Consider the following 69,775-nt stretch of genomic DNA (forward strand, 5'->3'; position numbering starts at 1 on the left):
GAAAAATGGAGAAACTGAATACGTTCAGTTTAAGTAACAATCTTTTTTTTCCATCATTGCATCAAGCATCCATCTGCTTGATTTGGTCCGACTTCGTCTCGGGTAAGTGTTTAATCAGAATATTTTTGTATTTTACACTTAACACTTAGAAGATTTTTTACTCTCGATTAATAAATTAAACACCATTTCTATCCCCGATATACCACCAACACGCAACGGCCAGGTAACAGGAAAACAGAAAACATGTATTAACGTGGAGATACATCATGTTCTTTATAAGATTAAGATTCTATATATAAACTAGATTAGGCGTATAGGTCGTTAGAATTATATACATATATATATATTCTTGTCCAAGTATCGACAAGAATATTTTCTGGGAATGTACTAGTTACGTAACACAGGGAAAGCAACAGGGTAAATGGAAGTAGAGAATAAAATATTCAGCAAGTTTATGTGAATATGAGTACACGAAGATTATAAACTACTCAAATTAATAACAGTATATTTGGAACATAATAAATGACACAACAATAGCAAATTAATAATTATGCAGTAAATAATTTTCGTTTGATTTGTAAATAATGGTATTTATTTTTATTTTATTCAGTACAAGGTAAACCCTGTATGTACAGGCTATTAATACCAAAATTACAAACTGTTATAAACATCAATACAAAAAGAATAATAATAATAATACAACAATACAGCGCGTGACAAATGGTCTGAAAAGGAAAAATAAAAAAGATAACACAAGGTTAATTTCAATATCATCCAAAAAAAACAATAATAATATTTATAATCTTATGAGAAAAAGAAAATGAAAAATGAAAGCGAATGGTCAGCGGATACAAAACAAAACAAAATAAAGAGAAAAAACTAAGCAATTACCTGCAAAAATTTAAATAATTATTTGCAATACGCCCAAAAGCGCCAACTATCAACCATTAAGTCGTCCACTTAGTTTACACCTTCTGGTGGTAGGCAACTGAAAAAGAAAAGTCTCTAAATCTTAACAAATAAATAATTAGCCATTTAACTTAGTTACAAAACTATAAATACGATGATACTTATTACAGTCCTGTAACAATTGTTTATATGATTGGACTGAAAAACAATCTTTACCAAAACACTTTTGTCTGACTGCTGTCAGCGCCTTAGATTCAGTTATTGCATGAAAAGCGTCAAAATTAACAGTAGTATTACAAAATTCACAGTACTCCACACATGGACTTATCATTCTTCTGATTATATTACAACGCACATATAATACTACTTGTATAATACAAAAAGGACTTTCTATATTCAAATAGGTCATCGATCTCCATTCATTAAAACAGTGGTTCCCAACCTTTTCTAGGATGCGGAACACTTTTGTGAGCAATTTTCTTTAGTGGAACACTTCCTTAAGTTAATATGAAATACATAAGTTTGTCATCAGTTATTTTATTAGAATTTAGCAGTTATAATTCAAAATCTCTACTCATATTATTAACGCCAATTCTAAGACAGGAAAAAATATACCTAAATAACTTTAATGGGAAACTTGTGCCTGATGTTTTTTACATATTTCATTCAGTTTTTATCATTGCCTTTATCTTATTCGAAACAGTAGTACACTCCATAAGTACGAGTCGTACATATATATTTAAGTTTATGAAAACTTTATGATTTTAATTTTTTGATATCCGGCGGCTCGAATACGATTGTACACTTTCCGATTTGTGACTAAATCTGCGGAACACTTGGGAGATGCTTACGGAACACCAGTGTTCCGCGGAACACAGGTTGGGAACCACTGCATTAAAAACATCCAAATAAATGGTATTTAGAAAAAAATAATAAACTTACTGATTTAAAAAGTATTAAATAATTGAATATTTTAGATAAATTTATTGATTATTTTTATTTTTATTTTCACAGATTTAAAAAGAAGTTTTATTTTAAAATCTCCAAAAAAAAAAATACAAAGATAAATTTTTAAAAACTCCAAAAAATACAAAGATAAATTCTGAAAAATACAAAAAGAAACGTTATAAATTTAACGTTTATCTTACGTTATAAATTTTTAAATACGTTATAAACGTTATAAATTTAACGTTTTCTTAAATTTATGTGAATTTAATTCTATTTGTTCTGATTTTTATTGGTTTTCTTTTATACGTCTTCGTTGTTTATTTGTTCTTTGTTTTAAAATCTCCAAAAAAATACAAAGATAAATTTTTAAAAATACAAAAAGAAACGTTATAAATTTAAATTTTCTTAAATTTATGTGAATTTAATTGTATTTGTTCTCATTTTATTGGTTTTCTTTTATACATCTTCGTTGTTTATTTGTTCCTTATTTTAAAATATACAAAAAAAGTTAAAAGATAAATTTTTATAAACAACAAAAGAAACGTTTTAATTTTCAATTTTGTTGCATTTATTTGTATTTGTTCTAGTTTTCATTGTTTTTCTTTCATACGTCTTTGTTGTTTATTTGTTTCATGATTTAAAACGTCCAAAGAAACTGTAAAGAAAACTTTTTATAAGAAACAAATGAATCATGTTCAATTGTAATTTTCTTTTATTGATTTGAATCGATTTGTATTTTTTTAAAATTCGCATTGTTTTTTATTATATATTTTTTGTTGTTTATTTGCTCCATGTTTTAAAATGTCCAAAGAAACTGTAAAGAAAACTTTTTATAAGAAACAAATGAATCATGTTCAATTGTAATTTTCTTTTATTGATTTAAATCGATTTGTATTTTTTTAAAATTCGCATTGTTTTTTATTATATATTTTTTGTTGTTTATTTGCTCCATGTTTTAAAATGTCCAAAGAAACTGTAAAGAAAACTTTTTATAAGAAACAAATGGATCATGTTCAATTGTAATTTTCTTTTATTGATTTAAATCGATTTGTATTTTTTTAAAATTCGCATTGTTTTTTATTATATATTTTTTGTTGTTTATTTGCTCCATGTTTTAAAATGTCCAAAGAAACTGTAAAGAAAACTTTTTATAAGAAACAAATGAATCATGTTCAATTGTAATTTTCTTTTATTGATTTAAATCGATTTGTATTTTTTTAAAATTCGCATTGTTTTTTATTATATATTTTTTGTTGTTTATTTGCTCCATGTTTTAAAATGTCCAAAGAAACTGTAAAGAAAACTTTTTATAAGAAACAAATGGATCATGTTCAATTGTAATTTTCTTTTATTGATTTAAATCGATTTGTATTTTTTTAAAATTCGCATTGTTTTTTATTATATATTTTTTGTTGTTTATTTGCTCCATGTTTTAAAATGTCCAAAGAAACTGTAAAGAAAACTTTTTATAAGAAACAAATGAATCATGTTCAATTGTAATTTTCTTTTATTGATTTGAATTTGGATTGTTTTTTTATTATATATTTATTTGTTGTTAATTTGTTTGATAGTTTAAAATGTTGAAAAGAATTTTAAAAAGAAGTTTTAATAAGTAAAAATAGAATCATGTTGAATTGTAATTTTCTTTTATTTATTTGAACTGAATTGTATTTTTTATTTAATTCGAATTGTTTTTATTTTATATTATTTGTTGTTTACTTGCTCCATATTTTAAAATGTCCAAAGAAATTGTGAAGAATTTTTATAACTAACAAATGAATCATGTTCAATTTTAATTTTCTTATATTTATTTGAATTTAATTGTATTTATTGTGATTTTCGTTGTTTATATTATATATTTTTTCGTTATTTATTTGTGTAACATTTTAAAATATTGAAAAAATTTAATTTTATAAAATAAAAAAAAACTAAATAAAATTTAAAAAAAAAATTGTCTCTGTAAACTTTTTTCGTTCTCTTTACGGTATTAAAATCTAGGAATAAATGTAACCGATAAATACTTTATATGTAAACGTAAGAAATATTAACGTTGTTACAAAAATACAGTATTAAAGAAACAAAGTAAATATATTAATTTTAAAAATCAATTTATTTAAACTAAAGTATTAATACATTTTATATGAAATCTTAAAGTTTCATTTTGTTGTTAAGTTTTTAAATGTATTATTATAAAATATTTATATTTATAAAATTTATTTTCTTTCTACGGTATAATAATGTTATAGACATATTTACCTTAAAAGTTTTTTATTTATTAATTCTATACAACATACCCTGAACAATACAACATACATTTGCTGTATTTGATTTTTATTGTAATAGTTAGAATATTAAATCAAGTACTATAGGAAAACATTAAATTAAATTGATTAAAACTTCGTTTAAGATATTCAACTATAGTGTAATTTTATCGTTACATCTTTTAATATCTCAATGAATACTATTTTAGTTTCATTTAACGTTATCACTTACAAAATCGATTTTTCTTGTATAACTTGCATTCATTAGTGTAGTATCTTTCAACTCCAATATTTTTATATAAAGAAATAAAATAAGAATAAAACAATATTTTAGGAATGAAAGATGAAAGGTAAATTTATCACATCTTCCAGATAACAAGATTATAAATGCATTTCATAATAACTAATTTCGTTTGTAAATAAATTTAGAATAAAATTCAAATCGAATAGATACTTGACTTAAGAATTCACTTTAATCGAAGGATAAAATGAATTATGAATGTAAACAGATATTTTGATATAAATTGCAAACTCAACAATTCACAATAACCTGGATGAATGATATGTTTAATCAATAAACCAACCATATAGGAAAACAAAAGTGACAGCAGTGTTTTAAAATTATCATAGAAGTATAAACCAACATTTACTAACTATAAGAGACTGACAAGTAGCCTAACTGCAGAAAAAAACTATTTGATAATTTTGCAAAATATTAAGTAAAGGGTAAAAACGTATTATCACGCAGGCAGGATGGTTAAAAACTATATATTACAATCTTTACCCTCCATTCATAACTATTTTTTCGCGATATCTTTTACGAGAAATGAGAATATAATCCCTTGCGAAAAAATAAGAATTAACGTATACTGTTTTATGCAAAATACTTCCAGATGATGTTTATTATCAAAACTATAATGCCATTTTATCTAGAAAATGGGATATCACTGCGGTCCTCCTAATTTGCTAACCGATTTGCTGACATAGAGAAAATTCCTTAAAAAAATTGAAATTTTTTCAAAACATTTTACAACAAAGAAACGAATGCTCTATACGAAAATGAACCACCAATATATTTGATCTCGTTTCCGTAGAATATAATTGATGTTAAGGAAATGGATCAACAGAATTCGTAATATTCCTAATTAGGTTCATTCATATAACTCTAGTGTAACCGTGGTATAAAAGTTCGGTATTATATTCAAATTTTCTGTTTTGAATGCATTACATTTGTTTCAATTTACGTACAGTACTTTTCTGTGCAGTTATAGCGAAATTTGAATGAAGTTGAATGAATTTGAATGAAGATTGAATGAAGCATACGATTCTGATGCAGAGAGCGTGTAGTAAACTATCCACGCTCCAAGCAGCATGCCTCTACACATTTTTGACAGACACTGTGGTCATCAACTTACAGTGGCAATTTCTGGGTCGGGATGCCGTGTCGTCCACGTCATATTCTCCACCATCTCTGTACTTGTAAGACCGATTACCATACATCGTATCTGTCAGCTATTTAAGAATAGGCTTTATCATGGAAAGATAGTTTACTTATCATTAATCACGTCCAAAAATATAAAAATTGGATTATGTTATTGCAAACAACCGTATCAGAAGGGATTGTATATATACGTTATCTTACCCTATGCATGTTTTCAAATTCAAACAGGAACTTATCAATCACCCTGTAGAGAGAAATGTCAGAAATTTATCAGCTTTCGAAATACTAGTTCAATCGCCAATATTTTAGCGAATAATGACTCCACTGGGTCAATTCGACAGGAGATAATTAATAAATGTCTCACAGAAAATGAACGGATGAGGATAACGGTGAGCACGCAAATACTGTACACGTATCTGTCCGCGATATTCTTAGAGCAGCAGCATTACTCGTAAGACAACACTATTTAAGGAAGATATATAAGAATCTGTCTTTTAATTTTGTAGTGTGTGTGTGTGAGCGTACGTAAACACGGTTGTTTACACAATAATATTTGTTGAGATTTGGTGAAATCGTCCATTGGTCAGTTTTCTAATACAGTGTACGAAAAGTAGGAAAATTTCTTGAATAATCACAATAAATGGCTTTTATTGACACATCTGTAAGAAGCAATTACATATTAAATGCATTATACAATATATATGAACAAACGGCGAATAACATATACAGTGGTATCTTGGTACTCGAACATAATCCGTTCCAGAAAGAGGTTCGAGTACCAATATGTTCGGACTCCAAATCATTTTTTCCCATTACAAATAATGTAAAATGGATTAATGCGTTCCAATCCCCAGTTGATTCGCTAGTAACATAACAGATTAGAGTATAAATGATATTTAGTTTTTAGGTAAGCAGTAAATAACACATATATAACTCAATAAATAGTAAAAACATTAAAGAAGTCATTTTAACATACGAAAACTTACATTTTTGATTGCGTTATGATGGCGTAAGTGGATGGAGGTGTGAGGAGGAAGAGCGGGAGTTACTGCCGAGAAGGGGAATCCCCTTCCATAAAAACATCTGGTAATGGAACTTCGGGGGTTGCTTCCCTTTTCTGTCGCTTTTGGGCAGGTAAATCTTTAATTAAAAACTTATCCATTGTCTGTTGCTTCTGCCTTTTTTGCAGAATTTTACGGAAATGAGACATGACATTTTCATTGAAAAGGTGTACAGCCCTATTGGCTACCATGGTATCAGGATGAGATTTTTCAACAAAAGCTTGCACATCCCCCCACTTAGCACAAATTTCTTTAATCGCTGAACTTGGAATATCCTCCTTTCCTTCCTCCTCTCCCGAAGACATATCCTCAGCCAAAATCCTTTGTTGCTCATTTTGAAGGTGCTCCAACTCTTCTGTAGTAAGCTCGGTACTGTGGTCTTCCACGAGCTCTTCAATATCCTCATTGTCGACCTCCAAGCCTATGCTTTGTCCAATAGAAACAATGTCATCCACAATTTCTTCATTAAATCCCTCAAAATCTCGCTCTGGTACACAGAGTTTCCTCCATGCTGAATTCATGGTACGGTATGTCACTTGGTTCCATGCATTGTCAATAAGATGAACGCAATTAAGAATATGGAAATGATTTTTCCAAAATTCTTTCAAAGTTAACCGAGTGTCATTAGTGACTTCAAAACACTTCCGAAACAAGGATTTAGTGTACAATTTCTTGAAATTAGAAATGACCTGTTGATCCATTGGTTGTAGCAAAGCGGTTGTGTTAGGTGGCAGATATTTAACCCGAATAAAGTCGAATTCTTCGACTAAATCCTCCTCCAAGCCTGGAGGGTGAGCAGGAGCATTATCTAATAGGAGAAGGCATTTTATTGGCAAGTTCTTTTCTTGCAAATATTCTTTCACACTTGGTGCAAAAACTTCATGCACCCACTCAACAAAAAATTGCCGAGTCACCCAGGCCTTTGAATTAGCACGCCACATAACAGGCAATTTACTCTTCATAATATTGTTCCTTTTGAACACCCTTGGATTGTCGGAGTGATAAACCAACAATGGCTTAACCTTAAAATCTTCACTTGCGTTACCACACAGCAAAAGAGTAAGCCTATCTTTCATTGGCTTGTGCCCTGGTAGTGCTTTTTCTTCCTTTGTAATATAGGTTCTCTTCGGCATTTTCTTCCAAAATAGCCCAGTTTCGTCTGCATTGAACACCTGTTGAGGTGCATAACCTTCTTTCATTATAAGTTTACTAAACTCGGCGACAAATTTCTCAGCCCCTTCCTTGTCTGAACTAGCTCCCTCTCCATGCTTTACTACGTTATGTATTCCACTTCGGTTCTTAAAATTTTCAAACCACCCTCTACTAGCCTTGAATACAAAAGCACTCGTACTTGTACCAGGGGTTTTCTTCACTAAATCGTCATAGATTTCTAGCGCCTTTTCACAAATAAACGTCTTACTAATGCTATCACCTAGTAACTGTTTCTCATTTATAAAAATAAGTAGCAACTTCTCCACTTCTTCAAGTATCCGAGGCCTTTGCTTTGTCAACGTAGTCACTCCTTTTGCAACATTAGCTCTTTTTATTGTTTCTTTATTCTTTAAAATAGTCGATATCGTCGACTTAGCCATAGAATATTGGACAGCAAGATCCGAAACACGCACTCCATTTTCGTGTTTAGCAATGATTTCTTTTTTCAGTTCGATTGTTGTTCTCACTGTTTTCCTTTTCACTTGACCACTTTCACTTTTATACTTCTTGGGACCCATGTTTAAGGGATAATAAATCAAAAGAAAAGGATGCTAATCCAAAAAATATAGCACAGCGTAAGTTAATGTGCATGCGAAACAATGACTGTCTCGTAACTGTCTGTCGTGTTAAGGTTAATCATATTCGTCATTGTAAACCGCGCTTTAGTTAGGCGTTATCCGTTCTTTTTGTGTGTCCGACCGTCAAGGGACCGTTCGGGATCGAGTTTCATAATTTGAACCTTAATCTTGTCAGTTATATGTATACAAAAGGTAAATTGTTTACAAGCTAAGTCTTTGTTCATTGTCTGACAAATGTACACTTTCGTTTCGTCCATTGTTCACGATAGGAGGCGTTTTTTGTGTAAGATCCAAGTTGGATGTATGTGAGTTAATAAATGTTCTCGTTAATTTTGTATCGCCCCTTTTTGATTCGTTCACGGTTATAAGAAATCACCACACGTGGACTTAGCGGGCTTTCCTGTTCGAGTACCAAAATTTTGTTCGGGAACAGGGGCATTTTTTTTCGAAATTTTTGGTCGAGTACCGATTTGTTCGGGCTCCGAAACTTTCGAGTACCGATTTATGACTGTACATTCTCATCTCGAGAGGACGAGACAAAAAGCGGATTAGAGACAAGATTTTGGAGGTCACTTGACCTTACTTCAAGGCTCTGTTCGATAAGCCTACCTGTTTGTTTTTTATACTGTACAGTACTGTATGTCCAATTATAAACTATTCAGGAATTTCGGAGCAAGGATGTTCATGTCTTTTCAGTTAAAATATATGCTCTCTACCTCAAATTAGTAGCGGTTTGCCCCTGTTCATCATACTTTTCCTTGAACAATAGAGTCGTGCCGATCATCTATTAACTGCTTTCGGGCAGGGGATTTGAATTGAAAAAACGTGACTTCTGATTTGCATCGGAAGTTCATACATAGTTAATTGGGGTCTCCTGTCTCTAAGGTTTCCATATCTGGTCTCGGATTTCATCTAACTCCGTTCTCGAGATTAAGACAGCGGACAGACGACAGTGGAAATTTATAAGTTTACAAATTTTTCAAATTGCAGCCCCGTCAGGTCACGGGTCGACGCCAACTAACCGATTGGAATGTTTAGAATGTCAATCGGACAAATCGAACTTTGACTCTGACTCCCGTAGACAACAAAATTTGGAAATAAATGTAGTATTCCTTTAAAAGCAAAATCGTTGCGTTGTAAGTAATGAAGACAAAGAAAAATTCTTGCCTGTCAGAAAAGAAAAGATCATGGAGTGAATACAAGCGACAATTTCAAAGTTAGATCAGCACGAAGTCGAAAGAATGTTTGTCGAAATGTTTTAATTGTTTTAGTACGTAAACCATTTGTTAATATTCGTTCTGTGCATAATGTAAGTAAACTGTTATTTTAAATATATATATATTGCAAGATTATGTATACTTATGTTTTGTTTTTTGCTTTATAACCCCGCATCAGGGTCTCTGTACCAGAATGCTAAATAAATAAATAAAATAATATATATATATATATATATATACTGTATATAATTTCTTTTATAAAGTAACATAATGAAAAAACGTTTTCCCTATGATATTATTTTTTCCAAATGAAAAGAACTTAAGTCCGAAATATATATTTTGAAGGAAACAGAAATGAAGCATAGAGAATATAATTTTTTCTGCTTACGACCTGTGATGTGATTGTCCTTTAAATATAACCACATTGTTATTGTACAGTACATATGAAGAAATGGATATATAAGGTTAGTATATTCTTCATAAAGAGTTTGGGTATTGTATATAATGCTTTAATTAAAGAAAATACGTATTTTCAATTAATTAATATTGTCCAAGTAACGCCCAATAGATAACAAATACGCTAAAGTATAAATTTTAATGAAAAAAATAATGTCTGCCTGTTTCCTCTCGATTGGGTGTTAATCACAATAACACAATTGTGACATTTTGATCTCTTTTTATTTTATGTGACATAAATTTAATATATGAAGTCATCGCAGACGTATAGTGCTAATTAGATACTTCATATTATTACTTTATATAACTTTAGAATTTATTAAAATTTTTATGTAAAGATAAAATTTGTTAAGGTTACTTTTGGTTAGATGAGAAGTCAAATATAAGGCTTTTGAGAAAGATATTATATTATATGGCAAACAGAAGTTAGAGATAGAATGTATTGATTCTTCTCTAAGAAATTAACTACGAAATCATTCTTGATGAATTGCGTAATGATACTTATGATGTGACGTAATAAAAATATTTTTTGCAAAATGAAAACTTTCTTTCGCATAAAAATTTTATTTTTGAATTTTACCCTATGCAAAACTCAATATACAGTATAAGAAATATCTGAGTTAAAAAAGAGAAAATTTCATATATTAAAAGAATTTCGAATGTTTACAGCTGACTCTCCCTATGCTCCAGGCAAAAATTACTCCTTTGATGCGATTGAAGCGCTCGAAGTGGCAGAAATACTTATTACACCAGTATCGTAGCATTGGAGCTATTGGAAGCGCCAGGATCAGTATATCTATCGACTCTGGTCATACGGACAGCTGCCACCATGTCTTTTCCAAACTGTTTATTTAGCCGCAGCTACGTGCTATACAGTAATACCCCGAACTTATGCGATAGGTGGGACCGAGCGATAACCGTGTAAGTCGAATTCGCGTAAGTCAGGGTATAATTTCGCATATAAATACATACAAATTCTTTTTAATTGGGGCCGAAGACTAAAGAAAACAACAAGTTAGAAAAAAATGCTTAATAAAATTTTAGATAATACATATGTATAACAAATTATATTATTAAAATACTAAGCCGAAGTTATTTTGATGTAGAAGGCTTAATAAAATCTAACAAATTCATCTGACGGCTCAAAGATTTTTTTTTCTCCCGCAAAATTTCCTTGTAGCATGCTAATAATTTTTTCATTTCTCGTTTTTAGAAGAAATGCGCTCTGCGTTGGAGTCTATATTTTCTAAAATTTGTAACCTCTTTTCATTTTTGTATCGAAGTCTTCAATAATGGTAACTTTACATTCCAAAGACAAAGTTTTTCTTTTCTAGTTAGATGCAAAAGAATCAGTTCTACTTCATTTGGATGACATAGTAGAGTCTCTCAAGTCTCCGTAGATATAACAAACACATCTTAATTTAAGATGTGTTTGTTATATCTTGTTATATATTTATTTCTGTAGATATAACAAACACATCTTAATTTAAGATGTGTTTGTTATATCTACAGAAATAAATAACACAAAATAAATTGCAGCTATGCGTCGATTCCGCGCGACACGTCCGAACATGTAAGCAGAACAGTAGTGTGGGGGAAGTGAGTAATTAAAAGTTGCGTGGAGCTCAAACAAAAGACGAATCGACGAGATTTAAAAATCGCGTAACTCCGGGTTCGAGTAAGTCGGGGTAGCGTAAGTCGAGGTACTACTGTACTTATAGAACTGTACTAAAAGAATATTAAAAAACGACTCAAAGAACATGAAGCGGCCAGAACATTGAAACGTAGTGAATCACATTGGTTTCATCTACAACGCTATTTCGTTGTAGATAAAAGCCGAAACAACCCCAAGAAAATATGATGGAAAATAGAAGACGTCCGTACATCACCAGTTCCTGTTTTTTAAAAATGTTTATATTTTTAATTGGATATATGTTTGTTTTTAAAGGACCGTTTGGTGGCCAGTAGCATAAAAGAAAAGGTCAGTCGCCAAAAGTTTAATGTCTGGAACACAAAGTTAATAAATGGTGGTTCCTCTTTTTGGGAAGGACTTTGTCTTCAAAAAATTTAGATTTTTTCTTTATATTATTTTTGTTGATTTTACATTTAAAATGATTAGTGTTGAAACCAAGGGGATTCACTACGTCTCAATGTTCTGGCCGCTTCATGTTCTTTGAGTCGTTTTTTAATACACCTATCTCTCGATTTACACGGAAGATAGGTTCCTGAGAAAAACGTGTAAATCGAATTTGTATCTTTTTGAATGTAAAACCGTGTAAATCGAAAAGTATGCAAAAAACGCATAATTTCGTTGTTTATTAATTATGAATTTTTTCAATTTTTTAAAGGTACATAAATCAAACAAAAATATTGAAAGGCAAAAAAATATATTCTTTTATTAATTAAATACAAAGTACAAAGGAACAAAAAATAAAATCTGAAAGATTCATAAAAATGTAATGTAATTGTGTAATGTAATGTAATGTAATGTAAAAAATGTAATAAAAAATAATGTAATCGTTTGTTACTTATGAATATGAAAAATTAAAATTTTCTGGTATAAAACTATGTGCAATGAATGCAACTTCATGCGTATGGGGGAGTACCCTATATCGGTTTATCGGTTACTATTTGACGGATTGAAATAAAACTGTCACCTAGTATCCTAAATATCAACTATAACATATAATTAAGGTGGATTGGAAGATAGATGTAGATTAGAGTTAAAAATTGTTCCTTTTGATCATAGCCAGTTTATTTTCTACATTTATTTTTTAAACCGTGTAAAAGCGAAAACATGTAAAAGAAGTACCGTGTAAACCGAGGGATAGGTGTATTCTTTTAGTTTCTCCTATGTAGTATTTGGGCTGCGGACAGGTATACGACTCCTGCGTTATCCAATTGATAATCTTGTACTTTTACTTCTTCTCTATTATATTAGATAGTCTATTTTCTTTCTTTTTTTACTTGCTTTAATATGAACGGAAAAATTATTAAACCTGGCCTTTGTATTTTTCATATAAGCAATTTATATATGGGAACAGAGAGTACCGGGGATTTATTTTTTCATTTTTAACGTTGTATGATTACTGATATAATGATTACACCACTGTTCTTAAGATTTTTCAAGAAAAAAGAACAACAAGAACAACGAACAAGAACAACGTTACATGATGTTTTCATGTAACGTTGTTCTTGTTCGTATATTTCTTAATTCCATCAAAAAGGTATTTCTTTTCATTTCTATGCGACAATACGATTTATAATTAATTGTTTTTTTTAACATTACAAATTGCTCTTTGGATTTTCAAAAATACATATAACATTACTTTAGAAGAATTGAATAATTCGACATTTTTATAATTTTATTTATTAAAAAAAAGATTATTTCAACTTTAAAAAGTTTTCTAATAAATATTATTTTAACAAAATAATCCTTTCTGAAATATTTCAAATCCATAAATGTTTTTACGTAACACGTAACGTAAAAATATAACGGAACCGTAATACGTCATGCGTTGTTAAAAATATATTCCAACAATACCTAACGAATTCTTAGAATGTATTGTTGGCTTTTTCTATTGTAAGTAGCTATTGTTAAGCGTAAACTTGTTCCAAATTTTCACCTTTTTCTTCCTTTTCCTTAGCCTTCCCGGACATTTTGTGATTAAGAATACTTCAGGAATGCATGAAAGGCAGAGAAGGCTCTGTGTGTCCAAGTATCTTTAAGGCCGCAGAATGAAGACAGAAGATGCGGCCGGGAGGAAGAGAGGGCTCTCTGTGTGCCGTTTGTTGAAAACACGATCGAGCGAAAAGGCCGACGGGAGATGAAGAAGGTTCTTTGTGTTCGCATCTATATTCCAACTACGGTATATAAGAACTGGGATTTCAACAACTGTGCGAAGACTGTTTTATAATAACTCTGCACAAACTTCTCAATCTGACAACTATTCATTCACTTTTCATTATTTATTATTCATTAATTGTCTGTAATATAATTCATTCAAACTCTGTATGAAAAATGTTATGACAAAAAACATACTTATGTCGGGAAAAAAATTGTAATGCGGCTGCGACCGCTCCAAAAATTGTAAACTCCTGCAAAGCTTGGCGAAGCAGGATATACTGGAATAAAGCAGAGCACCTAAACTCCTGATGCGGCCAAGCACCAGGAACGAAGGAATGCTCTATTAAGTGTGTGTTCGCATCTATAAAACCCCTCGAGAGAAGACAGGAGACGTCGACGAAAGTCGAAGAAGGCTCTCTGTGTCTCGCTTATTTAAGGCTACCTTGGTTGAAGACAGAAGACGCGGACGGCAAATATTTTCAGTCAAATTTTGTAATAAACATTTTTTTACAAACCAACAATATACTTTTTATTTTGTGTAGTATTTCATTAATTTTTTCCTAAGAATTAACATATGGTTTTTTTAAAAAAAATTGATAAAACCAATTTTAAAAAAGATTTTTAATGGAATGGGTATAAAAATTTAATTAAATTCAGTTATAAAACAGAAGACTAGTGAAACCTCACATTTTTTTTCTTCCAATAACGGTATTGAATCAGAGAGATGTCTGATTTAATTCTTTTCTTTTTATGATTGACTTCTAAAATTGTGAAGGAGTTGGTAAGGGGACTTACAGAGTTCAGCTTAGGGCTTCGAAATGCTTAAATCCGACTCTGTGTCCCACACAAAATTACTGGCATTTTAAACTTTAAGAAAATATCTTTTAAAATTGACAGCATAACTTGTTTATGTAAAGCTGGACAATCAGGAAAACTGCCCATTCTTAACAGTTTAATCCACTCTTCCAGAATTCAGAGAAGCTCATAAATATAACCGACCGATTTCCGAATAATCATCTGTTTTTCGTGTGGGAATATACGAAAACTTATATCAGACTCAGGCTTTGAAATTGCAATTTGGAACGCAACAAAAAGCTTTGCTTTTTCTATTGCTATTCATCTTTACTGCTGATAATACACAAGAATGAATCAAACGACTCAGAATAGTTTTGTTTTTAAACACCAGAGGGCGAGCATCCGGTGAAAAATGCGAATACAAAATACAAATCCTAGGAAATTGTAGTTGGAGAGTAAGGCGTACTAGCCATAACCTCGACGGCAAAACAGGTCGTTTTAGAGATGGCAACGTTTCTTTGCTAACGAGATAGCCGATTCGAAAATATTTCCGGAGTGCGGTTGTTATCCTACGGTGTTGTGTTATGTTGATAGTGTCAGTTTAATTATATGATTTGTTTCTCTAGAAATGTCAAACTCTTTTCTCCGAGGTAACAGTTTCAAACGTTTTACATTGCGATAATTTAATATTAATATAAATATTGGTAAATCGCGTTTTAAATGTAAGAATTGTGTTTTGATTTCGTGTAAATTTTTATCTCCCCGATATGATCGATCGACAAAGTATTAGAAGTTCTGAATAAGGGGTTTGGACTTCCCTCCAAATTTTAGACCCTTGTGGACGATCTGAAGTGCCGAATGCTGTTAAAAATTGAGCGTTCTCTTGTACAATTCTTAAAATATGTTTTCCTTTTTATAAAGGAAATAAAACTGCTTATTAACTAACCATAACAAAAAACAAAAGGTATTACAAATCCAGATAAAGGTATGAGATGTATTGTACATTCTTTTGGATATATCTGGTCAGACTGGAATGATAAAAATTGTATTTGTTAGCATTCTGCATAATCCAAAAATCAACCAGAATCAAACTTTTGTTTGATTTTTAAAATACAGTGAGGGGCATAAATAACGCCCTTTTTAATTTCTATTAGTTTCTACTGCAAATGTTTATTTTTGACAGATGGGGCACCACCCCATTATGGGTTAAGAGTTTGGAAATGGTAAATCAAAATTTTGAGGAGAGATGGATAGGACGACGAGGACCTATTGAGTGGCTGTCACAATTGCCAGACCTAACACCGTTGGACTTCTTTTTGTGGGGTGCATTGAAGGCAGGGCTGTGGAGTTGGTAAAAATAAACATGACTTCGACTCCCGACCCAAGCAATATTAAATACAAAGTCATTTTATGGGGGCAGAGGCATTCATAGGGGGGTGCCCTACTCAGCACTGAAAGGAGCCCGGGGCATTTACCCAAATACTTTTATAGTTAGTGTTTTTAATATCTAACTTGCATTAATATTTATTTGTATAAAAAATTAATTTTTAACAAATTTTAATAATAAGAGGAGAAAGGAGGTAATAGAATTCTACATCTACATATCTTTATTCTACAGCATTTGCACTTTAATTTCACTCTTTCAGAAAAGTTAGTCCAACTGAAAAGTATGCAATCTAGCTACTTCAGCTTCTTGTTCAGAAAAGAAAAATATATACTCTGATCAATTAGTCAGGTTCATTCAGAAAAATGGAGTACTTATTTAGAGCAGAGATAATAAAGGAATGATTTTAAAATATTTAAATTTAATTGGCTCAAAATAATTTAACTTTTTCTTCATCTGGCATTATGGGTCTTGGAGGTCTTTCTTAGCTGCAGTCAAAATCCTTCTCCATCTTGTTCAGTCTATAGCCTGCCTCTGCCAGTCTTCGATTCTGAGGTCTTGGAGATCTTTGGTGATCCCATCCAGCCACTTTTTTCTGAGACATCCTCTATCACGACACCATTATCATCATAGCCCTTCACAGGTCTGAAGATCTTCTTTAGTATTTTGTTTTCAAATCTCTGTAGTTTTAGTTCCTTCTGCTTTGTCATTGGCCATGTTTCACATCCATACAGAATCACTGGTCTAATTAGTGATTCGTATACAGTTAGCTTTGTCCTTTTACTAAGGAGTCTGCTTTTTACTATGTTTGTGAGTGCAAAGTAGATTTTGTTTCTCTTTAGCAAGCCAGTCCCTATCTCCTTCTTAATGTCATTGTTTCTGTTTATATTAGTCCCTAAGTATTTGAAGGATTCCATAGTGCTAAATGTAATTTTTTTTAATGCTTTCCATCCTGTGGGCACTAAGAGAACCTTCTTTTAGCAAGCCCATTATGGGTTCGGCCAGGCCCAACAATAGGGCGCCAGACGGAGGCCGGCATATCTGGTCGAATCATCCTTGAAAATTTTCTGGGGAATTTTCAACCCATCTGGATCAATCTTGAGTCTCCAAGAGTGGCAGGTTGCCACCTTAATCACTCGGCCATCCAGTTGTCAACTAAATGTCATATTGTCTACAGTTAGATGTTCTTTTTGGGATTCTTCCATTTCATAAATTTTAAAATAATTTAACTACTAAACACAAATACTACAAAGAAAACTACATATTTAAAATTAAATTGCTGCATTTTATATTTAAAATAAATGGTTAATGTAACCAGTGGTACCAAGATGGCGGCTTGTCTCTGATTCCAGCAAGGAAACAGTGGGACGCACATTCTAACCTAACTTAACCTAACCTATTCTAATAAATTACCATAATTATTAGCAACCAAATTATTAGAATAAGTTAGGTTAGGTTAGGTTTAGAACCTGCATCCCACTGTTTTCTTGCTGGAATCAGAGATGAGCTGCCATCTTGGCACCAAGGGTTACATTAACCAAATAAACAAATTATAACAAAATACAAAAAGATTTTTAAAAATTAATAAATGTGAAATACATTTTTTTCATTTAAATAAAAAAACTAAATTAAATTGAAAATCCTGGAGTTTGAGTTGGAGTCGACACATTTTTTCCGACTCCGACTCTTGTGGCCAGAAATTCCTCCCGATTCCACAGCCCTGATTGAAGGATCAGGTTTACACCCTCAAACCAAAAACAAGAAGTGTTGGTAGTAGAGTTCAGTATTGTATTGAATATGAAGGGGAACATTTTGAGCACGTCCATTAATATTAAATCATTGTATTTTTGTTGTTGTATTTATGTAATTTTTGTTTAATAAAATTTAAAATTTTAAAAGGGTGTTACTTATGCCCCACCCTGTATGTTACTGCCTCTGAACAGATGGTAACAGGTTTTTGGAATGCATTGTAAGGAGAGTTTGAATTGGACGAAATGGTCAAAAATGTATTTGATTGTAAAAGTGGAGACAAACTGGAATTGAAGATATAATTCTCATTGTCATTCTGAATATTTGCTTATATTTAGTGAACCAGATGACTGTAATATATGAAGAGACTTTCTATGAAAAGTGAATTTGTTTTAGATTAGAAACCTACACTGTAGCTTAGGGTCTGTTCTTAGTATTGAGTAAAGAATTTTATTAATTAATAAAAAGCATTAGTTTAAGTTTGCTGCTAATGGTGAGAGAATGCATTAAGTGATTATGAACTATCGGCTATTCAAAACAAATTAATTTCTTCGCTGGGCTTAACTGTCGGGAACAATATTATTTCAGCAATTTTAAAAATCAAAATACTTTTACAAAATACAGTATTTCATTTGATTGTATTCAAGATATCAACCACCAAGAGCAAATGGCTAAAATTGTGTGCTAAGTAAAAATTAATGATGGACAATGTACTGTTGAAGAAATGAGAGAAGAAACTGGGAGTGGACTTGCAGAAGAAATTTTAAATAAAATAAGCAAACCTGGCTTAAGAATATCAGATTATAGAGGACAACAGCACTAACATGGCTGGCAATTTCTGGCCTTTTTGTGCTCTCAGAGTGGTAAAGGGTAAAACCACAAATAAAAAAAAATATGGTTGGTAAATATTGAGGTGTTTGAAGTAGAATCTTGCAACAGTATGAACATGCTAAGTTTTTACCATGTTCTGCTTATTCCTTACATGCTTCCTGCATAATGCCAGAAATAACTACATTTTTTGACACTGCAGATATTCATTTATTTTTCTGGATCAACAGAACATTGTGAAGCTTTATCAAATTTGAAAGGTCATTTTGATACAAGATAGTCATCAAAGTATAATTCAGTTCACTCTTGGTATAACCAACTATCAGAAGTAACAAAAATATTACATTCAATATCAGAATATTAAAAAGTAAAGGCATACCTTATAGTGGAAGTTTACATTCTGAATTTTTTTTTTGAAGGCCAGTTTTTATTGGAAAGTATACTCCCCAATAAAAATTGGCAAAAGGCATAGATAGTAATAAGGAATCAAGAGATACTACCAATTACATAAGTTTTATTTTTGTAGAATTTCATTTTCATATTAAGGCCAAAAACTTTTCAATACCTTTCTTGCCTTTTGCCTTTTAAAAGTGTTCTTTTGAGTATAGGGTGTGTAGTGTGTATGTATGTATGTATGTATATATATATGCAAATGTACTTTCACTTAAGAAACTTATCTTGTAAAGAAAGTTCTATTCTTGAGAAGCTAAAAAGAAAAATTATAAAATCTGATAGGAAAGTTTAACTTTTTTACAATGAACATATTACAATACATAAAACATTAAAACCATAGATTAAATAGAAAACAGATAATAAGACTGAATTTTCGCAAATAATTTTGCTTTTACTATTTATGAAACCAAAACTGGCATAAAATTCCTCTTCAAGTGCTCAAAATTTTTGTTTGTCAGTTGAAAATCTACAAAAGTCCAAATTTGGTATATGAAAAGTGATTTAGTTGTATTAAAGTACTAATTTTGAAAGAGCAAGTTGTCTGAAAGTTTAGGACTGTTGTTTTTTTTAATTTAATAAATACATTATTATTTTAATTCTGTTTATTGAATATAATTTAATAATTTAAAAAAAAATATTTTCAGGCTTTACAACGTCTGCTTAAGTTTTCAACATAGAAGTAAAATGGCAGAACCAAATAAAAAATTGTGCATGGAAAAGATAAAAATTGGAACTCATAATGGAACCTTTCACTGTGATGAAGTATTAGCTTGTTTTCTTTTGAAATTACTTCCTAAATATAAGGATGCCACTATCATTAGGTAAGATTTTAAAATATATTAATAATAAACATGATTCATTTTTAAAATCAAATATTATAATTTACAAATTTAATTTAGTATCACAAAATAAACGTCTTCTACTATTAACACTGTAGTGAGTAATATGTCACTACAAAAACCTTTTAACAGTGTTGTAAGGCCTTGGTGGAGGCCGAAAACATTAGTTGGTTTTCTGTCGAATACAACACTGTTAAAAGATTTTTGTTGTGAATTTAGTATTGATTTAGTGTTGTGAATTGAAGTATTAATTTAGTATGATGCATATGAAAATCTATGAAATAAAACACAACATAAACAAATGCTTGATCATATATCCATTTAATATTCTTCATCATATAATGAAATGTACTGGTACTTTAATTCTTCCAATAGTTGCAAGTTGTTGTTGATGGTAAAAGCAATTGCAACTGTTGACGTAAATTGCAACTGATGAAAGCAAGTTGTTTGCCAACAAAAAGACATGCGAAGAACATTATTTGATGACAGGATGTAACCAGTGTGCCAGGTTTGTGTGTCTTGGCAAATGTGAATATGTGTGGAACTTTGGGTGATGGAATAACTGAATGTTGCAACTATAGCTGGTGTGCTAATGGAGAGGGAGTAAATTTCTTGACTTTACATTATAACGATACAAGAAAATTTTGAGTCTTGTGTGCATTCAGTGCTGGTGTTGTAATCATTCAATCTTTCCACGAGTGTGCTTCTTTTTAATAATACCACACCTAAGGATTTGTCTGCCTTCATGAGGACTACATCATTCTGCTTTAATCAATACTTGTGATTATGGAGTTTGATCCAAAATTGCTGGTCTTTACATATGTATCTTATTTTCTGTGCTTATATGGCCTTTTCAACAGAAAAAGAACTCAATGCTTGCAATTGCAGCAGTGATGAGTTCTTATTTGTACTTATTGCTCTATTGCAGTGGCTCTGAAAATGTAGTCTACGGATCTCTAGGGATCCTTTAGATCAGTGTTTCCCAACGTGGGGCTCACGCCCCACAGAAGGGCAATTCAATTTTTAAGGGGGGCGATTCAAAAATGGACTCGTCCAGAGTTTAAGTTAACTGTAGACCCGCTGTATGCTATATTTATTGTAAGTATTGATTTAAGTTAGTTTTAGTTTTCTTTGTTCTTTGTTTCCCTTTCCTTCTAGAACTTTTCTTTATAACCCTTTTCCCTTGGGGTGGGATTAACAATTCTGGGAATCACTGAGAACAAAGAGATGAATGAAGCCCTGATGCCGGTGAAAGAGGAGAAAGGACATTCTTTGCACAGATCTTGGTGGACAGACGTGAGTTGTGGTGTTCCAGGTCGCATTTGGCAACGACTGGAAAGTGCAAGAGACTTTGATGAGAGGATCGGGTTATATTGTGGTTATGACAAAACAGTGTGGCAATTAAGTATATATGTTGGGGGGGCATAAGAATTTTAGAAAGGCTTAGGTGGGACATAGCACAAAAAAGGTTGGGAAACAGTGCTTTAGATACTTGTCAGAGTCCACAGGTCCATTTTCTAAAAATGTTATTTTTAATATTTGAAAATATTATTGAAAGTTATATTAAGATTCAAATGAAATGTGATAAATTATTAAATTTTATAATTTATTAATTCTGTTATTTTAACAAAAGTTTTCAAATTAACACAGTTGAAAACCATCAAAAAATAATATAAGTTGCCTCAGATGCTTATTTATTATTGTAGTTTAGTAATTTATGACTAAAAGCTAACAGCTGAAAGTAGAGGACCACTAAAATATATCTTTTATGAAAGGTTGCACTGAACCATTGCCCTGTTGAATAGTCTTTCTTTTGTTTCACCAGTCCACATTTAGCTATTAAAAAGTTGACAGTCTTATTCAAATACAGACTTTTACAATAAATTGTCAAAACAAATAATACAACTACAGTTTTAACAACTGGTTTACTGAACAAAAAGTATATTAGAAGTTCTGCTGAACTAGTCTGAACTGGCATGTAAATGTTGAAATATTAATTACATATCAACTTATTTACACACAGGAGATAGAATCACAGTAATGAGAAAGATTTCTGTTGTTATTGTGAACAAAGGAAATTAGGCTTAAATTTGAAAAGTTTTCTAATGAGGGAAGTACACTTGATGTCACTAACTGATTTTGACAACTATCGTATATCTCGGCAGATAAAACGAGGTATAAATTTTCGTCGAAGTTTTATAGTTTTAGCACATATCTGTCCTATAAGACGACTCCAAACTATCAATGGCCTATAAATTTAGTTTAGATCAGTGATCATCATCTGAATAATAATACTGTATAGCATATACAGACTTATGTCCTATTTGTAATTTTTTGAATGAACAAATTTTATTTTCTTGCATCTGGCGGCACTGCCTTGCAATTGTTGCAAACCAACGAGATGGAATAACATAGAGTGTCTTACACTTTTTGAAGCTGATTGACAAGAAGGATGCCATGACAGTTTCATTGGGTTATTCTATTTCGTTGGATGATAACAAAGCGTACTGTAAGAAATAATCCTGCCAAATTATTGTGCCACTATCAATTGTACCAACAGTTGAAGAAAGGTTCAAAACTGTTCTCTGTCTAATGCCCTATAACTTATAGATCTGTTACTTAATGTGTAAAGTGAGATTTACAAATATTTGGGATCCTCACAAATATGACTATAATAGTAGTAAATTTCAATGAATTCAAAAAGTATTTCTATTAGTTATTTGAATGATAATAAATTACTACTATTGTACTGGCTTTATGTATAAATAAACTCATGAAGATACTAATAACCAGCAAAGAATAAGAAATTGTAATGAAAACAAATGTTTTTCATGAATGATCATAAAAATGTCTCAAGATCTTTTTAAACAAATTAAAGCTGTTCTCATTTTAATTTATGATTTTTTTAATATTTAATTTGCATAATCTTAAACTTTGTAAATGTAAAAATTTTCATTTTTCAATAAGATATACACACTCAAGATTCTTGTTACTTTTGTAAACTATTATTTTATTTCATTTAGTAAGAATTTTAACTATTTTAAATAATGCTTTATTTGTCACTAGAGCTATAATAATTTCAGACTAATTTAATTGCTCGATAGATCTACAAACACATAGAAGCCTCATTTTCATAATGATATTTTATTCTTAAATATTTACAGACAAATTCGCCCAAGTAGGGATCACCATCCATTAGTTTGTGTTCCAGACGATATATTCTTGGCAATCGACCTTTCTTTTTAGGCTATGAGCCGTCAAAAAAAGCTAAAAAGTCCTTTTTAAAACACAAAAAGTTTCCAATTAAAAATAAAATATTTTCTAAAATTGGAACTGGTGATGTACGATTGTCCTTGTTTCTCCATCTTGCCTTTTCGGGGTGTTTCGTCCTTTTATCCACAGAGAGGAGAGCACAAACTACTGGATGGTAATCCCTACTTGGGCGAATTTGTCTGTAAATATTTAAACTTAAAATAACCATCGGATGAAAAAATAACAAAAGATATTTTATTCATTAAGTATCAATTTTAATAATAATGATAATAATAAAAATAAAAGAAGTAAATGATATTAATTGCAATGTGAATCCATCTCTGTAAACCATATAATCTGGTAGACGTATCTCACAGCAAATTCTGGTTAGCAAATTGTTTTTATTTACGATAGACTTACATATGCATTTCACGTTAGTATAATGTGTTGCAACCCCTCTTCAGTGCATATACCAACCCGAAATGCATATGTAAGTCTATTGTAAATAAAAACAATTTGCTAACCAGAATTTGCTGTGAGATATGTCTACCAGATTATATGGTTTACAGAGACGGATTCACATTGTGATACCATACAGCAAGCCAATTATATACTAAGATATTAATTGATTTAATAAAAATATTATTACAGAACTAGAGATGAAAATATTCTTAAAGATTGTCATATTGTGGTAGATGTCGGAGGCTGTTATAATCCTGATAAACATAGATATGATCATCATCAAAGGTATATAATATTTATATAGTACTAATGTTGTTCAAATTATAATTGATAATAGGGGTGGTGCAAAGTTTTTACATTATATCTTTATGAACATTTGTCTGATATTCATATTACAAATTTTCAATTTTGAAATGTTGCTACTTTTAATCTATTTTAATTTAATTTGTATTTAAAAATGCATTTAACAGTATTCTATAATATAAACTTTTCAGAAAGTGTCATGCCATTTACAATCGAGATTTAGTTATAATTTAATTTATCATAAATTATGAATAAACATGCCTTTGTTTATTCTAGCTATACAATGCAAAATTTTGACATTTAAAACAAAATTTTGTTAAAGATTAAAAAAATTAAAAAAGACTTCAAATTTTGATTATGTTTATCATGTTTTGAATTTTTTATAACATAATTTATCCTTAAGATACTGTATAATATATGTATAAAGCAGCATCTGCTTGTTATAATCGTGATTATTGTTAACAGTTGTTTAATGTTATAAGGTAATTATGTCAGAAAGTATAAGTTAGAAACTTTGTTTATTTAATCAGAGTTCAGTTATAATTGTTGTCTTTCAGGTAAATGGGTAAAGAGCTTTTTTTTTCCTTACTACTTGTCCTGATGTATGGCTGATTACATACAAAATGTTATCAGTTATTGCTATCAGTTTTAACTAGTGCTTTAAATGAGAGAAAATGAATGCAATTTAATTGTTTGCACTGAGAGCAAACAATTAAACTGTTTGCTCTCAGTGCAGTAGTTTAAATTGCTTGTATTTCATACTTAAGTTATAGTCTAGCTGTTAAAGATGTTTGCAAAATCAAACAGGCGAACAATACTGGATAAATTATTATTAAATACAGTAGAGAGTCGTTGATCCAAATCAATTGGGAACTGGGGTTGTTCGGATTAGTGATTTGTTCGGACAACCGATTGTGTACGAAAAAATAAATTAACCTGTCCGCATGTTCGAATTTTTCTCCATTGCGTGTCGCTTCGTGTTGAATTTTTCTCATGATAGAGAGTCGTTAATCCGAACCGGGGTTTGGATTAACGACTCTCTACTGTAATAATTATTACTATACTTATTAGTAAACCTACGTTATTCATTTTAAAATAGTTTTAACATGTCTTTTTAATGCCAGAGTCAATAAAACCATAATTTCCATTATTTGTAATCTTATTTTTTTACTCTCCTTAATATTATCATTTGGTTATAGTTAACAGTATAGGAGAGTCATCTCAGAGTCATTACAATAAGTAGATTCTACTGTATTATTAAATTTAATTCATATAGAAAAAAAAAATGTTTTTTAAATTTAATCAAGATTTCAAAAATAAAGCAATAATCTTACACAAGTGATTGTATAATTAAAATTTTCAATGATGTAATTGATAAAAGAAAAATATATTTGTTTATATATTAATAGTTTTTTAAAATTTTACATGCCTAAATAAATTAAAAATTTATTTTAAACTATCCTTTGCAAATCAACAATGTATAAAATATTTTCATAATTTAGTCTTTACCGTATTTCTCGGCAGATAAGACGAGGTATAAATTTTCATTGAAGTTTTATAGTTTTAGCATATATCTGTCCTATAAGACAACCCCCAAACTATCAACGGCTTATGAATTTAGTTTAGATCAGCGATTATCATCTGAATAATAATACCATATAGCATATATGGAATTATGTCCTATTTGTAATTTTTCGAATGAACAAATATTCTTTTCTTGTATCTGCCAATTTTCTTTTTGTAACAATGCCTTGCAATTGTTGCAAAAATTTGCACTGATTCGGCATTCGGGTAATGACCTTGACTATTTACATTTGTTTGTTTGTAAAGTTATGGCAACACAACACTTGGGCGATCTGCCTAGGGGGGTGCCTTTCGGGAGGTCTTTTTAAGGGAAACATGCTCCTATTTAGGTGTTACAGACGTGGAGAAAACCCGGAAAACTCCACGTCGCCAGCCCGTCCGAGCGAGGTGTGAACCCACAACTGAACTCCCAGTGTTCAGGGTATGAAGCCACTGCTTGGCCACTGGTGGGCTTGATTGACTATTCACAAAAGTGTCATATGGAATATTCTATTTTGTGCAGATACCCTAGTCTCTACTAGTAAATAATTATGGTTTGTCTGGTTTTTTTTATAATGGTTTTAATTTATATAAATTTCAATCTGATTTTTTTTTTTTTTTTTGTATCTGTCCTATAAGACAACCCTGGATTTTGGGGGCCTTTTTTAATTTAATGATTCAACTATTGTCTTATCTGCTGAGATATACAGTATTTAAATATTTTTGAAATTTTCCTTTTATATTTAGCTTCTCTGAATTGATTGTCATACAATCTGTACTTTTTGAATTACAGCAATTTGGTTGGAATAAATTGATGTATTTTTAATTGATAAATAGTTTTAGAAGATTAGTATATTCCATAACACAGCATTATATAAGACACTAATGTAACATTCCATACATCTTTATAAATATTATTAAACTATAAGATGTGAGAAAAGACTATTAATTAAGAAAATAGGTTTAGATCAAGCTTTAACATTTTTATTTACATAAGTTAGATCTTATTAAAACATTACTTACATATTTATTTATAATTATTTTTAATTTAGATCATTTAATGAAAGTATGAAGAGTCTATCTGGTGATAAACCTTGGGTTACTAAACTTAGCAGTGCTGGTCTTGTTTACTTTCACTTTGGTCGTGAAATTATTGCAACAATTACTAAAGATGATTGTAATAGTGAGAAGACTTCAGTTATATTTGATAGGATGTATGAACATTTTCTTGAAGAAATTGATGCTATTGATAATGGTATTTCAACTCACGATGAACCTGGAAGGTAATTTTTAGAATTATTCTATATAGATTGTAAATTTGATATCTGTTTTCATAATTTTTTATATTTAGTAACTAAAATAATGATGATTTGTATGAAATTTTAAAATAGATATCTTATAACAACAAATTTGAGTTCAAGAGTGAAGAATTTAAATCCACCTTGGAACTGTGAAGATCAAGATACTGATGTATGTAATAAGTTCTTAGAAAAACTCATTAAATAAGCATTGTAAATGAAAGATTGAAAAAAATACTTGACTTTTAATAAATTGTTTTATTTTCTGCTGATAGAGCAATTTTGATTAATATTAATATCAGTGGAAAATGTAAGAAAAATAAAAGGATATTGACAACAATTGATAATCTGTTAGCATTTTAACAATATTCTATTGCATTACTTTTGAGAAAAGACAATTTTAAAGAACAACAGACTACTTAAATAATATTAAGTATAATATATTTGTCACTGTCTAAGTCTTCTTTGTGAAAGACAAAAAGTTTAATGATGGATATCAAAATTATTAACAAAACTGATAAACAAGGTTGTCAATCACCTTCGCAAAATGAAAATAACTGAAGTCTAGCTGAAAGAAGTGGGGGGAAAAAAAATATCATTACAGCTATGAAATTGCATAAATATATGAAAGTTGTAGAAGTTCTTTCAATAATAATTTGCATAATGTAGAAAAAAATGACAAAAATGATTTTCATAAATAACAGAGTAAATATTAAAAAACTTAAATATTTCATATTATGGAATGTTTATCATTTATTTTAGTCAAAAAGAGAAAATGATAATACAACTTTGATGAAATTTGGCTGCATTAATTTGAACGGGAATGAATTTAAGAAATGGTAACATCAGTTCTTCACTTAAGCCAAAGATATCAACAGATAAAATTAGGAAAATTTTAGGATAATATGAATTCACAGGGATATTTTGAAATATAAGATTATGAATATATAAAGCTATTCCATTCTTATTAATTTGTGAGGAATTTGTCTTAAAAGAATTGGAATACTGTTGAAAGTGTCATTTGTCAATAAAAACTATGGTCATGCAAATAAGACTACGAGGTTAACTGAAAAATTAGGCTAAGAATTATTGATATACATATCTGATATATCTAGTATTTACAGTATAGTTTTTAGAAATTTTACAAAATAGTTTCAATTTCAAAAAAGTCATGTTGTCTCTTATTTTCAAACTTGAGTAAATATTTATTCTTAAGCCTTTGAGTTCTTATTATACAATTTTATTATTTAAATGTCTACTAGGACAGGACTAAGGAAACCTATCCAGAGAAGAAAGGAAAGAAAAACTTTATTTTTGGCTTGATTTACCTGTACACAATTTACACACTTAACCTGCTGACTACAATTTAAACCTGCTGATGAGGGACTGAATGGTCTGAAATTTCGGACCATTTGGTCCCTCATCAGCAGGTTACCGTCATCATGTGCTAAAAACAAGATTTAAAAAGGGATTACAATAATGCTACAATAATTCACACTGTATTATTATACAGTGAATTATTGTAGCATTATTGTAACCTCTATTAAAATGACTTACATAATTTTGGTCCCTAATAACATTGAAATATAAAAATAACAACATAAAAATTCATATTATGTCTCCAAACTTGTATATATAAATCAACAATTTTAAAAGATACATATTTAAAAACGGGATTGTGAAAACATTTTTCTAAAATCAGTGTATCGAACACCTCCCTTTGCCTGGACCATTATCATATTTCTAAGTACGTTTCCTCTATAAATGTGTCAATCCGCCACCCCTGTCGATAATACTGTGGGTTTCTCTTCCCAAGTTGTTGTTAATTCTATTGCTTTGTCTTTTAATGTACATATGTTCATATAGTTACCTTTTATAATTATTGCTTTCTTTTCTCTTTATTTTGACTGTATTTAAATCTATTTTGTTTAGTTACAGATTATGCATTTGTATTGCAGTTTTTAGCCACTGCTGAATATGCATAAATACTTTTAATAGCACGAATGTGTTCCTTTATACAGTATGTATTTTCAATTTTCTTTTTGTTTCTCCTATATATGTTTTTCTTTGTCTACTATTACAGTCAAATGAGTATACTAGATCTTTTTCTTCTGTTATTTCCTGTTTTTTATTACTTCTATAATATAAATATTTTTTGGTTGAGTCCATTTTTTTGGTATTAAATTTTTTTATGTTGTTATTTTTATATTTCAACGTTATTAGAGACCAAAGTAATGTAAGTCATTTTAATAGTATTGTACAGTGAATTATTGTAACATTATTGTAACCCCTTTTTAAATCTTGTTTTTAGCACATGATGGCAGTAAACCTGCTGATGAGAGACCAAATGGTCTGAAACACAAACAAAGGGTGTAAATTGTGTACAGGTGAATCAGGCCAACAATAAAGATTTTTTCCTTTTTCTCTGGATACTTTTTCCCATTTTGCAGGACTTGGACACCTGTATAATAAGTCCTGGTAATACGATCTGTTCTAGTAGACATTTAAATAATAAAATTAAGTAAAATATTTTTTGCACAAAGAAATATGCATTATATGAAATTTATTTACCAATGTTAGATATTTCTAAATTGATCGTCAAAATTAAAGTATCTCAGAGTAATGAAATGTCTTTAAGTAGACCATGTCTGGCCTAGAAGTATTTTATTCAGCTTATTCATTTATGCTTATGCTTGCTGTATGTGTTCTTGATCATTCGATTGGAATCTATTCTCTGCTGGTTCTTTCAATAACTCTTACCAGTTCTGGCCATACAAATAATTGCAATAGTTTAAGATGAGCAAATTTGATATAATGTTGTGATTTTGAGGCCTTTTTATGTTCTAATGTACAAAATTCTGGGACTGCATATCTTCAAAATCCTCTGAACTCCATTAATTACATTTAAGTTCACAGTTGTTTGTTGTATTTAATTAAGTTGATTTTATGAACTTGTATTTTAAAAATCATTTTTTAAAATGTTTGTTGATTTTTGTTGTGGTCTGAAGATGGATGGATCTATTTTGAAAATGTTATTAACTATATTCTGTTCTTTGAGACATGTTTATTTTTTTATTTTTTGTGAATTGAAATATAATTTTGGGTGTGAAAACATGGCATTTATAGTGGCAATGAGTAGTAGCATTATGCAAAAATAAATGAATTTCTTAACAATGGACAGATACTAGTTTTTTTAAAAATTGATAGGCCATTCAGTTACTTTGAAAAAATAAAAATAATTTAAGTTGTAGAATCTATTGATCTATTACAAATCTTTCTATCTTAATTATAAACAAAAAATATGGCTTTTGAAGTTTAAAACATTGTGTTCTCCTATGTATTTGACATTAAAATAATTTTTATTTTTATTTCTTAAATCTGCTTTATCTACTCTCAAGTTTACAAACCAATATTGAAGAATGTATCCAAAATTTTAAGTGTAATCCAAAAGTTAAGTATAATACTATACTTGACTGAAAAATTTCTTTTCTCGAGTCTTTGGTTTCCTCTTTGCATAATAGAAAAAGTAATGGATCAAGAACAAAGATTTTTGTAGAAAAATGTTGTTACTTTCTAAATTTGTTAAATATAGTTTTTTCTAGAATTTAATTGACTTGTCCTTTTTGTATGAGATTATAAGTAATGATTTATTATTTTCAGAAAATTTTTCCTTCTGCAATGGAATTAGTTGGTTCAGAATTTGTGGACAAAGTCTTATTTTACAATAATGTTTGGTGGCCAGCTAGAGAAATAGTTCAGAGTGCAATTAAAAACAGAGAAGAGGTAAAACATTGTGCTATTAAAAGAAATTAGTAAATTTTAAATTTTATTCAATATTTTATTTTTATTGCAAAGGTTGACTCTAGTAGAGAAATTATTGATTTAAAAAATGGTGGTTGTCCTTGGAAAGATCATCTTCTAACTCTTGAAGAACAGCTTTCAATAACTCCATCAATTAAATTTGTTATTTATACAGATACAAATGGAATGTGGAGAGTTCAGTGTGTCCCAGTCAGTATTGGATCCTTTGAAAACAGGTAATTTATTTTTAAAATGTATCTTAATTTACTTATTTTATTTACTTTATATGGAATTACTGTTTAATTTAATTTAATTATAGACTAATTTTATATATTATAATTTTGAATTTAATGTTTCTTAGAGTTTCATTAAAAGAAGAATGGCAGGGTCTTCGTGATAAAGAACTTAGTCAAGTTAGTGGGATTCCAAATTGCATTTTTGTTCATGCTAATGGATTTATTGGTGGAAATAAAACACGAGATGGTGTTATTGAAATGGCACGAAAGTCTCTACAAATAACCAATTGAAAGATAGCAGCTTACTTGAAAATTAGCTTTGATATTTGGTTGAAATGAAAAAATACAACATGGACCTTTTGATAATTGTGAGCCTTAAATAACTGTTTTTGATGTTATAAAACTACAAAAAGAAATGGAAATGCTTTTACATTGCTTATACAGTATAATATGTATGTGATATATTTCTGTAAACTGAAAATATTTATTTTATAAATATTTTATTAAAAATGAATAGTTGTAATGGGAATTTTTTTAATCATGTTAGTAACAATTATTAGACAGTTTTTGAATATTAGATTTACATCATCCTAGTCAAAAAATTTATTTTTTTCAAATTGACATTAATTGAATTTTTAGTAATGAAATATTGAATTATTACTTATTTATTCACTTTACAGGATATTTTTATACTTTGAACAATGATCTCCTTTTTATAGTTAAATAATATAGTTGAACACACTTATTATAATCACGGATATTTTTATCAGTCATTTAATGTTGCCGGAATTAACAAGTATTAAAACAATTTTAGATAAATTTTATAAAATGTAGCTTATTGCAATTAGAAATTTATCCGCTTCAACTTATGACTAATAATTCTTAATCATCAATAATTTTCTGTTATTAGTACTTGATTGCTTGCTGTTCTCTCAATTAGTTGTATGTTCTTTGGAACTTAGCATAAAGTTGCTATTGAGAACAAATCAATACAGGAACACTTCTTTTGGTGGAAAAAGTACTTAGTACAACAGTAGTTTGGTTAGAATCTGCTTACTGCATGTAGATTACAGTTTTAACGCTAAAGATAATGTTTTATCAGATAGAAAAACTTAAATTGTAATTCAGTGGAGTGGAAAATAGTACCATTTTACTTTTCCAGCTGTTATTTATAACAGGGGAACAGTATGGGGATAGGTCAAAAGATGACCCCGAAGTTTTTTACATTTCTGGACTCATGAACCTTGGAATGTCCAGAAATGAATAAAATGCTGCAGTTTTTCGTATGCGTGGATGTGGGTATGGGGCATGATTTTGTTTACCATTTTGAAGTTTAATTAATAATTAAACTCTGCCTTTTGTTGACAATTTCTGAACGTTTGCAAGGAAGTTTGTGTTTTAGTGGCATTTTTATGCTATTAAATTCTGTTGGTTAAAAGTCAATGGGATGGAGATAGTGGTGGACTTAATGAAGATTTTGCTTGTTACTGGATTTGATAGTTTTTTATTTTTTTATAAAATTTGTCTCTACCTTAGTATTGCCACCCATCCGGTTTTTAATTCATTGTCTGGGTTAACAATTAATTTTGTCTGGGATTTCATAGCAACCTGTCGACCTTTTTTTTATCTTTTGCTTCTTAGCTCTTTATAGCTAAGTTATTTCATTTCTTAATTTAAGTTCCTACACAAGTCCCTAACTGGTTTAGAACTGGTGTGCACGTTATTCTTTGCATGGTAAATTAACATTGCGACTTCTGTTCGAACAAACTTGACCTGCCATTGGGGTCGCAGTTTTGAAAAGGTGGTAACACTACTCTACCCTCAGAATCAAGCTTTTTGCCATTTTATAATAATAAGTTTTCTAAATAAAATCTCGTAACAGTGCCACGCAATTTTAACTTTTTTGCCGGGAAAGTTACACAACTCTGCTGGTTTTTTTTAAATCGTGGTCAGCGGTAATTTAATATTCAACCAGTATTCTACAAATACACAAGTGGTGAAATGAATAATGCGAGCGATTATAAAGATAAACGATTTCCAAATTATTTTCAGTAACAGTATTCTGAAACGGAATCGGAGATTTTCAGAATTGAAATTCATAAACTTACTAATAAATAATAACTAAATACTGTATTTATAACTTTGTGTAAATTAATAACATAATAAATATAAATTAATACAAGACCCTGGTGAAAGTACTTGTAGTCAGTCATACAAGAATGTCAGTTATTGTTTATGGTGTGGTTATATACAATAGCTTGATACAACTTATGATGAAAAAGTGTTGTTGGACGGATCGCCAAATATTCATTTTAGTTTAGAAATAGTATAACCATAAACTGTACGGAACTCGGGTATGTATATATTATGATATACCAAATTGATAAAAGAAATCTCTGATGTCCCAGTCTAGCAATTAAATCCTAGTTAAACGGCTTATTTTGAAGCTATAATAAGAATGATATAATTAACGAATTTGACCTAAAGATAGACAGGTTGCTATCGTGTATTAAAATTTGGAAGGAAAGATCGATCCTGAATGGAACTCGAATTCACAACTTTAATACGCAAATCCTTGTTCATTCACTGCATGGACCTTCATCTGACGTACTCTTTCAGACATTATACAGTAAGTATATAATGTAGATTTTGTAATTATTACAAATTAAATATTCTCATGCCGATGTTCGCTCCATAGATCTTCCGTGCCAACTTATATCGAAGAGAATTTTGTCTCCTTATCAATCTCGTTTCGTAATAATAGATATTATTAACTTACACAGTGCATTGTTGAAAATCGAAAACATTTCTTCAGAGTCGGAACAATTGTTCAACTTAAGTTTTACAGCAGAATCTTGCCCAAAAACTATATTTTCAGACTGTTATAGTTAAAATTTCGTTCATGAAAACAAAAACTTTTTAGCTTCAGGTATACTTTATTCGGAGTATTAAACAATAGATAACATTTCATACTATCTCGGGTAAACAGATGGTCACACTAATTCTGGAAGCTGAAGATGGGAAATCAAGATGGCGACTTGCTTGGAAAATTGGCATTTTCATAAATTTCGTATGAAAAATCAACGTGTGGAATATTTAAATAAAGTCTTAATAGAATTTACTTTTAAATCGTTTATAAATAATTTACTTTATTTACATTTTTACCTAAAGAAAGAAAACAATTTGGGCAACATAATAATTGCAGTTATTTCTCCAAATTTTTGTTGAAATTATTATATTGTAATGTACCAAGGCCAGGTGAAGATGATCTTTCACTAAACCACGGATTATTATTATTATTATTGTTATTGATGTGCAATGTTATTTTTATATTTCTAACTTCTTGTTTCAAGAAGTAGCGGGCAAAATAAATCTAGAATAAATATCCCTTCTCAGATAAGTTTTCACCAGTAAAATAATTTAAATAATTTTTCTAATTTAGAATACGGGTAATTGTGCTGCAATTGAAAAAAAAAATTGTAGACCTATGAATTCCCATTGTCGTTGTCTGTCATTCTGTCTTTCCTTAATCTCGAGAAAGGAATTAGATGAAATCAGAGATCAGATATTGAAACCATAGGGGCAGGAGGCCCAATTAACCTACCGTATTTTCCGGCGTATAAGACGACCCCGACTTTTACAGTTAAAATATAGAGATGAAAATTATTATATAGAGATAATATTACTATAGCCATTTGCTAGCCCGATAATTCGGCAGTTGTTGGTCTTTATTTATATGGTCTTTAAAATATAGAGTTTGGGACCGCCCTATAAGACGACCCCCGACTTTTGAGATTTTCCTGGGTTAAAAAGTCGTCTTATACGCCAGAAAATACGGTATATGCGAACTTCCAATGCAAACCGGAAGTTATGTTATTTCAATTCGAAAGTTTTTTCCCGAAAGCAGTTAATAGATGATCAGCACGACTCTATTGCTAAAGGGAAAGTATGATGTACAGAGGCAAGACACTACTAATATAAAGTGGAGAGCATATATTTTAAATTAAATAAATTAAAAACAAGATTAAAAATTGCAGTCCGGCATTGTGACAATGTCACAATAAATAATCGCTCGTTACTTTTATATTAGATTTAAAAAAATTGGCAATAATTTTTATTTTCGAAATTTAAATATGAATTAACGGTGTATTAATTGATTTATTTTGAATGAAAATATTATTTTTTGAAACTACATATACACCATTGTTAAAATTAAATGTATAATTATGTATTTTTATGTTGATGAATGATCCCAGATTTACTTCCAATAATAACAGATTTAAATGTCCCAATAAAAGGAACAAAAACATTTTAAAAATAACATTATTATTATTATTATGTTGGGTGAAGTGAGATATACTCGGTTAAAACCGGTGGCTGTGTACTATGCCGGACCAAAGTCAAGGCATAGTAACCAAAACAGAAATTAAAGAAGTGTATCAGTGTGTGTGTCTGTATTCAGGAATTTTCTCACAATATGACATGTATTCAATATAGTGGCCTTCTGTAGTGTGATGTATGTGTTTCTATTCAATTCTAATGTGCCCAGGCTTTTGTGTAGTGTGTGTGGTATGACACCTGTAGAGGAGAGAACTACAGGTACAATAAGCACCCCATCCATCCTCCACAAATGCCTTATTTCCTGGACGAGTTCTGTGTACTTGCTAATTTTTTCAGTGCATGCGATTTTGTATATTGTGAGTGTTTGGAATGGATATGTCTATAATGTATGTGATTTTATTGTGTTTGTCAATGAGTGTGATGTCTGGTCTGTTGTGGTAAATTGTTTTATCTGTGATTATGGCTCTGTCGTAGTACATTTTGTGCGTGTTGTTTTCCAATACTGTCTGTGGAATGTATTTGTAATATGGTTCGTGGATGTCTACTAATTTGTGTTTCCTTGCAAGCTCTTGGTGTATTATATTTGCTACTTGATTATGTCTGTGTAAATAATCTGTTTGTGCCAAGAGCTTGCAACCAGAGGTGATGTGTTGTATAGTTTCTGGCATGATGTGACATTTTCTGCATGTGTCATTTGTGAGTGTTGCATCTTTGAGTATGTGTTTTCTGTAGTTTTTAGTATTTATGACCTGATCCTGTATGGCAATCATGAATCCTTCAGTCTCCCCAAAGAGGCATCCCCGAGCTAACCAGCTGTTTGACGCAGTTTTGTCAACAAAATCCTGGGCCAGATCGTAAGGATGCCTGCCATGGAGTGCCTTTCGAGCCCACGATTGCTTAATGGTGTCTATGCTTTTTATATGTTGTGTAGTGTCCATATGATGTGAGTGTAAGTTTAATGGTGTGTTATTCGAGTCTGCTAGAGTTACTGCTTTATGTAATTGTGATGTTTCTTGTTTTTTGTAGAAAAACTCTCGCAGTGACTGTATTTGTTTGTAGTGAAGGTTAACTATGTCAATCAGGCCACGTCCGCCATCTTTACGTGGAAGGGTTAATCTTTCTGTGGCAGATTTAGGATGATGTTGTTTATGCTTAGTAAGTGTTGTTCTTGTTTTCCTTTGGAGTTGCTCAAGATCTGTGTGAGTCCAATGTATAACTCCAAAAGAATATGTGAGTACTGGGATGACATATGTGTTTATTGCTTTAACTGTGTGTTTTGCATTTAATTGTGTTCTGAGAATAGCATTTAACCTACTTTGGTATTCTTTAATTAATCTTTGCTTTATTTGTGTATGTTCTGTTAGTTTGGCCTGTTGGAATCCTAAATACTTGTAGAACTCGCCCTCTTCCATGGATTCAATAACGTCTCCATTTCCAAGTGCAAAATCTTCTTTCTTCAGGATTCCTTTTTCTATGTGAAGTGTTTTGCATTTATCTAGGCCAAATTCCATTTGTATGTCCTTGGTGTATGAATGTGTGATTTGTAGGAGTTGATGAAGTTGTTTTTGTGTGGATGCATAAAGTTTTATGTCATCCATGTACATGAGATGTGACAGTGTAAACTGTGTTGTTTTTTTGTGTCTAATATTGTAACCATATTGCGTGTTGTTTAACATGTTGGATAATGGGTTCAGGGTTAAGCAGAACCAGAGAGGACTCAAGGAATCTCCTTGAAAAATTCCTCGCCTAATAAAAATTTGGTTTGTTTGTATGGAAGTGTTACTAACCCTGAGATGTAGTGTTGTTCTCCAGTGCTGCATAGTGTTTTGAAAGAATGCAATGAGTGATGGATGTATTTTGTACATGTGTAGGATATGTAGCAGCCAACTGTGTGGAACACTGTCGAATGCTTTTCTGTAGTCTATATATGCCATGTGTATGTTTCTGTGTTGTCTGTGTGCTTGCCGTAGAATGACTGAATCTATGAGTAACTGTTCTTTGCATCCCCTGTGGTTTCTACGACAACCTTTTTGTTGTTCTGTTAGAATGTCGTGTTCTTCAACATGTTTGTATATTTTGTTTGCAATACAGGATGTCAATAATTTGTAGAGTGTTGGAAGACATGTAATTGGTCTGTATTGTGTGGGGTCTTTTTTTTTTTTTTTTTTTTTTTTTTAACTCTTTCCGCCCTGTGGGCACTAAGAGGGCCTCTTTTAGAAGGCCCATTATGGGTTCGGCCAGGCCCACAATGGGGCGACCGGGTGGTGAGGGACGGGGCCCGACATATCCGAACGGACCACCCCCCGAAAAATTCCTGGGGATTTTCGACCCGTTCGGATTCGATCCCGGGTCCCCAGAGCGGTAGGCTGCCACCTTGACCGCTCGGCCATCCGGCCGTCTGTGTGGGGTCTGTGGTATTGTTGTTTTTAGGTTTCATTATTATTATTATTATTATTATTATTATTTTAATTTTTGTATTAAAGATAATTTTTAATGCCAAAATTAAAGTACTTTTAAAGTTTTTTTTTATAGAGGTAAAGCTGAATTATATGATTTCGTTTACATTTAATTATCTTGCACCAGGTGGCAGTACGTAAGAATGCCTGCTTTTAAGATGTCTGCTCCCTTACGAGCTTCGATTAGAGTTTTAAATAAAGTTGGGAAAAAACTTCCTCAGAGATCAGCTCTTGTTTTGGTAATTATAATTGTCTATATTTGTTTTAATACAGTTCAAATAAAACAAATTTAATTCCAAAATCGACTGACCCTCTATTAGACTTGTTATAGGACTGAAATATAAACAGAACATTCATCTATTGCTGCGTATTTCCGAGATAAGGATTTTCAGTTTTCATAGGCTGAAGCATTCCAATAATTTAACTAAATTGCTGGAATTTCTGAGGAATCTCCCACTAAATCAGTCATTACTGATATAATAATCAGCATTCTGTATGTGCTGTATACATAATGAGTTCCTTTTACACTTTTACAGATACATTAATTAAATACAAATAGATCTGACCATAATTTGTACAGAGAATTATTGCCAGATTTTATCTTTTGTAGAGATAGCTATATAGCTCTTTCTGACATATCTACAAAATATATTCTTCTATATCAGAGATGTAAAGATTGTTACTTGTACAGTATTCCTATAGAAGCAGTAAAACAAATAGCCCTTTTTACAAGATATCTGCATTCTAGTTCAATAGACAGATGTTCTGAAAAAAAAGATTGCTAGAAAGTGACTTTTTTTATTTTTGTGTCAGCATGAAAATCTCAACACTATCCTTGCATTTCCAGAAAAACATGCTTTACTAGAAATGTAAGGATGGTGTTAATTATAGTTCCATAGTTTGTTCATCACTTCTTGTGTCAGCTATATAACTTGTAATTTGAAAAAATTAATTTTAAAAAACATATACAGCAAGTCCTCACTTAATGTTGTTTTGTTACAGTATTATTGAGGAAAGATAAAAATACATTTTGAAATAATTTACAGTTATTGATGTCAAATTTTCTGTATAAATAGTAAAATTGATTCTGTGAGGTGGGAAATAAATGGTGGAAGTAATCAAACACATTTTAACTAGAATAATAATAACTGAATTATATCTAGTTTATATTATTTAGCCTGTAGTATTGGTTTCATTGTAAATTGGTTTCATTACATGTCATTTTGCTTAATGTCACAGTTTCCAAGAACCTTAACACGTTAACTGCCATACGACATGCCAGCTGTCGTACTAGTTAGGCCCTCATAGAGCCATCCGACTGCCGGCCGTCGTACTAGTTAGGGCCTCACAGAGCCATCCGACTGCTGGCCGTCGCCCGACATCGCTATAACCAATGTAGTTTCACTCAAGGTTAAATTATCCTGGCTTCATAAGATGTTGTTTTACATCCTAGTGGTTGCCTCTCGCAGACATCTATGAAGTTGGTTTCTGACTGCCGGCCGTCGTATGGCCTCACGAAGTGGTCCGACGGCTGACTGTCGTAGTTTATTTTTTTAATAAAAAGCTATTTTATATCTAATAGTGTTTTTTTAATAGTGAATAATTAAAAAAAGGAAAAAATATCGAAAACTAGTTAAATTATTCTCTTTTGTTACATATAAAGTAATTAATATTAAATATTTCATGGTCTTATAGTCTCCGGTTTCAGGCCATATGATGGCCAGTCATCGTTGATATATTTTTTTTTATCTTCACTCTACCGACTGTTATATAATGATTCTTCTATTTATATCATAATAAAATATTAAATATCAAATTTTCTCATTATGGCCTGAAAAAATGGAAAATATCATATTACAGTTAGCCTGATAAAATGCAAAATATCATATTACAGGTGGCAGTTAACGTGTTAAGTGAGGACTTGCTGTGCAATGATAATTTGATATAAAGTTAATTGGGACTGCACTCAAGTAAGTAATGATATCTGATTGTTTTTTTTTATATTTATTCCAAGTGTATGATTTCCCATATGGCAACTGTATTTCTTTTATAATTAAATAAATCAATCATTAATAATTTGATGAAGAATGATACATCAAAAATAACTGTTTAATGCAACTGACTACTGGGTAAAATAATCCCCAATACATTCAATTATTATGCCTTTGTGTCCTTTGTAATAGCTGAAATTTATCTTTGTATACTAGTACATTTATCAATTAACAGGACTTATTATACTGGAATATTATGGATGCAGATACAAAGTCTTACTGATCAGAAATAATATTTTTATTTAGTTAACCAGAGTGAAGATCCTTATTAATTCGTCACGATCTTTACGATGAATTGTCTCGAGTTGGGTTTTGTGACTCGAGAATGTCCATAAGATGGTTCGAGGAAAGCTACACCTCCACACTCAACAAGTAAATATATACAGTTTATTTACACAACAAATATTTACAAGATGTACAATGTTCGACAACATTACATACGCTATGCAACAAAGATGTGGTATCTCACGTCGGCTTGTCGATTGGGGACTGTTAAACTTCGGGGAATTCAGGTCGTCTTTCGGAGTTGGCTCAACTATACGGCCTGTCCAGTCTCCGCACTTACCCGTCCCTGAGATCGTTGTCAGAGGAGAACACTCTCTGTACGCTCAGCGGGCTGTCCAAGTGCCTGAGACCACCGTATTATCAGTCTCTTGCCCTTCTCCCCGTTTCTCCACCACCCTTCCAATTTAAGGGATTCTACAGCGACAACTTGCGGCCAATCAGATTCTTCTTTTCCCCTGGGAGCTTCCAAAGATGTCCGTCCTACTTCCCGACGGCGTAGCTTACGTTCGCGTCCGTCCCTTGTTTACATTTTTCCCCTCGCTGGCCAACACGTGGCAAACACATTGACCCTTAAACGGAGACGCTACTCCTTTGATCTTTCCGGCCGTTTATGGCCCCAACGCCAGGTGGGTCCAATTATCTCTGTCGCGTGGCTTTTTGACTTAGGATGCTAAAAGCGACCTTTACAACCAGGTTAACTAAATAAAAATATTATTTTTGATCAGTAAGACTTTGTATCTGCATCCATAATATTCCAGTATAATAAGTCCTGTTAATTGATAAAAGTACTAGTATACAAAGATAAATTTCAGCAATCCCCAATACAGTTTGTGGTGTATTATTTATAAGAGCGTATTTAAAGCTGCCAGTAGCTGGCCTGCATAATAATAGTGCAAATCGCATGATTTACCAGTAGTCAATTGCCTACAGCTGGGTATATTAATTTGCATATATTTTGTGAAGCTGGTAATCAGCTCCCAAGAAATTTCTGCTAACTCACCTTCTGTGATCATATTTTGCACTGAGATGACTTTCCAAAGTATGTGTATTAACTCTGTAAGAAAAGAAGCTCTAAATTTAGCTCACAATATTCAAAAATGTGTTTTATTGAGAAAGCCCATTCTTATGTGATGTACAGTACAACACAAACCATGCTTGTAGACATCCATTGGTTGTGCTGTACTTTGGATAGGGAGAAATCAGACTACAAGAGAGCATAACTGTCAAGCTTGTAGATGCTGACTATTAGGTTTTCTCAGAATAAATGAGAAAAAATTATTTTCTTAATTCAGCCTGAATCACTATTTATTCTGTGATATTTAACTGAAAGACTGACTACTGGTGTTGGCTGACTTAAGGCAAATTTAACCTACTGTACTTCTAGAAGAAAAATTCCAAAATATTATTCATTTTTATTTTCTAATTAATGTTATGTTTTTGAAGAATTCTTTTCTATATTTTAAAATATTTATAGAACTAAACTTAAAATGAAATTTAAAAAATTATCAAAGAATTACTTTTAATACAGTAATAATTTTTTTAATGTACAGTATATAAATTTAATTTCTTGTAGGTTTTTTTCACTTTACATATCATATTTTGTCATAATGCAATTAAACTTTAGTGTAATGCTAAATATTTTGTATCATTATTGTTATTTACTAATATGAATTATATTTAAATATATTTATAGACTCAGTCAGCTGTGGATAAAGTAAAACATCTTTTGCAGTCCAATCCAAATGCAGTGAGTGATTTAATTTGTTTGATTGTTTTGTTTTTTGATATAAAATTATAATTGTTTAAACATTTAAGTTCGTAACAATTTAAATTATTTAATATCAATGTGTAATCGGTTCAAACACTATTATTCTCTAGGAATTATCACATCCACAGATTCCAAAAATACTAGCCTATCAATTATAAAATTGAGTACCGTATTTTACGGACTATAAGACGCGCTTTTTTCTTCGAAAAATTGCCTTCAAAATTCAAGTGCGTCTTATAGGTATTTTTTTTTTTAAATTGCTTAAAAATTAAGGTGTGTCTTATAGTCTGTAGCATCTTATAGTTCGTAAAATATGGTAATTTATTTTCATAATTGAATATTAAGGTAATACAAACAATGTTTGAGTCCTTTTTCTTCTTTAAATCCTTTTCATTCCATTCAGGAACTACAAACAGCAAGCGACTTGAAGTAAAACTTCTAAAAATAACAGACAAACACTACTAAAAATCTTCCATACATTAAAAATGATCTGTACATCGACTCTTTTTTGTAGGCTACGACATCTACAAACATTAAAAAATTGTTAAAAATTTCCCAATAGCATCCATGTTTTATAATTGCATTTATTATTATGCAATTATATAACATGGATGCTATTGGAAAATTTTTAACTTTTTTAATGTTTGTAGACATGATAGCCTACAAAAAAGGGTTGATGTAGAGATCATTTTTAATGTATGGAAGATTTTTAGTAGTGTTTGTTATTTTTAAAAATTTTATTTCAAAAAATCACTTGCTGTTTGTGGTTCCTAGAGGGAATGAAAAGGATTTAAAGAGGTAATGTTGTTTGTATTACCTTAATTCTCAATTATGAAAATAAATTACTCAGTTAAAATAATCCTGGGCTTAGTGAAATTATAAAATTATTTAAGTATTGTAAATTACATTCTTAATATATAACTAATTTACTTTTAGTATTATGTAAGTAATAAAGCCAATTCTCTTTCATTTGTTGCTTTATATAATAAAATGCTTTACATGTTTTATATTTTAAAAAAAATCAACTCAATGAAGTAATAAATAGTTTAAACATAGCAAATTTTAAAAAGCATTATACATTTTACTTAGTTTAGATATTTTCATGACTTACAAGAATTAAAGTTAAAATATTGTTTTATTATTTTTAAATTAATTTATTTTATTCCATAAACTTTTTTAAAGCATTGTAATATTAAAGTTGCAGTTTAAATCTTTGTTATATTTTGTAAAATTAAAAAAAAATTATCTTTGAATTATTTTAAAATCTAAAATTAGTTATTTTTACATGAAATCTGAGTAAAATAACACATTAACAACAATTTTTTGTGGATAAACTGCAGATTATTATGTTTGAAAGGCTATTTCAAAGAAGGATTGTGCAATGCAGTTGAATTATACATTGATATGCATTGTATACATTGATTTTAAATTGCAATTATAAACTTATCAAACATCTTTTCTTTTGTGTAAAGTCATTAAGAGCATTTTTAGAAAATGAGTTGCCCGAGGGCCATTTGCTTGAATTTGGTAATTGACAGTCTGATACTGGTCCTAGTAGGAGCAGATTTCCTGAATTTCTGGGTGAAGTTTGTCATTACTTCTGTATATGTTAATCCACTAAAATATGTGATTCCCTCTTCTTGGATTGGCATGTTTCACATGATCTACATTCAAATGAATTTGTCACCATTTTCATAAAAGTGGATTAAGACCTTATAATCACCCTGTATATAGACAATCATTTGAGACTACATGGTGTGGAGCACAAATTTACATAGTATTATTTACTGACACATAACCTGAATAAAACAAGGCTATTATGTTCTTTAAGCCATTTATATGTTTCTACACTAGGAGGGACTTCTTGTACACTTTTACTGTAAGCCACTATTTACTGTATCTGCATTTCTCTTTTAGTCTCTAGTTGCTTATATGTTTGAAATGTTGATTTTATGTCTATTTTAGTCAACCAAAATTTTGATCTGAAAATCTGAAAAGTTGGCTTAGCATAACAATGCATTTTGAATATCAGATATAAACTATTTAATTCTTCATATTATAAAGTTTAAAACTTTAATAAACATTTAAGAAATTAGGAAATTTTGTTAATATTTTTTGATTTAAAATAAATGAATTTTAAATTAAAGTATGTCAAAAAGAATAAAGAGAAACAACTTATTACATTTCAAAGACTCATGGAAAATGTGGTAATGTTTAATATTTCTAAAATAATTAAAATTTCAGTTTTAGAAATCATATACAGTTTGACAGAAAATGAAATAATAGAACATAGTTTAAATTAATATAATTTGATAAAAGTTTTAAAAATTTGACTTTGTAAAACAACTCTTGATCTCGCAGTTAACTCCCCCATAACAGTGTGTGTGGCTGCCACTCCCCTCTTTGCCATGATTTCTAGACAGTTTTTAATGCATTGCATGTCCCAAAAAGTTTTAGTTTGCAAACTACTAGAATGCCTGATTTTTACTGGACAATTCCAGATTAATGAATTTCTTATATATTAATAAAATGATTTATATATAATTGTTGAATTGACGATGTAATGAAAAGAATGGTAAAAAATATTTTAGATTAGCTGATGATTTTTTTTTTAATATTTATTTTATATATAAATTTGTCTTGTATATAAAAAGCTTTTCTTTAATAAGTAAATAACAATTTTAAATCAGGTTGCTCTAAAAGTAGGAGTTAAGCATAAAGGATGCAATGGACTCAGTTATACATTGGATTATGCTATAGAAAAGGGAAAATTTGATGAAGAAGTTGTACAAGATGGTAAGTTCATTAAGTTTTTATTGCTAAAATTACTTTGATACAATACATATCATAATTAACACATAAACAAATGTATTATTTCATCAATATTAATTTCAGTAATATTTGTTTCAGTAATTATATAATATAATAAATTTTTTTAAATTTATTTTTGAACACATTCATTTGGATTGAAATGTATTTAGAGAGATGATGTGATAGTCATATCAAAATATTTAATCTCTAATCATAATAATTTGACATTGAGCATTCTGGACATTAAAAATACTCCTTTAGAATATTTCTTAAAGTTACTTGCATTTCCTCTTCATATCTTTTTAAGCTTTTGAATGTCTAAATTAGTGATGGGACAATTGGAATCAGGAATTGGAAAAATCGGTCATTTTCTGGGAATTGGAGTCAAGCAAATCTCGTCATGATTTCTGACTCCTAAAATAATTCTTCCACATTTTTATAAGAAAATTAATTATTTGTTAACACAATATTAACAATTAATATTAGTTTATTGGAACTTTCATGTTTACAAAACAGAGTATGCAACACCCCATTCATGAGGTGACGTCTGTCATGGCAGACTTTTCTTTCATGAAGTCAGAGTGATGAGAGATTGCACTTGATCAGTACCAACTATTCCCATTTTAGGTGAGATAGGGTGACACAGTTGCCATCCAGCCTGCAATCTGTATTCTGTATCTGTTCTGTATATATGTATAAAAAGCGAAATGTTCTGTCACCACACACACACACACACACACACACACACACACACACACACAATGTAAATTTAAAAATTAATTTGATTTACAATTTCAATATGTCAAAACAACTTTTAAATGGTTTTTAAAAACATTGTTCTAATTTTTAATTGATTTAATTTTGATTTTATTTTTTAGTATTAGTTTCAGTGTAAAGGTCAGAGTTTTAATTATTATTTTTAACATTTATTTATTTATTATTTCTCTCGTATATTAACTTTGAACTGAATTATTATAAACTTTATAAAGAAATAGCTTATTCCAGCAACTATTTTTTATTTATCATGCTCATTTATCATTTTAATTATTTAATGCTTTTGGCTATCTGTGTAGCTGACCTCAGGATCAAACACTTTTAAATAGAATTATTTAAAGTTTAAATATATATTTTAAATAATTCTTGTTTGGAACATTATAAGTTGAAAAAAAAATAAAGCAAAAACATTATAAATTGAGGATACGTGTAAAAGTATACAGCAATGATGAAACTATACAGAATAAAATAAATAAATAAAACAAAATATCTTGTTCTAGTCTTTGGTATCATCGTCTGCTGTGTTTAGCAAAAAATTTGAAAGAACAAAAATCATTAAAGATATTTGAATTCTGGCTTGGCCTGCATAAGAAGAAATGATGATGAATGACGTATAAGACTGCTTTTGAAATTTTCAACTGGCTCTAGTTTTAACATCCTTCAAAATAAAATCTTGATGTTTAGTATTATACATCAAGATACAGTATATTTTACAAATTTTGGCTAGACTGTGTGATATGTGTGATGTACTGTACAGTAGCAAGGTTGACTCTACATTAGTATATGAATTTAACTGGTTTTGAAACTCATCTCTGGTCACTGTCATAGATTCTGTGAATAATTCATAGTCTCTAAGTAGGTAATACACAGCACCTGGCCAAGTTATGTGCATTACAATAACTGTCAGTTGTAAAATAACAGGTGATAGAGATTTGATAACTTTATACTAGTAATGAATTTTTTCAAATGTTTAAAAATTATATTGTCAATAATTTGACATAATTGTCAATGTCAGTTATAAAAATTAGTGATAATGAAACTTATACTATATAAGCTTAAACATTAAAGAATTCTTAATGTTTAAGCTTATATTTGATGTAAAAAATGGTATTATATATTAATACCATTTTTGTGCTGCTCTATTTTTAATAATATAAAAAAAAGAGATCAAATTAATTTTAAATTAGCTTAGTATAAATGACTTATTCTCAGGCTAATACTTCTAAACACAATTCAAACAACAAAATACTTATTTTTGATGTTTACTTTTATTATTTAATGTAAAGAATAAATAAATTTATTGTTGTAAACCTTTTTTAAAATATTTATAGTAATAAGTATTAATACAGTTCTGTTAATTATAACCATAGTTACATTTTATAAAAATTAATTAATTTATATTACTTGCAACTATTCTATCAAATAATTATAATTTATGTAAAATTATAATTATATTTGTCTAAATAAACAATATTTAAATACAATTGATTCAGTTACATATTTAATCATCTATTTTTATTCTTCAGGTGCTCGTATCTTTATAGATGCCAAGGCTCAACTAACATTATTAGGAACTGAAATGGATTTTGTGGAGACACCATTGTCTAGTGAATTTGTCTTTAACAATCCAAATATCAAAGGAACATGTGGCTGTGGGGAAAGTTTTACTATTTAAGTTTTTTCAATTAAAAGAAGAATGCTTAATGTTTAAGCTTATATTTGTATTATAGTATTGTACAGTTTAAATATATACTTTATTGTAGATATAAAAATTTGGAAACACCAAATATTAAAAAATAAATTATGAAATTATTAATATCATGTCTGTTTTAATAATTTGTTTTTTTGTTGTTAAAGTTTATTATAATTGATTTATGATTAACGATTTTTTCAAATATTGGTGGTAATTTATATCTATTACTTCTAATTATAATTTTAAAAGTATTTATAAAAATTAACTAAAATTTTTACTCTTTTTTTTTTTTTTTTTTTTTTGATTGAAATGATAGTGAAGATACTTCATATATTTCTGACTATAAATATTACACCGCTCTGACCTTTATTAATATTTTTGTTACTATTTGTTTATGTCTGTTAAATATAATTATGTCGAGTTTATTAATTGAAATTTACTGAATTATTAATGAAATTTGAGTTGGCAGAATGTAGTTTCAAAAGTTTAGTTTTAAAAAAAACAAAAATAATAATATATTGATAACCTATAATCAAATATATGGAGGAGGTTTTGAGCAAATGTAATGAAACTTCAGGGGTGTTTCATCCAGGAGGGGGCAAACGACTACTAATGGTCGAATAAACCTTTCTCCTGCCCCAATAGACATTCCAATAAGACAGTTATTTAATAGCATATGACAAGCAAGCACAATGGTTTTAGGCTTTGAGGATATAGTGTAAATCGTCGGTTCATTTTCCGTAAAATCAAATTGGCTGGCCCGATTACAAATTGAAATTTGGCTGTGAATGGTATGTTAGACTTAAAAACAATTTGTTGATATATTTATTAATTCTTGAAGCAGAGCACTTTTACCCCTCTGTTTATTTTGATTTCCTTCTCTCATTTGTTCGGTGCTGTTAGTGCTGTTTTTTCCTTTTAATCTAAATCATACTTATCTTCTATAATCTGTATTTGCATTTGATTGTTTATATTATAAAATTTTATATTTAACAATTTTAAATACAGTCAAACCTCAGTTTTCGAACCTAATTCGATCCTAAAAGTTGTTCGAAAACCTTTTGTTCTAACACCGAAACAATCAATAATTTTCCCTTGAACAATATAAAATGGATTAATCCGTTCCTGACCCCCAAAACAAAGCTGTTTTTAAAAATCTTTTTAGCTGTATTTCAAGCATAAAAATGCCTACAAATGCAAATATATATATTATTATATTGTATACTGTATTTGCATATTTATATGTTAATTAAAACCAAAATGTTCCGTCACCGCCAACCGAAACCGAAACTAACAATACAAAGAAGTACTGTAAACAGAGACTCAACTCTGACTGCCTGCATGAAATGTAACCAAATCAATCAAGACTGCAACAAGTACTTTATCCACACTTTCCGAAATAATATGTTTCAATTGATTTGATTTCAATTTTAATCTAAATTAATTACTTAATTTTGGTTTTATTTGTAGTTTATTTCAGTTTCGGTGCAAAGTCCAGAATTTTAATTATTGTATTATTATTTTTAGTTTTAATTAACTGGCTACCTAATATTAATAAATATTAATATTATAATATATAATTATATATTAATAAATTATTGTCGTTTAATATAATTTAAGCATATTTAAACACGAATTCCCGAAAAAAGATTTAGTCATTCTCTTTATTATATTTTGTGAGGTTCACTTTTGAAATTATTCTGCTATCTAATTTTACTCATGAGCTGACAAAATGGAGTGAGAAATCTAATTAAGTAATAATTAATCTGTCTAAAAAAGAGTTGATGTTCAGAAAAATATGTATAATTATTTTAAATATTGGGCGTTATAAAATAGGCGTTCAGATGTAGATTCCAATAAGGTCAGTGGGGTGCTAACAGCTGATGTCTCCCACGTAGAAAAATGTTGTTTTTTTTTTCTAGGTTACGTTACAAGTTTCCAGGGGAAAAAAAGCGATAATTCGCTTGTATCTCTCCCCTTTTGACACGCGATCTTGTATATTTTTAAAACTACAACGTCTCACCTTTCGTTACAGTTGGGTAGGAGACGGACATCACGTGTTTGCTCACGTTACTTTCTACGTCAGAAATCTCCTACTTTAAAATTTTATTGTTTTTTCTCGATATAGGTTATATGTAGTTAATTTTTATGATGACATACTGTAATAATATTACAGCAGCTCGGGTTATATTAGAGAGTATTCAATTTTATGCGATACTTTTCAGGTTGACGCGATAGTAGGCTATGTTTATACAAACTTGTGAAACATCCCCTCTCCCTTGACTATTATTAAATATACTTCATATTGAATGTTCAATTAATAATAATTATATTAGTCATGTAATAAAAATATCTGGTAGAATCATATTTCAATCTCGCGATAGTATGTTTACAATCTTCAGAGGCGATAGTATGTTTACATAAACTTGAGAAACATTCCCTAAATAAATACATAAAAAAAGTGTTTTACCCTTTTAGAAGGTATATTTAACAATTTTATTTGAAGTAATTTAAAGCCTTTTATATATAAATTCCAATTTTATCAATATTTTAATTATTAGTGAAGATAAAATTGCTGTTAAATTAAGATTATTCACTTTAATAATTAAAGGCAAGGACGTCCACGGTAGGTATAGAAGTAAATTATCCAATAAACTTTTCCCTGAAGGTTTCGTGAATAGATGGGCAATGAATCACATCCGAAACCACAACTCTCCTAGGCCGTCTGATGAACAGATTCTAAATTTTTAAAAATTTTAAATCTATAAACAACACTCAAGTCAACACATGACAATACGTGGATAATGCTATTTAATAAAGAGCAAGATTTTAAAGTACAGTAGAGAGTCGTTAATCGGAACCCCGGTAATCGGAACCGCCGGTAATCGGCACGATTTTCAGTCGGACTGTGTCGTGCTGAATCGAACGTTTTTTGATACTAAATTTACTTCTAAAATATAATTTTCATGTTTTTATATTCTTCAATATATTTATTTTGTTTGTACAAAATGCAGAAATAATTTTTAACGATACGATAGCCTCGATTATTATAAAAATTTTCGTTAGGCTTAAAATCGACGAAAATTCAACACGAAGCGACACGCAACGGAGAAAAATTTCAACATCGGACAGGTTAATGTATTTTTTCGTACATAATCGGTAATGGGAACAAATGACTAATCGGAACAACCCCAGTCCCCAATTGATTCCGATTTTCGACTCTCTACTGTAACTAATTACTGTTTTTCATTTTTTATTACAGACTTCCAGTGAAGATTAAGTATGAACAGTCATCTTTGTTGTAACAAAAAATAGGCCTATATCAAATATTCATTTCCATTTATTTTATAAACCGTAAACGTTAAATGCAAATTATTTATGCAAATTCATCTGTATGCCGCGTAGGCAAAAGATTTAAAAAAGCTTGTTTAAATCGTTTTTAATGATAAAACTTTATTCGAAAGATAGACAAAAGAATTTATCGCATTAAACATTTCTGTCTAGGAACTTTTATAAAAATTATTTTTGATAACTGATAAATATTTTAATCAAGACATCATATTATATTATAACAGAGTTACATGTTATATTATAACAAATTATGAGATCAACATGAAATAAATCAATAAAAATTTTCGAAATTTAAATACTTCATATTAAACCACTTTCAGTTAAATAATTTTAATGCTTCAAATAATTTTTTATACTTAGAACAATTTTCAAAACCTTTATTTAAAAGTTCAACACAATTTAAATGCAACAAGACTATAGTAGAAACAATTTAAAATATTTTAAAAAACGTTCTCCTGAGAATTCAATTAAAATTTCACAAACAACTACTAAGCATTATTACCATATAGTATCCAATATGCTATATTATGACTTAAACCTCATATGTAGCTAAATCAAGTAACATTTATAAACGAGTTAAAAACTTCTAGTCACAATAAATAATCGCTTGTCTGGCCTTTATCTTCTCCAAAATAATATAGTCAACGTAACTATCGAGTAACAACTGTCGACAGTTAGAAATACTTTCGCGGTAGTCTCGTTCAGCACAGTAATTTCGATAGTTGGCTATCGACAAAAGCAAATTCACTCGATACTTTCACAATCGATTGTACTATTGGTCATGTCTAGGCGCCACTAACTTCTGAATCGATAGTCCTGTCATTGAACGGCCGGGCCGTCGACTTTCTTTGGCGTGAGAAGTATAGGAAGTTGGCCATCTATGGCCGGCATTTTTTTTTAACTCTTTCCGCCCTGTGGGCACTAAGAGGGCCTCTTTTAGAAGGCCCATAATGGGTTCGGCCAGGCCCACAATGAGGCGACCGGGTGGTGAGGGACGGGGCCCGACATATCCGAACGGACCACCCCCCGAAAAATTCCTGGGGTTATTCGACCCGTTAGGATTTGATCCCGGGTCCCCCAGAGCGGTAGGCTGCCACCTTGACCGCTCGGCCATCCGGCCGTCTTATGGCCGGCTTTTGCCGAATAGCACGTTTGGCAAATATGAGTTCAAAAGTTTGTTCGTGAACTGAATTATTTGAAAAGCGAAACGTTCGAAATCCGAGGTTTGACTGTATTTTTAAATTATTTTTTAAAAATACATTCGAGGACACGTACGGGGCAAGATTAACGATTATTTAGTGCTTATAATATTCTTACATATGAATACATAATGTTCTTACATTGGCAATACTTAAATATGCCATTAAAACTACGAATCTGTCTGAACTGAAATACAGTACATCAGCGGCATATAAATGGCAGCTTTCTGTCTTCCTGTTATATAAATGATTAATTTTGCTTTTTATGTTTATCCACTTACGTTCATTCATACTTTCCCGTGGACTGTATTTCTTTTAGTAGAAATTTTTAAAAAGTGTTTAAAAGTTTTTTTTTACAATTATATTGCATAAATTAAGATCATTCACACACTTAAAAGATAATTTATTTATTTGAGTCGTTTGGAAAAATCAAAAATTTCAACATTTTATTTAAATCTATAAAAATCCACTTTAACGAAAATTTTCCTTCAAAAAAAGAGCGTGTCCGAGGAAAAAGAGAATATACCGTAACGGATTTTATTCATTTCATATATGAAATGAATAAAATCCGTTACGGTAAGTAAAGTAAAGTAAAGTAACTTATTAACATTAAAACTGAAAAGGAAGGGCTAGAATATACTCATCAAGAAAGAGGCGTTGGATCCAGTGAAATTTTATTAATGTAAACGCGATGCCAATGGTAATAAAAGAATAGAATATCATAGCAAATGGACAATTTTCTAATGGAACAACGGTAAAATTTAAAAAGAACCTGTATTATTTGTATGATTTCTTTACTAGATACATGCCGCAATATAGTCGGCCATGGATACATGCTGGCACCGTATGCTACCTTTTGATAGATTTGCTTACAGATGTAACGCCGCTCCAGATCTCTCAAACTCATACTTGTGAATAGCCAAAGCTGGAAGTCTCATCTGACTCCACAAATGCTTGATGGCTTCCCACACCAGCATGCTAACAGAGGATAGTGTGCCGTTTAATCTATAATAATAAAAGCAGGATTGAAGCACTCAGAGATCCTCCATGATCGGACAGTATAGTACCTACGAATCAGAGACATAGCTGTGAAATTTTGCAATGTGCTATATGTTTTGCAGCTGTATATGAAAGAACAACTATGAGTGAGTAGAGTCTACCAGTGGCCAAGTGATAAAACCATTGAACACTGGTAGCTGATTGTGGATTCGCGCCTCGCCAACGAGCAGGCCACGTGGAATTTTCCGTGTTTTCTTCACGTTTGTAACACTTGAATATGACCAGTTTCTTTAAAAAGTCTTTCCGGGAGATATCACCGCTCGGCAGATCGCCCAAGTATTGCGTTGCGCTAACCAAATAAACCAATAAAAAATCCTGAGTGAGTAACTTTTTTTTTGCAATGAGTGTATGAGAATTTCTTCAATACAACTTACAGAAAAGATATATAGTTATATAAATTTCTATAATGGATTTAGCCAGACCCACAACGGGGCGATCGGGTGTTCAAGAACGAAAACTGACGTATCCGAGACGAACCGCACGCGAAAAGTTCCTGGGATATTTCATCCACTAGATTTACATCCTGGATCTTCCAGAGCGGTAGGCTAACGTCATAATCACCTTGGCCATTCTGACGAGTAAGGTAATATACCTTGCTGCTTTGAATAGTAACTTGTAACCGCAGTTAAGCAGTATACACACTCTGTATGTAAATTATACGTATAAGATTTGATTGACTCGATAACTTTACACCCAACGATATACGAAGGCGCAGAAAAATAGAAATCTTGATTAAATTATAATATTCTGGTTGGATATTTCGTTTTTAAAATATAGCGTAGTCGATGGAGATCGCCATTACATACTATCGCCAGAACGAAGTTGAAGCGGGCTTATTCAGTACTGACAGTGCTGTTTTTCTCAATTGTATTAATATTTAGTAATTATTTAAATTAAATATTAATTAATTATAATAGTCAATAGATCAATAATTTGACAAATATTTATTTATATTATTTTTACTTCCATAGAAAGATTTGAACGCATCAGCGCCTTCTATTATGATTTTGTGTGGATTTCATTCGAAAATATCGAATTCTTTACTGCAATATTTTCATTTAAACAGTTATTAACAGAAAATTATAGTTGGAAATCCAATTTATATTAACCAGAAATTTAACTAAAGTAAGTTAGTTGTTACTTTTAATATATTTTAAATGGAAATTGATAATCAGCAACCTTTAATATTTATGATTATGCTTATAAAAATAATGGACTAAGTGTTTATTGAATGTTTATAAAATAGTTAATTTCAAGTAATTGATAGATACCCACCAATGGCCAAATGAATAAAACAATTGAACACAAACGGCGCTTGACCAATGAATTGGTTGCCATGTGTTTTCTGGATAATCTTCACGTGTCTTACACCTAATTAGGGGTTAGTTTGCCATTGAAACTCTTTAGGAGACAATTGTTTAGTATAAGGTAACACGTGTTGCGTTACTTATACTAAACAATTGATAATTACCTTACTAATCGTTCCTAGATCTAAAGTGATATCTACTGAATGAATTAATAAAACCTATAATATGAGAGCTGTCATTCCAAATATCACGTAACAGTACAAACTCGTGAATTTCATGATATGATCATTAATAAATTATAATTAATTTTATATATTTTGTATGTATATTATATATAAACATATTTTCACACACGGAACGTTTTAATTGTCCTAATTGTTTTAAAATATTGTTACGTTCGATAGTGTTAAGCCTAATTGTATACATTCGAATTTCATCCTCTTTATTTTTAATCTGCCGAAGAAGGTCCAAGTTAGAGGAAAATGTTACATTTTTAACAAATATAGAATTGATTTCATTAATAGAATAACATAAATTTATTGTTATTTGTATTGTTTAGATCATTTATAAAAGGAACAGTTCGATTTTCATCACTGATGACTACACTAAGATCCGATAAGCGAACATTATTACTCAATGACTAAGAATGAGAAAAACCTCAATTTCTTTGGCTTGTTTGAAATGGAGGTTTCAAACGAACCAAAATTATTTTTGTAAAAGATTTTTGGTTGCCTTAATTTAGCAGTGTCACCCCTGAAAATTTTCGAAGCGTGGATATCCCGGATGTGTCGAGTTCCGTCCCTCACCATCTGGCTTCCCTTTTGTGGGTCTGGCAAAACCCACGAAGAGCCTGAAAAAAAGCCCTCTTAGTGCCTACAGGGCGGAAAGAGTAAAAGCAAAAGATAATTATAATACTGTCTTTGTATGTTTAAGAAGATGAGTGCCGAGGAATTTGAAGGTAACGTATTAAAATAATTTGTCGCAAAGTATGAAAAAAGGAAATCAGCAATCTCAAAGCTAGCTGGACTTTTTCAAAAAAATGATGAGAATAAACTTAAAACATATTTATAGTAAATTATGACGACGATTAAAAATATACTAATCTCTTCAGAAGAAAAGAAAATACCTTGCAAAATATTGAACCTATATAAAAGAAATATTTAAATCAAAATATAAAACAAAATGTTTTGAAAAGAACGGAAAAGAAATAAAAATCAATTCAGAAAGATTTATATTAGATAAATCAACAACTGATGAATGAAATTTGAGGAAACATAAACATTCAGTTCATTTTTCACGGCGTATGATTAAAGTCCAGAGGTGGGCATGTGAACACAAAACAATATTAGTTACACGGTATTAGTAAATTCTGAAATACGAGTATTAAAGATATTGCGATATTGATCTATAAAGTATAAATATCATTCATAAAATGAAAAATGTTGCAATCATTAGAACAGAAATTACTGTAGAAATTTTATTTGGAAGATTAATATAGAATTTTTTTTTAATCTCTTCCTTTATCCTCCTGCTTATATAAATCTTTTGTTAGAAAGTAAGTACTCTTTATTTATATATAATATATTCTTTGTTAATTAAATAAATACCCTTATTTATTGAATAAGGGAAAAATTAGAAAATTTTTATAATCAAAAACGTTGTATTATCTTCAGTGTCTTTCGATTCGTTTCTGATAATTTAAAATTTTATTCTTTGTAAAAATATTTTCATATTACTATAATGTATTACTTTAACGACATGCCATAACGTGGGGATAGTGCTTGTTTTTGACATGCACTATTCTCGTGGGCAAACGAGCATTGGAATTCGTTGGCTAAGTTTCAAATGCTATCAAAACAGTTGACATTCTGATTGCATCTAGTGACAGAGTATTGACACTAAAACATGCGTCGTCTTCCTATAAAACTGCTGCTATGTATCAAACGATGGAATCAGCTTTGGTCAAGTGGATTAAAGAGGTACCGGTACGTTGTCAGCCTTTGTGTTGGTAATACTCGTAAAATGGCAATGCAAATCTTTCCCCAAAATTACCCAAACGATTCATCAACATTTAGGGTATCTCTTTGTAGTTCATCTGTTTGCTGAGCAGACATAAATTGGTGAAACGTCGAGTCACCAGTGTAGGAGAGAAAGACCCGATTACACATTGAAATATTGTACAATTAAAATGACACGAAGAAACGCATACCTGAGTATGAATTCGTTGCACATTATGGTGAATCTCTGCTCTGGTTTGACTGCCAGCTAAATATTCCATCGATTTTAAGGCTGTTAACTGTGCAAGACAACTGGAAAAGAAAAGATACGCTTTTCTGTTAGGCTGATCTGTATGAACCCAAAACATGGAGTTTGTAAATTGTCTCCTATGTTTATACTTCGATTTGAAAACCCCTCGAAAGGGCTGCCTTGTGTATGAAACGAAAGGTGGACTAATGACAGCAAAGATAAAGTGCAGAAAATCCAGAAAACTCCACGTGGCCTGACCATTGGCCATGCCGAAACCCACGACTAACTAACTATCAGTGTTCGGTGGTTTTATTCACTCGGCTACCGGAGGGCTCTTGTTAGAATTCTTTCTCTCCAAGGTCTATAAACATAAGGTCAAGACACGATACCGTGATGCATTGCGGCAGTCGCCATGTTGCGGCTCTTTTGGTGTGTAGAGCGAAGCTGATTGATTCTTTCGATCTCAATTAGTTGGATTTCTTGTTATATATATACTGTGTATTTTTAAAAAAATAGTTTGTTATTTAGCACCGAATTGTAAAAATTTGACAGCCAAAGGAGTAAGATTGTTTCGTTTTCCCGCTGAGAAATCCAGGAGACTAAATGGTTTCAATATTGCTTGAATATATTCAATAAGAAAAATTCAACTGAAATTTAGTACATATTTTATAATTATCATTGCTTTTATAAATTCATATATTGATACAAATAATGCTATTTGCTGCATGTACTGTCATACAGTGTGAACATGTTGCATTTTCTGAGTTAACAGTTTTAGCAAAATTGGAAATACAGTATCAAGTTACTAATAGAGATTTAAATATTTTGTAGATGAAATCAAAAATCCAGTATATAAGCTTCTTTAATATTTAACACTTATTATAAAATGTTTGTAGCATGCATCATTAAAGTAGTTTTAATTAACCCTGTTTAAATTACATTAAAACATGGTTCTCAGATCAGTACTAGTCTATAGACTGTTTGTGGTAAAGTTTTAGTTTTCTGACAGGTTGTATAACAACATTATGTAACTTATTAAACAGAATAACAGGAACATTAGAATACAGATTTATTAAACAGAATAAATGTTATATGTTGTCTGTGGACTGAAAATGCACTTGAAAATTTAAAATAAAATATAGTAATTGAAATTAAAACTTTTAGTCATTTAAATTAATATTTCATAATAATTGAGAGTAATGTAAACAGTACAAATTGCATATTCTAATTGGTATCTAAAAGATGGATTCTAAATGGTATTTAGAATCCATTCGGCAGGTATCTAAAAGATAAATGTGTAATTCAATTCCCTATTGTGGTTTTAGTAAATGAAAGAATAACAAACTTATGGATTGCTACATTGGCAGCCTGACAAGATTCACTTGAATTAGGCAGACATTGATAACTCATTAAGACAAGTAAAAATTATTATGAATGTCATTTATCAAACAGCAATATTCAAAATCCGTGGTGAGAAGCTTAACATCATTAAATAAAAAATATGGCCAAAATATGAGCATCAGCAACAACAGATAGCTTTACTTTGTAGAGAATTCTGGTATGCACTACATGCTCGCTTCAGCGAATATCGTAGTTTTCTAGGCTTATATGCTACGGTAACTACAAAACACCTTACACGTTATAATATTTTTTCTTATCTTTAGTACAGTCTTCAAAAGTATTATCCGTAATTTCATAAACAAGCAAATTTTAACTTCGATAAAACACGACTTATTTGAATAGCGTCAACAGTTAAACAATCCCTCTTTTCAATGTTCCTACTTTACTACTAGGCGGCATTAGTGCTTTCCATGGGTGACTATAGAGATAAAATATATTTTTATATATTATATCATATTACATTATACATATATATATTGATATTTGTATATTTTTCTGTTACAGATCAACTAATTCCTTATTAATAATGGATGATGAATGTATTTTGAAAGAATCTCTAGTTGATATTAGTACGAATCTCGAAAAAATTCGTAGCACCAAAACAAAATTAAAAATGAAATATCTTTCTACTAAAGAGACTGCTTCATTAATTATGGAAAGAATTAAGACAGAGATATTTATCGAGTTTGATGAAGTTTTAAAGTTAAAACTACAGTCTTTGGATAATATGGAGAAGGAACTAGAAGGAAAATTTTCACGTTTAAATAACGATAAAAACCATTCTGAATCTAAAAAATCCATTTTACCAATTAAAGAAACCGAATCACTCGACGAGAAACTCTCTTCATGCCTATATTTCAATTTTGTAGCAGATGAAACATTCGAGGCTAAATATTCGATTGGTTACATTCAAACTTGTCCAGTTAAGCCAGAAAATTTAACTCTGGAAATTAAAAACCAAAGAAAATACAAACTAGGAACAGAATTAGAAGTTTGGGTTAAAAGTAGTAAACCATGGCATTCTCCATTATTACGTTCATTATCTGGGTGTGCGGAAGACCCAAATGGGAAGAGAGTGATACCAAGAATAATAGATAAGAATGATGGTTGTTATATTTTTTACTTCTGTTTTGATAGCTGTTTCAGTTATCGTATTCATATTACATTATACGGTCGTCCCATAAAGAATAGCCCTATTATTGTCGAAATTGAACCTGTAATGCCGAATAAATCTAACACAACAACGGAAACATAACTGAAAGAAGATAATAAATGTAAGAAATCAATGTCGAAAGATACGTGGTTAAAAATAAATCAGGTAAAAGTTGCATTTCAATAAAGAAAGGAAGACCAGAATCAACACTAACAAAAACTATTTCGAATTATATATGTAAAAAAAAAAAACTTAATCCCATTATGAAGTATCGTAATGAAACTGATTTAAATATAAACCAAGAAATTATAAATGTCAATTGTATGCCAGAAGAATCCATTCATAAAACAAATGTATTCGAGAACCAAATTCCAAATAGTAAATCTGAAGTGGACAATAGCAGCGTGAAGAAAACTCGAGAAAAATCAAGGTAGCCCGTATCTTAAAGGAACAATCGTGCCTCAGTTCCAATAGGACTGAGGACGATTGTTCCTTTAAGATACGGGCTACCTTGATTGTTCCTTTAAGATACGGGCTACCTTGATTGTTCCTTTAAGATACGGGCTACTATGGCGCACTCAAAATTTATAATTTGGTTTTTGTATGTTCCAGTTAATATAGATAGCTTTTGTGGCAGAATGTTTAAAATGGTCAATGAGGTTTTCATCGATCGCACTGATTCTCGTTCTTAATTAACATACCTCCAAAATTGTTTTCATAAAAACCTATAAAAATTTCTAATATTAATTCAATAAAATTCATTTATTATAAAAATGTATTATTTAAAGAATACAATTCAATTTTCTTTTTTTTTTTTTTTTTTTTTAAAAAGCTATTGAATTACTTTAGTCGTGGTTCTTCAATTTTTCTGCGTGTATATAGCAATGTCAGTCCGTTCAATCGTGATTATGGCATGATAGATCTTAAATCGATTTTTAAAAGGCGTAAAGTAGAAAATGACATGTCACTGATGCATGCTGTTACCGGAAGCGTTGCAATTGCGAGGCCCCGAAATAGCCCCCCAAAGGGGATATGTACAAGTTTGTTAAGTCAAACCCTAAGATTATAACTTTTTTAAGTGTCGAGTCGGCGACACCGGGCTTTGATGTCGACGCTCATAAAGAGTAACGGGAAAAACAAAATTTTAGGTAAAGAAAATTTAGAAAGAAAAATATTAAAAATTTAAGACGCAGTTTAGAAAGCAAAACGAAACTAGAAAAAAAAAAATCAAAATGAGCGTAGGTGTCATAGTCAACGATTAAACGCGATCATAGTCTAAAAGACGGCGTCGGGTAAACCTTCTCTTGTCGACCTTTCCTGCGACCTAACGAAGCTCCATTTACACCTGGAGACAGGTGGGATACCAATTGGGAAGCGAGGAGAAGAAGAGTTAGCCAATTAGCGATGATTCGATCCCGAGAAAATTATAAAGCCTCCGATGTCAAGGACAGAAGAGCTTCCTCTAGACTACCTGTTGTGTTCTTTACCTCCAATAGTGGTGTTTCCGTTCATCTTGTGCGCACTGTCTCTTCAGTTTTTCGAACTTTTAACTCGACGTTGCTACGAGGCCCCTCCAGCGTAGGACCAGACCGAAACCGAAAACAACCTAAAGCTCTGAACTCAAGGACCATTGCTAAATTTATATAAGCATTTTCGACTAAAATAAACGGTTTCTTTGTGAAACGGTTGTTTTTCTGCCTTCTCAAAACCGCCACCCACATGCGTATAGTCCTTAGCCATCCCGACGGTTGGGAATAAAAACTTCCCCCCATTTCGGCGAACTTACACAATGTTATTTTTCCGTCTGTTATATATAACAGGGAAAGTAAGGCGATTGGTCAAAAAAAGAACCTCAGATTTTTATATTTTTGGACTCAAGGGACTTCGAAATGTCGAGAAATGCAAAAATTGGGTTTTTCCCCCCTATATTTATGGATGTTTGCGTGTGTTTGCGTCGGGAGCACGATGGTTTGTTCACCCACTTTGGAGCTTAATGACTCCTGTGCTTTTTGTCGAAAATGTCTGAAATTTTGCAGTGAGGTTTGTGTATTAGAGCAATCGAGACTGTTAAATTTTAGTGGTTAAAGGTCGAAGGGGTGGGAGAAAGAGGGGTGGTGACATATTTCGAATAGGGTCGAACATAACGTTACTAGTTATTAGCATTTACAGATTTTTTTTTAAAATAAAACTTATCTCTACACTCAAAATTAAGTCTTTTGCCATTTTATATTATAAAGAGGTGTTTTAATAATATCTCATAACAGATAGTGCCACATACAATGTTAACTTTATGCCGGGAAAGTTACGTAATTCGTTGATGAATTTATAGATATCAGGAGTTACAACAGTGACTCCTCGCCAAGTGAAAAAGTCACTGACTGACTATATATACGGGAATCGGTGTTGCCGATTTTCGGTGGTCGATTTCTCAGCTCCCCGAATACCTGAAGTAATTCCGAATAGCTGTCTTTCGAAAGAAAATTGTTTTCTTAGATAGTTTGCAAAATTTCAAGATTTTCTATAAAGAGGTTGCCGAAATATACAGCAGACAATTGAAAGGTGCAAGAATCGCCAAAAAACGTGTGTTTTCTTTTTCTTCATCCGGCACCGCAGACTCTCGCAGATAAAAAACTACCGGGTCTATAAAGCTGAAATTTTAAACTTAAGCCTTTCTGGTATCAGCGAGGTGCTCGATAAACTTCCGCGTCGATAGGTGAAAATTCACGGGGTTTCTCATAGAGCTAATTCAGTTTACGGCTTAATTTTATGCTTATAAAAATAAAATTGTATGGAAATAAATGAATTTGATTCGAAATGTTACTCAAAATTACAAAAGCCGAGCGTCGACCGATCTTGTCTCGATGTAATAACACAATTATTAAACAAAAACAATTGATATTCAAACAAAAACATCCGAGATGTAAAAAGATTGCACCGTGTAAAAATTTATGACAATTTAGACGACGGTCAAAATTTTTAAACGGTTTTAGCAGTTATTATTTGGTAAAGATCAGCTTGGCGCTTTGAAGCGGCACCCACAAGATTTTTACCTGTATTATTCTTTCCTACACTTTTCAAAGAAAAACTAAGAAAAATTTAGACCGTGTCTAAATTGACATAAATTTTTACTCGGAGAAATGTTTTCACATCTCAGATGTTTTCGTTTGAATTAGGATATATCATTTTGCCGCACTTCAACACTGCATTAATGACATTTTTTCATGGAACTATTGCGAACGGTTTTTAAGTTAATTCAATGTTCTCTTCTTGCTAAACACTCGCATAAAGCAATTCACAGTATCGAAAATTACTAAAATAGTTATTATAACATATAACAGAATATAAAGTAACTCACCTCATTAATTAAAAGGATATATAAGATTTTTTAAAGTTTTTAATGGCATATATTTGATTTTAAATGGCTGAAATAACGAATTTTTAATTGCTATCATAAATTACCTGCTGAGAATTTAAATAACCCACTGTGTACCTAGAATTTGCTCTCTGTCAGCAGTTAATAATTAAAACATAAAATATAATTTTAATAAATATGCAAATAATAAATCCGTGCATTAGAAAATATGAATGAAACGAAATAATTTAAAAATACTGTAATTTTCAGTAATATTACAACAGTTATCAGGAAATATTTTCGTGGATTAGTGTTCTGTTACCACTGCTTAAACTCGATGACCAATTATGATGAGAAATATTGATGAAGAGTTATGAAATTTCGTACTTATTTGGACAGTACGAAGTATTTTTCAAAAACTAACAAACAGTTGAAGTGATAAAAGTCAATATTTTTATTAGAATGAAATTGGATAAGACAATGCAACACATAGACGATCTGCCAAAGAGATATCTCTCGGGAGGACTTTATGAAAACTGGCCCGTATTTAGGTGTTAGAGACGTGAAGAAAACTCGAAAAGTCGTACGTGGTAAGGCACAAGTCCACAAACTTCTCCACTGTTTAGTGCTTTTATCCATTCACCCTGAGCTGGGCTCTATTCCTGGACATAACACGTATAATATGAATACGTTACGTTTGATAGAATTAAATATATGTAAATGTTGCATTTTAAATTAGCTTTAAATGATAAAGTTTTCTTGAGAGTCACGGCAATGACTCCGCGCCAAGTCATCGACCGATTATATATACGGGAGTTAGAGTCGCCGTTTTCGGAGGTCGATTTCTCTCAACAGAAATTAATTCTTTTTCCTTTCATCCGGCACTGCAGACGCTCATAGAGAAAAAAACTACTGGGTCTAGAAAGCTCAAAGTCTACGTCATTATCAGTGAGGTGCTGGCTAAACTTTCCGGACGATAGGACAAAGTTCATAGGAGTTTCCCCATAGAATTATTTTACTTTTATTGCTTAATTTTATGCTTATAAGGATGAAATTTCATCGAAACGAATGATTTTTATTCAAAATGTTATCCAGAATACCAAAAGCTCAAATTGATGCGAATCAAAACTTTTCATAACGATTATAGTCTACTAAACGGCGTTCGAGGGGCCGAACACCAACCGAACTGTACAGTACATGATCGTCTTATGTCTTGACGTAATAATGTAATTATTAAACAAAAACAATTGATATTCAAACAAAAACATCTGAGATGTAAAAAATTATGACAATTTGCCTGACAGTCAAGTTTTTTAGAAGTTTTTTCTTTGGTAAAAATTAACTTCGCGCTTCGAAGCGAAATGCAGGAAACAATAATACAGGTATAAATCTCACGGGTACCACTTCGAAGCCCAAGCTTAACTTTACCAAAGAAAAAACTCCTAAAAACTTAACAGTAAGATTGTTATAATGTTTTGCTTGGCGCTTGGATAAGATACATAAAGTAGCAATAATATTACAGTTAAGTTTATTCTTTCAAAAATTCACAGAATAAGTCCAACTTTGATAAATTTATTCTCAAGAATTTCTTAATAATAAAATTAAAATTCATTATTTAAAATCTAAATGTTTCACTAAAGCAAAAGTCTTAGAATAGTAGTAATTTTATTATGTACAAGTGAGAGGATAACTGAAATGTATAAAAAGTAAAAAGATGCGTTAAGCAATATATATTTTGTAAATTATTTGATAATAAGCGTTGTACTAAATAAATAAATTATTTTTTTTACCTGTTAAAATTCTAGTACAAATTCAGGTATAACCTCGTTAAATACTTATATTCGTATGTAGAATTTATAATGAGAAGATAGGATGATATTATAATATAATTTAATTTTATGACATTTTTTATGAAAATAAAACTCGAACTTCGAAAGTAGAATCTGTGGAAAATTTATTAAAAGCTAGTTTCTATATTTTGATTTATCCGCCATTTTTGTTTCTTTTTGTATTAAATAAATATTATGTGCTAATGTGCTAATTATATAGTGTATACTTGTATTTATTTGTATATACTTCTTATTTATAATATATAAAAATATAATAATTATTATTCGTTAAATAGAGGAAATAAAAAGAAAATTAGACATTTACATAAAATATCAATATTAAAGGTAAAGTTTATGTAAACAATATGATTGATGATTACTGATACACTGAACAGCATGAAGACTTCATTCCACAATCTGAAAACAATTGAAAATATAAGCGATATTTTCTATAATTTTATCTAATTTATTGGGCTGCAGCTTTTAAATTGCAGACCTACACATTCCCACTGTCCTTCTTTAATCTCGAGAATGGAGTTAGATGGAAATCGAGACTGGGTATGAAAATTTTAGAGCTCGGAGGCCCCGATTAAGTACATACGAATTTCTGGTCATAGTTGAAATAATGTTAAATAACACCCAGTTGCGATACGTATAATTTAAAAAAAACCAGGGATCTGGAGTCGGATCCAGATCAAATACTCGGGAATCTGCATGAGTATGATTAAATATATCTGGTTCCTCTCTGCTTCAGTATCCGTGTGAGTTCAGCCAGACCCAGCTGCTTCACTGTGGGTCTGGTTGAACTCAAAATAAAGTGGGATTCTAGTATGCCAACTACGTTGCCCGAATTCATCATCGTTCGTAAAAGTATGGAAAAGCTGCCAGTTTTTGGAGGTGTTAGCGAGTAACAAACTCTTAGATGGTCGATTTGTTTACACGAATTGACATGTCAAGATCCGACCCAGTGGACAAACAGTAAGGATCCGCTTAACTAGATATGAGATCAACATCCCATATCCTATTAAGAGGTTAGATTGTTGAGAATCATGGTCCCACAAAACTTAGCGGAGATGATGAAGCGGAGCTGAAAAATGGTACTGGCCAACAGATTTAGGAATGAATTAGGTTATCTAAAGAAGATTCCAGAGCTAGAATTGCTCACTCATTGAGAAGATTGCAAATGAAGCTTTTTCGAATGTCAAACGTGAACGACGAACGTCGATTGTTACAATCGACGTTCGTCGTTCACGTTTCTTCACTACGGGGATGAAAACAGGTCGTCTTAATGACCACAGATAGAAAAATATTTTTAAAAAGTATAAATAGTGTTTTTCGAGAGAAAAATATTTTCAAATGAGTTATATAATTATAAATCAATAAATTAACACAAAATATCATTTCGTTTATATTATTTATTATCTGGTTATCTTCATAAATGATGTGTATGGAAACTATTAACCTGTAATGAGTTGTTACTTTAATTCCAGATAGAAATACGTACTGTACTGTACTGTACATTAGAATCGGCCAGAAATTTCTCTCTTTATACAAAAAGTTTCTATTGAATATATTGTAGACTTAGACTCTCGATTTCCAAGTTCTCAACTCTTATTCTCACGGAAAGCCACTGTTATAAATCCTTTCCATAATATATATTTCTTTGAATTGATAATGATAATTAATCATTCGACACATACACTTGAAAAACTTATTTCTATTAAATGAAATCATTGTATTAAATCAACCCAGAAAATGAAAACTAAAACTGATACATCCGGCTATTCGTCCAGCCGGAAATCCGGGAATCAATCGCAGCATTTACGGATGAGATCTGTGTCGCAGCTTGGACTCGATTCTAGATCTTCAAACAGTGATTCGAGGTTAAAAAGGTCAAACTATCGGATCATTCAGCCGACACCATACTGAAATATGTAAAATTTTGCAAGGTTCTTAAAGTAATATAAAATTTTCATTTGAAAGTTATTTTGATCAGCATTTATATTTCTCCCTTCATCTGAATAATTTCGAGTGAGTATAACTCAGCTGGACGATAGTCAATTGGGCAATTCACAATGGGCGATAGTCAAGTGAGCGATGGTTAATTGGGCGAAAGAAAGTCAAAGATTTTTGCATGGTTAAAAAGCAAACGATTTTTTTAGTTATGAGTTATAAGTTATGAACGATGAGTTACGAGTTATTTCCAACTTATGAAAAGGAGATGTTTGGAACAACGTATTGTAGCATCGTTAATTATTGTCAGAAGCGGTTAACAAAGCACATCAAAGAAAAGCAGTTTCTCGAAAACGAAAATAAATAAATAAATAATGTAACAGGTATAAATATGTTTGTTAATTACGGAATCATTCTTTTAACTCGTTTATTATAAAACATTATTTAAATTTAAAGGCAATTTTAATAAAGAAAACAATAAAATATTTTGTATTTTGTCACTTATTGATCTCTTATTTTGTCGCCCAGATGACCATTGCCCACTCGGGTGTCCCATTTCGAGCTGTTATCATGGAAAAGAAGTTTTCACGAGTTTGTTTTGAAAACATTTTACTATGATTTTTCATACGCTTAAATGTTTTCGTATTTTTTTCTCTTTCAAAAACTTTTTTTTAGAAATAATAGTAATAGGAAATGCTTTATCTGCAGTAGATGGATTAGAATTTCCCGGTTAGATTCTATTGATTTTTGTTGTGTCATTAGCGGAAAATAAGTTTGACTGTTTGCTTATAAGGAATCGTGTTGACTATAGTGTTTATTTATATTTTTACATACTTCGTAAAATATAATTTTTTTTTATAATTTCACCTAATGCCGAGCATATCCTTTTCTGTATAAAGATTTATATTTAACGTTCAGAAACAATAATTTATTAGCTTTGAACTACTATTATATATAAAACATGATAAATAATATATATGTTATTTATCAGCACTGCATTAATAGTTCTTGCAATAATAATAACTGCAAGAATTTTCCAGATAATCCGATAACATAAGTTTGCACTGTTTTTCTAAAGCAGTCTTTTGGCATAGTATAGCCTGTTGACCGATTGTTGACCCACTGTTGCAGGCCACCCATTTCAGAAACTGCTCACCAAACATTTTGACACTAAATGTATTATAATATTGCAATTTCACATTGCGACTTCTCATATTTGTATTTTTAAATTTAATTTAAAACTGATCAATCTTTAAGCAATTTTGTATAAGATATAATGTAATCATCAAAATATTTTATATTAAAATTTGAAATAATATTAAATTTAGGTTTATGTTAAAGAAGTTATGGAAAATATCTTAAAATAATGATTTATTATGTTTTTATTTTTCCAGAAATCTCGCAGCATCATCAGAAACGATCCCAGATATTTTCCTATCTTAAAAATAGTCTCAGAACATTAACAATCTTTTAATCAATTTATAACTTATATCATTTAATGATCATTAATAATTTCAATATTCTCAAGAACAAATATAAGCCATTATTTTCGTTCTATTGTATACAAACACATTTATTTTTAATATTATTTTCTATGAATAATTCATGAAACCTCATTAGACGGAAATTAAAACTAAGCCAAAGTTATGATCATGCATACAGAATCAAATAATTTCGATTCCATGTCCTGTTTAAAAAAGAAAACACGGACAACAAAAACTGAAAACACGTATTACGTCAAGTAGCCTATTCGAATGATTATGACGTCAGCAGATTATTTGGTGTAAAATGGTATATAAAGTGCCGCTAATTGCGGTAAAAATTAAAAAGCAATACATCGATGAACCATATCAAGTAAGTACTTTTATAGTTAAGTTTTCACAGTGTTAAGCGGCCGAAGTTATTATATTAAGTGTATTAAGTGTTTGATACCTTACCCGTAATGTAGAAACCTATTGTACTTCATAATAAATTATAAAAACTACAATCTAACATTTAATGTAAATGTTTGCTTTATTATCACTTTTTGGCTCTTCAGTATTTTTCTGGGTAGTTTTAAAACTCCTTCCTTCTTGTGGGCAGTAAAAATGCTTTTTTCATTGCTCAATATAGATTTGTGGTTGGTTTTATTAAATAGCCCAATGCAACATATGGGAGATCTTTCAGGGATTAGGAAAACCTTCTATGTGAATTTGGCCTGTAGTTAGGTGCTAGACACGTAAAGGACACCTGGAAATTTCCAGTGCTCAGTTCGTTGATGAGACGTGAATCCACGACTCCACCACCAACTTCCAGTGTTCAGTGGCTTTATCCACTCGACCACTGGTAGGCAAGAAAGAAATTGAATTTTTATTTCAAATCCTAAAAGCATTAAGATGTTTGGTTTCTGTGTGGCATTTTATGACGTTAAATGATGCTTATATATAATGACGTGAATAAGGAAATTTAAAATAGATTTTTCTGTCAAAGTCAAAAACGGATTTTTTGAAATTTTGATTTCTTTTATGACATGAATAACTTATTAATAATTCATACAATTTTATTTAAGTTGATTTAACTTTTTATTTACTTCTTGAACATTGTTAAATTTTTCTTTACTTATTAAGAATGAATATAGAAGAAATGTACATAAAATCGCAAAAGAAAGCTAAATATATTAGACATATGAATTTAAAGTAGAACGAGTAGCTACGTGTAATCAAGGTGGCCAAATTATGACTCTTCGAGTCTCCTATTCGTTCACTGATACTCCCTTATATTTATACATTTTCTTTTTATAAATTTGGTGCATACTACTTACACATAGAAACTTACAAAAAATATTACACGACTATTATGTAGTGAGATAAACAAGGTTTGTAAGCCCTAACTCGAAGGATTCAAACGAATGTTTATCTATGAAAATATATGCTATCATATGAATTATTTTAAAGAATTTTATCCCATTTGCAGTTCAATAATCTAAGTAGAATGAAACATCGAATTTTTTTTGTACTTGTTTTTATTTATTTAAATTCATTTTATGAAAGCATTACCATAGCTATAAAATAAAATCGGAATTTTTAAAATTAATTAATTATTATTTTTTACTTTTTTAAATTATCCATTAAACTATTTTAAAAATTATTGGAAAAATCACAATGTTTTTAAAAATTAAATTAAAATGTCAAAAAATTTGGAAATTTATTATACAATTAATTTTATCAATTAATGACAAATTAATCCTTTTTAATGGTTATAATTTGCCATTTTAATTATTTTTCACTTTTTTTTTAAATAAAAGCTTTGATATACATTTTTTTTAAAATTTTGAAAAGACCTAATTTATAAAGAAATATCTTAATTTTCTTTTTCCCACGCTTTAATGCCCATAAAATATTGTTTTTTATTGTGTTTTTTTTTTTGTTAGTTTTGGCTTCAGAAAATTATACACATTGAGAAATTAATTAGCCTATTCCATATTTATTCATTAAAAATGAATACAAAATTTAAAAAATAATGTAGAAAAATGTGGCAGAAGTATTGAAATAAAATGCTATTAAAATGCAAATATACTTTAGAAAAAAGTTCTATATTTAGTACTTTATTTAATTAAATTTTTTAATAATGCATTAATTTATTTGAATTTTATTATTCCTTTAGTTTGCTTTTATTCTTTATAAAGTTTTAGTAAACTGAAAAATTTAGCAATTAGAATTTAAAAAATCAGTTTATATTGGCTTTGATGGGATAAGGTAACGCAATACGGACGATGTGCCAAGGAAGAATGCTCACGGGAAGACTTTCTGTAGGAAACTAGCTCCTATTTAGGTGTTAGGCAAGTGAAAAAACCCGGAAAACTCCACTGGCCAG

At 30.5% G+C, this 69,775-nt stretch overlaps 3 protein-coding genes across 3 annotated transcripts; 2 read left to right on the forward strand and 1 right to left on the reverse strand.

Annotated features, from left to right (window-relative positions):
* Positions 1–6,604: 6,604 nt before the first annotated feature.
* Positions 6,605–8,212, reverse strand: LOC136973208 (tigger transposable element-derived protein 1-like). Its single transcript, XM_067267908.1, has one exon. The coding sequence runs from the start codon at positions 8,210–8,212 to the stop codon at positions 6,605–6,607; it is 1,608 nt and encodes a 535-aa protein (XP_067124009.1).
* Positions 8,213–15,256: 7,044 nt separating this feature from the next.
* On the forward strand, positions 15,257–31,407 carry LOC136973210 (MYG1 exonuclease). The gene is made up of 8 exons (XM_067267911.1): positions 15,257–15,375; positions 19,784–19,960; positions 23,882–23,977; positions 26,611–26,841; positions 26,950–27,028; positions 30,517–30,639; positions 30,712–30,893; positions 31,019–31,407. The coding sequence occupies exons 1-8, from the start codon at positions 15,335–15,337 to the stop codon at positions 31,182–31,184; spliced, it is 1,095 nt and encodes a 364-aa protein (XP_067124012.1). The 5' UTR covers positions 15,257–15,334; the 3' UTR covers positions 31,185–31,407.
* Positions 31,408–37,823: 6,416 nt separating this feature from the next.
* Positions 37,824–47,195, forward strand: MagR (Iron-sulfur cluster assembly 1 homolog MagR). The gene is made up of 4 exons (XM_067267912.1): positions 37,824–37,929; positions 41,720–41,773; positions 44,485–44,590; positions 46,906–47,195. The coding sequence occupies exons 1-4, from the start codon at positions 37,834–37,836 to the stop codon at positions 47,052–47,054; spliced, it is 405 nt and encodes a 134-aa protein (XP_067124013.1). The 5' UTR covers positions 37,824–37,833; the 3' UTR covers positions 47,055–47,195.
* The last annotated feature ends 22,580 nt before the right edge of the window (positions 47,196–69,775 follow it).

Source organism: Centruroides vittatus, unplaced genomic scaffold (genome assembly GCF_030686945.1).
Source record: "Centruroides vittatus isolate TY-2023 unplaced genomic scaffold, ASM3068694v2 contig_3117, whole genome shotgun sequence".
NCBI lineage: Eukaryota > Metazoa > Arthropoda > Arachnida > Scorpiones > Buthidae > Centruroides > Centruroides vittatus.

Bases quoted from the DNA above. Each gene is read 5' to 3' on its own strand.
- LOC136973208 (XM_067267908.1), bottom strand. From the start codon at position 8,212: ATGGCTAAGTCGACGATATCGACTATTTTAAAGAATAAAGAAACAATA.
- LOC136973210 (XM_067267911.1), top strand. From the start codon at position 15,335: ATGATTTGTTTCTCTAGAAATGTCAAACTCTTTTCTCCGAG. The intron at 19,961-23,881 runs GTAAGATTTTAA...ATATTATTACAG, and splicing joins AAGGATGCCACTATCATTAG to AACTAGAGATGAAAATATTC. The intron at 30,894-31,018 runs GTAATTTATTTT...AATGTTTCTTAG, and splicing joins ATTGGATCCTTTGAAAACAG to AGTTTCATTAAAAGAAGAAT.
- MagR (XM_067267912.1), top strand. From the start codon at position 37,834: ATGCCTGCTTTTAAGATGTCTGCTCCCTTACGAGCTTCGATTAGAGTT. The intron at 37,930-41,719 runs GTAATTATAATT...ATATATTTATAG, and splicing joins AGAGATCAGCTCTTGTTTTG to ACTCAGTCAGCTGTGGATAA. The intron at 44,591-46,905 runs GTAAGTTCATTA...TTTATTCTTCAG, and splicing joins TGAAGAAGTTGTACAAGATG to GTGCTCGTATCTTTATAGAT.